The 72089-nt window shown below is 34.7% G+C and overlaps 2 protein-coding genes across 2 annotated transcripts; both read right to left on the bottom strand.

Annotated features, from left to right (window-relative positions):
* Positions 1 to 28000: 28000 nt before the first annotated feature.
* On the bottom strand, positions 28001 to 29636 carry LOC127130419 (uncharacterized). The gene is made up of 5 exons (XM_051059431.1): positions 29367 to 29636; positions 29154 to 29223; positions 28957 to 29056; positions 28450 to 28787; positions 28001 to 28356 (listed from the first exon to the last, which is right to left on the bottom strand). Exons 1-5 carry the CDS (start codon positions 29634 to 29636, stop codon positions 28001 to 28003), a joined length of 1134 nt encoding a protein of 377 aa, XP_050915388.1.
* A 13949-nt stretch (positions 29637 to 43585) lies between these two features.
* LOC127126299 (putative pentatricopeptide repeat-containing protein At5g52630) lies at positions 43586 to 45675 on the bottom strand. The gene has a single exon (XM_051055198.1). The coding sequence runs from the start codon at positions 45648 to 45650 to the stop codon at positions 43770 to 43772; it is 1881 nt and encodes a 626-aa protein (XP_050911155.1). The 5' UTR covers positions 45651 to 45675; the 3' UTR covers positions 43586 to 43769.
* Between the last annotated feature and the right edge of the window lie 26414 nt (positions 45676 to 72089).

Genomic DNA, 72089 nt, shown 5'->3' with positions numbered 1-72089 from the left:
AGGAAGTCTTATAAGGATTAATTGGTACTACTTATATCAATAAGATGCATATTTTTTCAGTATCCTAATAAATAAGAACTCCATAGTTAAGCATGTTTGACTTGGAGTAGTATTCTGATGGGTGAACTTCTGGGAAATTTCCCGAAAAGGGTGTGAGTGAGGAAAAAACATGCTGAAAAGATCTGTGTTGGTTTGTGGAGTCAGTCGGTAATCCCAAAAGTAGTCTAGGGCATTACAAATCTCCTTAAAATCAATGAAGTATCTAAGGTAAACACATCGACATAATAAACACTTTTGTCCATAAATATGGACGTGCAACCAAATACATGAGGTATGACCACAATGCATATCACCACCGGCCTCCACTGTCACATCTAATTGGTTTATATATAACTTCTCCATAAATGAAAATATAGCATGACACCCTATGGTGTCATCTATCTCCTTTTGGGCATCCTCTAGATAAGCTCCCGAATAGGTCACCATCACCTCTAGTGCATCAGGTCTGGTCATTCTGGAGTGGTCTAATAATCTTCCCTTGTACAGAGGATGTAGTAGGGATGGTACATCATGCAGTGTGATGGACATCTCACCATGTGAAATATGAAAAGATGACGTCTGAGAGTGTTATCTCTAAATGAAATATGACAACATAGCATGGTTAATAATAGTATAACTAGACATGCATAAATCTTGCAACCCAAATAGTTGCACAACATCATGAAACCATTTCTCCTCAGAACGTTGTAGCTTCACAATCTTCCTACCATGGTTGATGCATTTTAAAGCATTACAGTATTGCAAAAAAAAAAACATACATCATAGTTAGAAAATTAAAATATTATAGCACATGTGCTTTAAAGAATAAATACGAATATATTTTACCACACGTGCCTAGAATCATGATTTACATACAAAGATAGTCGTGTTGTGTCTTAGGGGCCTCCTACAAAAACCTCAGGAACGACATCACTTACGGAACATGCATCAACATGGACTAATGTGGGGCAACAACGAGTGACACTTGCCTCCAGGAAGATGAAGTCGGACACACTTGAACTTTCGAAGTGGAGGCTTCTGCATCAAATGAACTAGAACCAACTGGTGGTCGTGAGATTCAGGCTCTCTTCATGCAAGCAAATGCATGTTGGGACACTTTATCGAGCTCGATCATTCTTGGTTTATCATCTATTTTGACTATAATTAAACCAGACAAAGCAGAAAAAAAATCAAACCCAAATGAAAGACATTTAAAATCAAGCAATGCGGACATGAAACATATGTGCATTTCCACATTTTTGGAAAATCAAATTCAGACAAAATATGAAAGTTCACTTTCGTATTATCATGAAACACAGAGAACACAAAAATGGTAGAAAAATCATGTCTTTATAAAGTACCTAACTATTAGTGTAAATACATATTTAGTAATGTACCTTAAACAACATAATGTACATATTTAGTAATGCATGCATGAAAAAAAAATAGAGGGAAATGAAAAAAACCTTTCCAAATGTGAGTAGTGGAAGCACTTAAATTGAGTGGACTTGAAAAGTGATTGACAAAGCTCTTATATTAGGCACAATGCAGGAGAAAATTTGAGCAAGGTTTAAAAATGGTGGATTTAGGGGTTCTCACGCACAAATGAGTAAGTTTTGCAAGAAATGAGGAAAGGGGGATGTAACACCCTAAACCCGAAACTTATATAAAAAGATTTATTCGACTATTCAAGGTGTCTCTAATGACTACCATCAAAACTCATCAAAAACGCCTAACAACACACATCGGGAAAATTATTTCATAATAACTGCATATAGAAGTATTAAACTTTTAAAACACCAAATTCAATATTAACTCAAAACATAACAAACACCTTGTTCCCGATGTTACAAGATCAGAGCATTAAATTACGATAAAGCAATAAATAGAATGAAGAATAGCTCTAACAAGCCACCTCAAGAAACAACAACAACTTTACTCCTAAATATCTACAAGATGTCCATGGCGGACAATATTAAACAAAAGGGGTGATTAATAAAATTTGATATAAATGGTGTAAAGAATGCAAAGGTAGGGAAACGTACACATATCCTACATTCAGTGCACAACCAACATCACCAATATCTCACACCCATTCACAACAATATGCAAATATATGTAATGTGACTCACGGCAGAACATGACATTATACATGTGGTACCAACTCAATATTTGGTTCTCTTTGGAACAGGGCCCCCCCTTCTAAACCCATACCCTCCCCCCTTCTGAGTTCCAAGCCCCCCTTATGAGCTTGGGAAAAGTCACTAGTCCCTCCTTCTGAACTAGCAAATATGTCTCTTTCAATGACATGACACAATGATGTGTGTCCATACAAATCAATGCAACAACAATAATAATGCTTACGACCCCCTCTTTTGACCATAAACAACATGCATTGACACATAATAGTAATCCCTCTTCCGAATTACTATCCACCAATAATAACGACAATGTACACCAACAATATATAATTAATCATCCTATAATCATGTATTTCACAACAATGTTAATCATATTCTCATAATGTAACAACAGAAACCAGTATCGTACGCATCTCATACCACTACTACATATAAACGACAACAGGTAAGTAAGGAAATCACCAATCAACAATAATAATTCCACCATAATTAATTAAATTCACAATAATTACTTAATTAACGATACCAACACGGCCAAACAATAGTTATACATAACCCAAACAACAGAAAAAACTAAAAAATCCAAATTGATAGCTCAGACCATGCAACAGAGACTAGAGCACCCCTTCTGACAGGATGACGGGTGACCCATCACCTACTTAAAACTTCCAGACCGTTGTCATAGTGACGACTGGCCTAAAAACCAAGTCTAGAGACTATGATGATCTCCCTGTTAGAGCATTGACGTCTGTCAGCGTCTTAAGGTACATGACGGGTAACCCGTCATTTGGGTGATTCCTGTTACCCTGCACCATAAGTAAAAATGTGATTTGCCATTGAATTTCAGTGGAAGCTCCGATTTTTGGCTTCCCAATCGCCCCTAACACGCCCAGATTAGTATCTTACATATAAGAACATCATAATAACACAATAAACCACATAATTATACAATTGATTCATTAAATTCATGAATTTCATGGTTATGTTCAAAGCTTCAAAATTCCAACAATGGCATAAAATATACACATACAAACAAAATCATGCATACATGAATTCAACCACGAAAATCATATAAACACACCTCCAATCAATTTCCAGAACCACATATAACAACAACAATTCATAAGCAATTCACACAATCCCTAAAGAGAGTAAGGGTCTATCTTCTTTACTCTTTCATGCAATACATTCATATAGAAGCCCTCCCCTCCCCTACCTCAAAGTCTTAGCCAAATTCTAAATTGATGATTATTTGTTCTTCCCTGTTTAAGCCCTAGCCTCATTTTATTCCCAAACATCTATTTCACGTACTGACAACTCATATGTCTCTAATCCATTTTCATCTCAAAAACCTAAAATCTTTAGATAATTATACTAAGGCCCAATTCTTTTTAAAATGTTCACCACTCCTCTTATTTCCTCTTAGCTCATATTTTTTACCCAAAAACTTCTTTTCTTATTTATTTTAGTTAATTAATTAAAAACAATTATCAATTCTAATTATTTATAATTATTTAATTATTTTAATCCTCATTATCCCTCTACCACCCCACCAATATTCTCACTACACCCTACCACATACACATACAAATTAATATATTTAATTAAAAGCACATGACATACTAGTTAATTAAATAAAAACACGAATAATCTGATTAAATAAATTAATCAAATTTCGGAGTGTTACAACTCTCCCTCACTAAGACAGTTTTCGCCCTCGAAAATTAACTAAAGGAAACAGAGTCATATACGACCCTCTCATTTAACTCTATAACTCCCACAACATGCTTCCACTGGCAAGTCCTCCCCGTACCACTTTCACTAGTGCAATCTCATTACCTCTCAAGTGCTTCACTTCACGATCCTCAACTCTCAAGAGAGATGTCTCAACGGTCAAGTTTTCTCTAACTTGCAAATCATCCACTTGAATCACATGAGACGAATCATGAATGTACTTCCTCAACTAAGACACATGAAAGATATCATGAAGGTTCGAAATAAATGGAGGTATTGCAACTATGTATGACACTTCTCCTACTCGCTTCATAATCTGGTAGGGACTAATAAAATGCGAAGTGAGCTTTCGATACTTCAAAGCTTGACCAACACCAGTTACCGGAGTAACTCTCAGAAACACATAATCTCCCTTTCGAAACTCAAGTTCTTTCTGTTGCGGCGCAAAAAATACTCGAGCATAAGGAATGCTCAAAATACAAAAAAAAACAGAGTCGCCGTCGAACTTTATTTATTCCCAAAGAGGGAAAGGGAAAATATCTATAAAACCCACGAAAAACAAAAAAAAAGAAATGGTTGTCGGAATCAAATCGGGTTCGGGAGTAAGTTATGAAATGAAAAGGTATTAATACCCCTCACATCTATTATACTCAACGGGATCCATTTAGTTAGTTTCATGTAAGAGTGTTAGCATGATATTGTTTGCGATCTTATACTTAACGAGTGAGAAAAGAGAAAAAAAGAACATTTTTTATTAAAGGCATTTGCCTGACAAGATTTTTCAATCCTGCTCTTACATATCTCTAGGTGCTATGGAGAACTCAAGGTTACATAGTTCTACTTAGAAAGAACTACTAGGTTGATTGCTTTTAAGGAGTGATGCTTAGATCATATTTGAGTGGGTAAACCTTTACTTGATGCTCACTTTTGGAGGCTGAAGTCTTTGTTTGTCTCGCGTCGAAATGGATGTAGCATACTCATTTCTGAAAATGTTTTCGAAGTCACACAAGGGCGGAAAACAAGTTTGATTGATTTAATTGCTTTTATCATGAAGATTGATCTTTGTAGAAGGTGGGTGAGTAAACATTTGAGCAGAGGTGTGCACCAAGCGCGCGTTTACTCGGGGTATGTATGGATATGGTCCAATTGTCTCCTTATTCCAAGTTTGTTTAATATATTTTCATTTTGAAAGACTAATAATCATTTTGAATCTGGTGCGCTCCGAATGCTCGATCATCAAGGGGTCCGAAGAGATGTGCATCTCTTAGCCCTTTGTCTTTCAACTTTTATTATGAAAAAGGTTTTGCACCAACGAATTGACGTTGGATCATGTGTTGCAAGTTGATTATAAAAAGAGTTTGATATAATTGGGAAATATGTTCGACTTTGCATTTAATTTGGATTTGATTTGGGAAAAAGACTCGACGATGGGTCAAGTGTTTTTTTTTGTTCTTTTTTTAAAAGGGTTGATTTTAATCTTTGAATTAACAATCAACTAACACAATAAAAATAAATGAAAGCGGTAAACTTAGTACACATCATGAGAATGGGGGTACAATTTATCGAATGGGAATACAATACAATAATTAATAATACAAGCTCAAAAGATAATTGTAAATAAAAAATATCATTGTAAGAAGAAGGCCCAAGAGAAAGCCAAGGGACAAAAAATAAAATCGTAAACTTGAACTAAAGAATTCAGCGCTATATTAAGCAATTGTAAAGCGATTCATGTAGGAATCACCATATCTAAGACCGGTCAACAAAACTCTATGCGTTTAACCAATTTCTGAAGTTAAATTGAATTTTTAACTCTGAAATTGCAACGCATATATGAAAAATCGATGATTTGAGCGACATTTTGAAAGGTAAAAAGAAACGAAAATTAAATTAAAAAATTTAGCATTATGTTAAGCAATCGTAAAGAGATTCATATAGGAATCACCCTATCTGAGGTCGGTCAACAAAACTTTATGCGTTTAATCAGTTTCAAAAGTTAAACTGAATTTTAACTCCGAAAGTGCAATGCATTTGTGAAAAAATGATGGGACAAATAAATCGAATCTTTTCTTTTTAACAACTTAAAAAGAATCAATTTAATCAAATAAATAACCATATAATAAACAAAAAAATGATAATAATAGTAACAATGATAAATAATAAAAATAAATAATAATAACAATAATAACAATAAATAAAGGATAATGATAATAATAATAGTAATAATAAATTAGCAAAAATAAATAAATTAATAATGATAATTGACAATAATAATAATAATAATAATCAATAATAATAATAATAAATTATTATTATTAATAATTAATAATAATCAAATAGTAATAATAACAAAAATAATAACAAATAAGAAAAAGGTAATAATATTAATAAAAAACAATAATAATAATCAAATAATAATAACCATAATAATAATCAAACAATAATTATTATTATTATTATAAAACAAAAAAATTAAAAATTAAAAAAATTAAAAAAGAGAAAAGCAAAAAATAAAAACAAAGGGGCGGTTTGGCTCTGGTATTGAGAGAGGAAAGAAATTGGTTTCTAAATTTAAAAACACTTCCACTCATAATGAGACATGTGGCTAGAGAGAGAAAAAAGCAAGCCTCTTCTTCCTATTCTTTACGTGAATCACAAAAGAGTAATTCTCTCTCTCTCTCTCTCTCTCTCTCTCTCTCTCTCTCTCTCTCTCTCTCTCTCTCTCTCTCTCTTTTAAACAAGAAAAAAAAACAATTTTCAACACAAACAAAAACTAAAATTTCCATCTCTCTTTTCATCTAAGGCGCTCACATCGACGCCTTTATGGAGCACAAATATGTGGTGGTGTGGAAGGAACAAGTGTGGATGGCGGTTGTGGTTGTTTGTTTAATCGATAGTGAAGTCTAGTGTTGAAGTGGAGGAATTTGGTCGTGTTGTGGGCTTGGTGCGATGGTGTAGTGGCCTTAGTGTGGTGGTTGCTAAGGAGTTTGTGGTGGCCGTGGCTAATAGGGAAAGCGGAGATGAAGAAGATATGATTCTTCTTCTGTTTGTTTCATTCGCCAGCGAGAGATAGGAAGGGGAGATTACGAGATGTGATGAAAAATTGATAATGGTGGTCATTGTTAAGATCGACAGACAAATGAGATGAAGGCGAAGCGGAGTTTGTGATGGATAGTAGAGTGGCGCTCCAGTTTATGTGTTGAGGGGACGATTGTTGTTGTTGGTTGCCGAAGAAAGGCGTTGGTGGTGGTTGGTGTGTGAGTTGGGCGGAAGAATAAGGAGGAGGATTATAGAAAAAAAGCATAGTGAAAGGAAATCGGTGGAGAGTGTTGTTGTTTAAGGAAGAATAAGAAAGAAGAGGTTTGTAAGGTAGTGAATTCGTTGTGGTTGGTGTAAGAGGAAAAGAAAGGAGGGTCAATGAAGACGTTGAAATGGATGGTGGTTGGAGGTATTAATGTTTTTGTGTGGTGGAGTTTTACATGTCTTGTGTTGCAGGAAGAGAGGATGAGTATTATTGATGTTGTCGTTGTGTTTCGGGAAAGTTAAGAAGATGGAGGGTGGTTAAGTTGTAGGTTCAGTGAGGGAGAGAAAATAAAAGGTGAGTGAATGAAGGTGGTAATATTCATGTGTGAAGAGGAAAAAATGAAAATACATGTAATGAGAGGGTCAGATATTTGAGGAAACAATAATCAACAATGAAAAAAGAACCTCCTCTCCCTTGGCGCCACGTGGTTGTCATGAAGTGGGGAGGAGATATTTTCATTTCTCTCCAATTTCTTAAATTAAAATGTTAAAAAAACAAAAAGTTTAATAATTAAAATCAAAATAATAAAATAAAATTTAATTTAATTTAAAAACATTTAATCTTAATTAATTCTACTAATTAATGGCTAAAATAAATAAAAATAATCGGATACAAAAACCAAAACCAGACGCAAAAATGCCCGAAAAATTAAATTGAATGCGCCAAAAGGATCAGCGTGAAATAAACATCTCGGAAACATACAAGTTTCGATCAGATTTTGAAATAAAAAAAAAGACCAGTTAAAAGGCTCATGCTGACAAAAATGCGACCAAAAAAATAGTCAAAAATTAAAATGAGCATGTCAGATTAAACTACGTGAATCGTAGATTAAGAAGACTGACGTATGCTAGCTTAATTTTGAAATTTTTCGCCAACTAATTCAACGTACGTTTGAAAATTGATTCAACCGGTCTGCATGTAGATCTGAAAATTTATTTTGGTTGATATTTCATGCATTATGTGAAACAAAATGCATGATGTGATGAGCAGATAATGCATATGTCTTATGAATATATTGATTTACTAATTGAATAAGTATGAATAGATAATCAGATGCAAAGGAATCACTCTTGGACCATTTTCTTCTGATTCCCAATTACAATTAAAACCTTACAAAGATTCAGATGACGATAATACTCTTGATTGTCACCCTTTGGACCTCTGAAGAAACATTATGAAATGGAATTAACGATGCACTGAGATTGGGAAATCAAGTCTTTTGAATTCTTAATCAACAAATGACTGAATGAATGTAATCAAGATCAGATAAAATGCCAGAACTCCTGACTTTTTATCTAAACCCTGATTAATGCTTTTAACTAGTGAAATGCACGACAAATTGATCAATTATGCTATGCTGATGCGAGTGAAATACTCAGGTTAAAACTTAAGGTATGAAAGTTTCCCCTATTTAAAGATCTTTAATCTGGGGGATATGAAGAACTCTTGTCTTCAAATCACCATGGTGAAAGATAGTTTAAATACAAACAGATCCAAATTTAATGAATGCAACTTTACTAGGGATTTGTTTGTTATATAGTATCATGTATGACTGTTCTTCAAACGTTCTTCATTGAAGGTAGACTCAACTGGGGAAGAAATGATCACGTTCAACTACTATTGGCTGACAAAAGACTTCTCTAGAGATTGAGATGTTCAACTAATCTTGCTGCTCGAATCTAACACATAGAGATCTCCGCCTTTTATTGAAGATGAATACTCTGATCTAACACAAAGAGATCTTTGTAGTGTTGATATTTGAAATGCTTCGATCTAACACAAAGAGATTGTTACCTTATTAAGAATGTTCTGATCTAACACAAAGAGATCGAGGTATTTGCTAAAATGGATACTTGGATCTAACACAAAGAGTTCCTCCTATGTTAGAGGCAGAAAGCTTAGATATAACACAAAGAGATCTAAATAACCTTCTTGAAATATTAAAGCTCTGATCTAACACACAGAGATCTTCACAATTTTGAAAATGATGCTAAGATTTAACACAAAGAGATCTTAGCACTGTTGTAAATGATACTAAGATCTAACACAAAGAGACCTTGGAATAACTAAAAATAAAATCCGATCTAACACAAATAGATCGTCGATCTGTTGATAAGAAATGTCAATCTAACACAAAAAGATCAGCATAATAAAGAAACTTTGATTTAACACAAAGAGATCACTACCCATGTTGAAAAGAAACACCGATCTAACACAAAGAGATCTTCATTTTGAAAATGATGACTTGATCTAACACAAAGATATCAGTGCACTGCTTGAGAAGGTTCAAAGATCCAACACAAAGAGATTTTCATATTGCTGAAAATAAAGAAACATCGATCTAACACAAAGAGATCACTGCCCTTGCTGAAAAGAGACTTTGATCTAAGACAAGGAGAATTTCGTCCTGTTGATGATCAATATTTAGATCTAACACAAAGATATCTATACAATAAGAAACTCCAATCTAACACAAAGAGATCATCGTCCATTATGAAAATAAACTCCGGTCCAACATAAAGAGATCTTCATCCCGTTGAAAATGATGTTTAGACCTAACACAAAGAGATTATCGCATGCTGAAAAGAGACTTTGATCTAACACAAAGAGATCATCGCCCTTAAATAACGTTTATCAGATCTAACACAAAGAGATCCTCGCACTGCTAGAAAGTTTGATATTAAGATCTACCACAAAAAGATCTCCATATTGAAGAAAATAAAGAACTAAGATCTAACACAAAGAAATCTACATAATAAAGAAAAGTGATGCCAAAACCTACCATAAAGAGATCTTGGCACTGTTGAAATTAGAGCTCTGGTCTTACACAAAGAGATCGTTGCCCTGAAAGTGATACTCTGATCTAACACAAGGAGATCAATGCACGGTTGAGAAGAGTCTTCGATCTACCACAAAGAGATTGTCGATCTGTTGATAAGAAACGTTAATCTAACACACAAAGATCTTCGTTCTTGCTGAAAATGATGCTAAGATCTAACACAGAGAGATCTTAGTAATGAAAAAGAGACTTTGATATAACATAAAGAGATCATCACCCTAAAAATGCCTCCGATCTAAGACACATAGATCGTTGCATCGTTGCAATTTTGTTGCTCAGATCCATCACAAAGAGATCTTACACCGTCAAAAGAAACTTTGATATATCACAAAGAGATCTTCGTCCTTGAACAAAGATGTTTGGATCTAACACAGAGAGATCTTCACATGCTGAAAAAATTCTAAGATCTAACACAAAGAGATCTTGGCACTGCTGAGGTCTGAATTATGTTGATTGTCGTCTTCCTGGAGGTTGCTGCTTAGATCAAACATAAAGATTCTATGGGGAATGAGAAGATATTGAAGATTTGATGGAGAATGAAAGGTTAATACTAACCAAAAGGTTTAGCATTTACCTTCAACCAACGGACCGAATGGTCCAATCCAATTGCTTCTTTGGAGAGTAGATTAGTAAGGACCACTGACTCTGTCGGGGATTGCCTGAAGTAATCTGTTAAGGAATACAAAAGACTCTATGGGGAATAGACATACAAGATACTCGTTGGAGATATACTAAGGATCATTCCACAAAGCTTGTATTTTCGGGAACCCTTATCCAATAGATTACTGGGGAAATTGTTGACTTATGTTATCCTTCTGAATGGATGTCCATTTTAGACAAATACTTTGAAGAGACTTGCTGAGGGTATTGTTGTTGGGGATACCTCTCTAAGGAATTCGTCTGGTATGAAACTCTCCTGGTGAGTTGATGAAGTTTTGTTGGAGAAAATCTAGAGGAAACTTTATGGGGAGATATCTATTGGGGGTACAAGCAGAAATTCCGTTGACACCAGAGTTCAATTGGGAAATACAATCACCTTGTCGGGGGAGAAAAATCGCCTTGAGAATCTATAGCGGGGTATTCGTTACCATTAGAGATATTGACTAAATCTAAGGTAAACCATACAAGTCGAGTCGCTGTTAGATGCCCAAAAGTGCTTATTTGAGCTATCAAATGTGGGCATTTTTCACTCCTTTTTGTTGCTAAAGCGTTCGAAACCGCCTTTGTTTTAGATGAATCGCAATACAATGTTAAACGATCTTGGTACCTTTGATTTGTGCGTTATTGTGCAGGAATTAGGCATGAAATAATAGAAAATGAAGGCACAAGAAAATGGCAAGGGACCAAGAAAAAGAATGCATTCATCAGCTTGCTCGCTAGGCGAGTGCTGTGGCGAAGTGCTCGTTAGGCGAGCACCCAACGAGATTCCAGCGAACATCTCCAGTATTTTACAGTAGCAAACATCAACAAACTCGCTAGGCGAGCAGCCAACGAAGGTGGTAGCGAACACGTCCAGACTTGGTCAAAAGAGCAGCCAACACTCACTCGCTAGGCGAGCCATTAACGAGCTCCCAGCGAGCAATTCCAGTAGCAAAACCTCCTAAACTCGCTGGAGCGAAGGTTGAAGCGTGGGCTTCGCCTAGCGAACATGCAAATCTGGCAAAGGATATTTCTCTGGGCGCAGGTGCCTCTGGTGCCTATTTTAGGGGCTCGCTAGGCGAGCCATTCTGCTCGCCTAGCGAGCATGACAGCTCAGACCATAGTACTATAAGTAGCAAGGGCTACTTTTTGGACAAAAACTTAGATTTTCTTAGATATTTTCCTGCATTGCTTTTTGGATAATTTTGTGACCTAGAAACCCATTTTATCATTTCTCTTCATCTCTTAACAATCTTTCACAAAAAGAAGGTGGATTCCCATCCAATCTCGATTATTCGACTCGGATGTTGATCAACCTTCTTCTGAAACTTGTTGACCAAGCTACCATGAAAATGAGTAGCTAAGTTCTTCATTTTGTCAAGGTTAGATGTAGATAATCATTAGCTTTGTATGTAAATGGGATGATCTTCATTTGTAAACTCTTTAATGATGAATATATGGTGAAAACTTTGTTTTATCGATAACTCTTTGTGTTGGTTTATGATCGAGAGATGTTTACCAACTATTTACCTAGGTTTTCATCCAATCTTGTTTGTTAGCTAGAGATAGTAATGAATGATTTTGTTCACCATAAAGTTGAACCAAAAAGTTGCCATTTTGATAGATTGTGTTAGAGATAAACAATGGATCAAATGGGAAAACCCACAATGTGTGTTAGAGATAAACACAGTGGGAGGACTTTGTGAAATAGTTTATCATTTAAAGGAGTTTATAAGTCTTGTTGATCGAACATAGGCATGCAAAGTGATTGTCGAACCCTAACTTTGGCAAAATTTCTCAAATATTAAAACCAAATCTTTTACCGCATTTTCTTACACTTTTATGCAAGATACTGTGACTAAAACCAAAAACCATTGTTACCTTAAGCTAAGAATTAAAACAACTGTCGAAAGGCGGCGATATCTCACAATCCCTGTGGAGACGATAACAAAAACCCGACACTTAAAATTACAATCAACAGTCGCCACCGCACTTCTATTTATCCAAAGGAATGGTTAGAAAGCGAACAAAAACCTAAAAGTTTTATCGAATCAAAAACTAGTAAAAAAGTCAGAGATCTGGGTAAGGGGGTTGGTTATGTAATGGGAAGGTGTTAGGCACCCAAAACATCCTAGGTACTCCTAGGGATCCCTTTTCACATTGGTTGTAAGGTTGGTGTTTTGTGAAAAATTATTTGTGCAAACATGATTGAAGAGACGAGAAGAGAATGTACAAGTTATTTACATTTTTGTGTTTGGATGGATGAACCCATTGCCTACGTACCATCTTAAAAAAGATTAGGATCAAAACCTCGTAGTTCGGGGTAAAAATCTCAAAAATGAGTGAGTGGATTGATTGGTCCAAAAGCCTTAAGGTCTTTTGTTACCCAAGGGAGAAAACTCAACCTAAAACCACAAATCCACCATGTGAGGATAACTTCAACATGCTAGTGAGGGGTTAACCCTGTAATAAGCATGGAAGACTCATTGTCCATCACTAAGGATATAGGTGAGTATTACATCTACCTCAAGGATAACTCAAACCTAATAGCTAAAGGTTATGAAAAAAGTTGATTAAGAGAATGGCCATTGAAACCACAAAAGCATTTGAATGAGTGGTATTTACCAATGAAAAGTATTTACAAAATATGATCAAAGTTGATTAAAGATTCAATTCAAAATAAGTGTTATGAAAAGAAAAGTTCGAAAATCAAAAGCATAAGGCTTAGGTTTCTAATTTTTGAAAAGAAATGTTAAATGTTTGCACAAAAAGTTTTGGCTTGGGTTAGAGTGGAGAGAAGAAGAAGAAAGGCTAAGTCCTAATGAATACAAGAGATAAGGGATAAAGAAACAAAACCACAAAAGGAGTTCCTCTCTTGAGATCATATTGATGATCCAAGTAGCTCCCATCCTTTGGAATAAGCAATCACATAAGCATAAACTCAAGCAATCAATAATCAAATGAACTCTTGGAAAAGGCTCCTCAAGGCATCTTGGATCTCTCTCTCTTAGAAGCTCATGGTAATGGTTCCTCAATTTGGCTCAAGTGGAAATCCCTAGCACGAATAAACACACACATCAAAAAGTTCTATTAACAATCAGAGAATGGACAGGAGGGAGTTTAGAATGGTCCTTTCAATGTTCATCTTTAAGCTTTAAGCATTCTAAAGGCATGAGGCCTAGTTGCTCTTTGACATTTAAGCACTCTAAAGGCATGAGGCCTAGTTGCTCTTCAAACTCCATTAGCTTGGGTAAAGTCCTAAAGTCTAAGTCCATTTTGTCCAATTCTTTGCATTTTGGTTCACAACAAACAGACAAACACAAGCACAAAAGATATATACACAATTATATGCTCTGTAGATGTTTGATTGGCTGCATTTTATGGTAAAACACTAGCTGAATTCTAATGTCTTGACTGATGTCATGACATGCTGTGGAGATGTTTGTTTGACTGCATTGTGTGTTAGATCATCTAACTGTACTCTGATGTCTTGACTGATGTCATGACATACTTGAGTAGTATGCTGCAGGTTTAGCTAATACAGGACTTACTAAATGTCAAACTAGATGTTATGACATTCATTCATGTCAGCAGATACTGAGGAATAGAACAATTGGTGTTCTTCTATAACTCAATATTTATTTTCAGTCTGTTTATCAAGGGAATAACAGACCTGCCACAAGGCCTACTGTCTGAATGTCAAACTGGATGTTATGACATTCATCATTGACAGCATATACTGAATAATAGGTAGGTTGGGTTTCTGCTACACTTCAGTATGTATCTCAGTCTGTTCTTCAGGAGAACAACAGACCATGGCATAAGGCCTTACGTGTAAATGTCAAATTGGATATTGTGACATTTATTAATGTAAGCTGATACTGAAGTATGGACGGATTGGTCCTGTACAGTACAGCAAATTTGTACAGTCTGTTTTCAGGAAAAACAGACTTAGCATATGGTCTATGATGTGGACGTCAAACTGAATGTTGTGACATTCATTCCTGACAGCATATGCTAAATTGTAGGTTGTTTAGTTTTCTGTTTCAGCATTTTTCTCACGCTATTCTTCAGGAATTCAACAGCTGAGCTAAAATCTAGGAAACTAACAACTAAGCTACAATTAATGAACCTAACAAATAGCCTATTTGTTAGTACCCTAAGATGTGGAAATTAGGTTAACTTGCTTGACCTTAATTTCAGGAAATACAAGTACAAGGCCCAAGTGCTGCAATACAAAAGGATGGTTATCCTTCATTCAGAACCCGAGGATTTTAGGCGTGAAGATTTTATTGTTTCATATACTCCACTGTTGTATTTTTGTGTGTGTCTTGTATTAGGTGTATCTTGTGAGCCAAGCAATTATCACCTAGATGATTGCATTGGACTAGGGTGTTCATTGAGTTGTAAGTGTTGTGTCACTCTAAGCTTTTAAGCGTGAGTGCTGTGTATCTTGATTAAAGCTATTAAGCACAATCAAGAGTTGTTTGAAGTGTGACTTCATAATTATCTTTAATCTTAATTAAAGGTTGTAATCACTGAGGTGATTGAGGGGGAGTGAGTAGGAACTCTGATCTTAGTGTAAGATTGAAATTGCATTGGGTAGGTATTAAGTGATAGGGTTAAACAGTTGGTTTAAGGTCTGAATTAATACTACTAATAGTGGATTTCCTCCCTGGCTTGGTAGCCCCCAGATGTAGGTCATGTTAGACCAAACTGGGTAAACAATTCCTTGTGATTATTTACTGCACTTACTTTTTAAGTTCTGCATAATTCTTGTCTGCGCAGAATTGGATGTCATAACATCCCGTGTGACATCGAAAGTCTGTTAACTAGAATTTCATGCTCAAGTGAGCAAAAGGCAAATGGCATTAACATAAACATGTGCTCCAATGAGTAAAGGAAAAAGCAAATGAATAATATGTACAAGAATGATAAATTGCATAAATGTAAAGTGCAAAAGTAAATGTTAATAGTTAATAGTTAGTGTTAGTAGTTAGTGTGCCATAAGACAAATTTAGCGCTATGTTAAGCAATCGTAATTGGACCTATGTAGAAGTCACAACCATCTGAGGCCGGTCAATAATAATGTAGGCAACAACACAAGTTAGAAGTCTTGATTAGTGAACCAAGTTCCCACAACTTGCCATGCCAAAAGAAAAAAAAAATGATCTTGTATTGGTTTAAGTCTTTTGCATGATTTAGGAAGCAACCTATCCTTAATGCAAAGCCATTCACTTGATCATTTGATCAAGATGAATTAGATTTGAATCAAGGAAGATTAAACCTCCCTAATCAATGCTAACTTATCAACCTTCAACTCATTGATCAAAAAGAAGAAAGAAGAAGAAGAAGGAGAAGATGAATAATGGAAATGGAAATGGAAAGGTAAAAGAACAAAGTGCATTAAATAAAATGTACCAATCAACAAGTGTGGATCAATGACATTGAGGATCATGGTCAAACAATGAGAAGCTAGAAGTGGGATGAAGATTGGAGGTCAAACAATAAGCAAAATATTTTTGGCATTTTTTAATATTTAAAATAAACTTGAATTAAAATAATAAAGAAAGGTCAAACTTAAAAATTACTTCAAATCAACCTTGAAAGGTCCAAGTGATTTATCCTAAGTTCAACAAGGTCAAACAAAGTTTGACAAAAAAAATCAGCATTTTTAAAAGTCAGAAACTATTTTTAATCAATTAAAAATGAATAAAAATAACCTAATTGAACTAAAATCTCAAATAAATCTCAAATCAATTAAAAAATTGATGAGAACATTTTTCATAGATCCATCATCATTCAAATAGGCTAGGAAAATATTTTTGTATTTTTTGAATATCAAAAACTATTTAAAATGAATTAAAAATAACCAGAAAAGAGAAAATTCACAAAAAATATCAAATGATGAAATAAAAAATATTAAAATTCATTTTTAGAAACTAGAATTTAAATGGAGAAGAATGCAATTGGTCCCATATTTTTTGGAATTAAAATAAAGAAGTTATGAATTTTTGAAAATAAAAGAAATAAAAGAAATTAAAACAGAAATTAGGAAAATCAAAAAAACAAGGAGCGTCTGATCAAGCCTCATTAATTGACGTGGCTGATCAAACGCTCCAGAAGCGCGCTTCCACCATTTGTCCAAGTCAAAGCGAAACACAGGGTATTAAAATAAGTCATATGAAGCAAAGGCCAGGATTAGATCGTGGTCAATGGATCCAAGGGCCATGAGGCCATCCACGTGTGGACGGTGGTGGAAACCACCGTCTTCTCCGGTGAGAAGCCAAAATCCGGCCACCAGTTGCAGGTTTTCAAACCTCAACCAAACCACACGATCCTTATATCAAAATGAAGCTGGGGTGATGTACATCACCCCTGTAACCTTGAATTGCACTCAAACTTTCTATAGAATAATAAATCCGAGCTGGAAGATTCAGGTACAAAAATTGCAGTTCATTAAAACACAAAATTAAAGCCACCACTGGCTTGCCTCTCAAGTGAGGACTTCAGAGAACACAATAGCCAAGCAAATAGATCAAGGAATAGTGAGTTTCGAAGAAAAAACCAGTTGAGGAGAACCTTTGGATTGTGAAGATTTGAGCTAGCTTCCTTGCTTCCCTTGGCCAAATAGAAGTTCAATGGACTGTAGGATGAAGGTCTAGGAACTTTAGATCTAAAGATTCAACCAGATTTAGTTGAATTTTAGATCTGAAAAATTTGAAGAAAAGTGAAATAGTTCCTTTGGTAATGGCTATGGATTAAGTTGTGCAGCATATCAGGTGCCATTAGGTTGGTTTTGGAAGTGAGCAAGCATGTTTATTTATAGATGGAGCTGATGCAAGGAGGTGAAAAACTCATGTGCGTGGCAAGTGGATTCTCCTTGCATGGGCTTGCATGATCATGTAGAAGGCCCAAATCCAACGCCAAATGCACTCTGAAGTATAATTGAGCTGAAATGGACGTGTAGTTGGCAATGCATAAGCTTGTGTAATGAGTTTTCACATGGTTTCCAAAAATGCACATAAACTTTCCCTTCTTCGAAAATACCTCTTATCAAAATGAAACATGGCCTTGTGAGTAATGGTTGGAAAGGTTTTGACATAAGGAACAAATGTTATGTTGGACTAAAACTCATTTGGAGTGTGTAAATTAGTGAATTTTGAGTTTGAAGTGTAAGGTGCAAAACATGCAAAGGTGAGGTTTCCAAATTTGGCCAATGTTCAAGCCCCCCTGTTTTGATGATGCAAGCCTCAAATGGAAAAACCTCCAACATAAAAGTTGTATATATTTTCAAGATAATCAATATGGACTTAAAGTTTGCATCATTTGGATTTTTTATGAAGAAGTTATGGGCACTTGAAGTTGGACTTTTTTGCCTTTCAATGCATTTGGTCCAAAGTGACCTATGATGTTTTGCATTATCACATGTATTTATTTTGAGATTTTGAAATTTTGTTCAAAATAACATTTTAATTATACATCTTAAGATTTCCAATGCATTTGATCCCACCTCAAAATCATAAAAAAGGAATGAGTTATGTTCTTGGGAAGTTGACCCAAAATTAGGGTTTCAGTCAAAATGACCTATAATGTCTTGGATTGGATGGTGACCTTCCAAGCTTCAAATCAATTTTTGATGAACATGAAAGTTGTTCATATTGTTCTTAAGAACATTTGTGCTTTTGGGATTATCTCCATTTGACCAACACATAAAAAGTTAGGTCTCAGTGTATTTCAAAATAGTCAGATGAATTGACTGATCAACTTCTCAAGTCCACAACTCATATCTTGATGAATTGATGATTGAGGACACTCAAATAAGTTCAAATATGCATGAAATGATGAATTAAGGAACTTCCCTTGATTGTATTTGACCATGGGCTGAGGTAGCTTCATTAGCAAGGCATTGTAGGCACCAGATGAATTGGGGTTTTCTTGAGAAGCAATCCCTCAAACCCTTTGACTTGCTTTTGATCAAAATGATGAATTGAGATACTTGGGAGGAATATTTGATGGATGAGAGATTTAGGAACCATTACCATGTTTGCTTTCATCTTCTTTTGACCTTATCATTGCACAAAGGATCTCATAGGAGCTCTTGACCTTGTGATTGCTCAAGCTACAAACAAAACATGTTAGTGACATATTTTTGTGCTTTTGGTTAGTAAATAAAAATGAGAAAAGCAATGATGTACAATTTCAAGCATGCTTGGTGATCTCAAACCACTCACAAGAGGTCCCCCCAAAGGCAAAGGGAACCAAGATGCTCATGATCCTTGAGGCTTTGCAAATGCAATGTTCTGATGCCATGAGGGATCTTAGGGACAAAATTGGGGTCTTACAGAATCATCTCCAACATTGATGGTCTTCTGAAAGCAACTTGTACTGAAGAGAAAAACTATTCTACTATTGAGAACACCTTTTGAATCTTGGTTTTTGTCGAGGATTACATAGAAATTTCTTAAAAGGTTTATGCATGTATGCTCTATGCATGTTATGCAAGAAGAAAAGGAATACATGAGTATACTAGTTTATGCACTTTGTTTTATACATGATATGCAAGAAATAAAATAAATGCATGAATTTACTAGTTTATGCATTTGTGGGTATCAAGCTCTGATTCCCCGACACCCTTGGTCTTGAACAGTTTTGATACCATGAAGATGGTTTTTAAAACTCTGACTTCTGCTTTGCCGCATGGCAGACTTTAGTGAGCACTCTTGTCTTTGTAAGAGTAGAAATCTCTAGTTGCCTTAGATCAAGATGATCATTGAGACGCTTCACACTTTGTGAACTTATTGTGCCCTAGTCTGTTGGGCCTTCAAATGAACTGCCTTTGAAAAGGAATTTAACAGTTGTTTTCTAAAATATGACTTTAAGACGTCTTGCCTCAGTATTATAAATTCTACAATGGTATGCCCCTGATTGGCTGACCTTTGGAGTGACGGACATCACTGTATTCTGGAAGTGGCTTGCCCCATTATGAGTCTTGGAGAGACTTGTTGCGTCTCGAAGTGATTACCCCAGTTTCACTGAATCTTAAAACAACTTGCACCAAGCTGACTTATCTTTGGAAGAATTTCCTTAATGCTAAGCATCGATTTGCAAATGAAATTGTTCATTCAAAAAAACAATGGTAATTTTAACGCAATGCTCATGCAAGTTTTTAAAATCAATCATTATTGAAATGAAGGTGGTATACAGTGAACAAATCACTAGTTTATTTGAAATGTGAAAGGCAATGGGATATAATACTAATACAAATGATTAGAAAATATCTAGGAGTTAGGTTAACGCAACCTTGCTGAGTATGCTTTCAAAATGAACCTTGCTTCAATTAGGTCTTTTGCATGATGTAACATGGTATGGTTCATGGTTTTTTAAACAAAAGGATATAGGCTCAAAGTTTTGAATTTAATCCACCCCAACCTCCTTGATGATCTCCAGTCTTAAATTTAGTTAAATTGGTACATGCGTTCATCTTCCAAGAGAGTTTGAAGGTGTGAACGTGATGGCTTGAGAAACAGTGATAGTTTGATATGGAAGTCACCTATATTTGTTTGGTAATCACAAAATTTGATTCTATCAGGAATTTTGTGGCCCTTTGGTTATTGATATGATGGTCACTTATTTTAATTTTCTTTTCTTTTCTCTTTTGCTTCTTTTCCCTGATGTTTGCCTGGATTAGTTCTTTTGAATTCTAAGTCCACTGGGATACCATAATTTTTACCTAACTCGCCTTCTTGGTGTTCGACTTAGCGAGCTTTTTCTTCTTTTTTTTAAGGTCATGAATTCCATGTCATTTGGTTATTGGATAACAACCACCATACTTTTGGATATTTATGACTGTTTCGACATTTATTTGATGTGTGTGAAGAAAACGTATGGTTAAACCTCTTTGGTGTTCAGAATGATTCTCTTGAGATTTGAATGCACAGCTGAATCAACTAAAAACTACCCTGCCCCGAGTTCAGATTAAGGTTTTTTTTCGCACAAAAAGAAACACCAACTTCAAAGGGGTTGGCGGGGGATTATCTTTTTTATATCTCTTGTATTTGGGAGTTGAAACAATGCCTTACATCATCAGCAAACTTTTATTCGAAAGCATACATGTCATCAATTTTGGGTATTTTGTTTTTCATCATCCTCTATCCAATCTTTGTTAAAACAACAGTTTGATAAAAAAAAGGAATAGGAGAAAAAAAGATATATATTTTTTTTCTTTTTTGTTATAAAAAATGGAAAAACGAGTGAACACAAAAGGATAGATTCAAAACAGTGCATGCTCATTTCATTATTATTACCATTAATATTTAATATTTAAAAGAAAATAAACACTTAGCAAACAGATAAACTACAAAATGCAAATGATAAAGTGGCTTAATGATCTTCTTTGAGGATGAGCTATCATGTTTGATCCATTGGCTTTGCTTCCTGAAGTCTTCACAATTCCCCGGGTAGGGGATTGTCCATCATATTTGGAATGTCTGCAAATGAAAATATCTTTTGATCGATCAACTCTTGTACCTGATACTTGAAGGCTTTGCAGTCCTCCATGGTATGCCATGTCGATCCATCATGGTACTCACATATAGAACCTTGTTTGAAGTTAGGTGGGAACTTCACCAATGGATTAAGCTTCTTGGGAAACACCAAAGATCTCTGAATCAACTGAGGAAGCAATTCAATGCACGTCATTAGAATTGGATCAAACTAATATGGCCTTCGGAGACATGTCTGATTGTGATTGTAATTTTGGTTCAGACCCTGTTGGTACTGCTGAGGTGCTTGTTGTTGATATCGTTGAGGAGCCTGTGGCTGATACAATTGAGGAGCTCTTGGTAGATATGGTTTTGGAGCTTGTGGCTAATATTGTTGAGGAGCTTGACGCGGATATGACACTTGAGCTGGAAATGGATAAGGCATGGAAAGGTATTGGGATGCTGCTATATATGGGTACGGAAAGTAAGGAATTTGGACCGGTGACATCTGTTATGTTTTCCCTCTTTGAGAGGAGATGTCATTTGCCTTATATTCATTTTTTTATACCAGTTGAACGGTTTCCTCACTCCAACCTGGCTATTGGAGTCTCCTTGAATCTTTCCACTCTTTGACTAACAACCATCATGTTAGAGAAACCTGCAGAACGCTAATTATCAGTTTTTCATAATATTCATCCCGTGAAGTACTCACGAGTATATCAATCAATTCATTATCCACTAGAGGTGGGTACACTCTTGCAATCAATTATCTCCAAAATTGTGTATATTCCTTAAAGGATTCATTTCCTTTCTGGGACATATTATGGAGTTGGGTACAATTTGGAGCCATGTCCATGTTGTATTTTTACTGTTTTTCAAAGCCAACTCAGCCAAAGTACCTAGCGTTCCAACTGCATATACCATTCTGCAGACGCTTCAGCCAGGTTGTCTTAAAAATAGCGAATCATGAGTTTACCATCTCTGGCATATGCACCCATCTTATTGCAATACATTTTCAAATTGATATTTGGACAGTTGAGGTCCATGTACTTCTCAAACTCTGACACCTTAAATTTGGGGGGAATCACCACATCAGGCACTAGACACATTTCCAAAGTACTCAAACTGGTTGAATTATGCCCCTCTATGACTCTCATTTTTTCTGCCAAGGTGCCGCACATTCGTATAGATTCAGAATCCTGAGTAGCAATAGGATTGACCACTAGAGTAGACCTTTGATAATTCTGCATTTCGTACTCATTTTGGATCTCTTCATCAGTGCGAGGAGGGGGCATTTGATTGACAACAAACGACCTTTGTGCAACAAATCCAGCAGCAATCTTGGAAGTATGTACAGGCTGAGGCGCATGAGTTCCCTCAGGAGGAGGAGTGAAACTAGTAAGAAAATCGTAAATCACGGGATTGGGAACGGGAACTGAAGGTCCTGATTGGAGAGTAGGCTCTTGAACAGGAGCGTCATTTCTTAGATTAGCAGTAACACGGGCCTCCTATTCCCTTCTAGCCAAATGTTGTATAGCCTTAAAGATCTGATTGGTTTTTATTTTAACTGAGTTGATATCCTCCCTTTATCGTAACTTACTCTTCTTTAACTAGATCCATTACTCTTCTTGTGTTTGAGCAAGTAGCGTATGCACGTCGAGGAATCATCTTGAATTATCTAGAGGCGATGGAAGATGAAAATGAGATTTTTGTGTGGATATGCATGCATGATGATGAAATATGAATCCATAAATTTTTTGATATGCAAATTGCAATGTCATGACATGTATGGATGCAATGAAAAGTCATGTGCAGGTAACAGTATGAGGTAACACTAGTAACAACAGGACATACTAATTAGGTAGGTCTCCTATATCGGGGTAGTTCTAAGTTTTTGTGTACCCATGAAACCCACTCACCAGGTTAGCTCTAAGAGTTTGGATAAAAGGGTTCCTAGAGTCACGAACCTTAATCGGAATTTTGCCATGTAGCGGGCGAACCATTTTATGACAACTTCATGAAAAATATCTACTCTAGGCGAGTTCTTTGAATTGATTATACAAGGTGTGCTCCTTGGGGATCAATACTACACAACCACCATAGATGGAACAGGTTTTAAAAGGTCCTTAGAGTCATTGATCTTAATTAAAGTTCTGACATGCAACATGCAAACCGTTTTATGACGAACTCGACAAAAAGATCTACGCCAAATGGGGTCTTCGTGTTATCCATACAAGGTGTGCTCCTTGGGGAATAACATTACACAACCACCTCCTAACTTATGTCTATTCTCTTTATTTTTTCAAAAGCTCGGGAAGAGAGCTTCACTAAAGTAACCAATTCCCAATACCCTCACATATATACACAAATATAAAAATATAATAAAGCAATAATAAAGGAAATATACGACCAAAGAAAAAGAAACAAACAAAGCTAACACACAAACAAAAAGCTAACCAAACTAGGGTGGACTCGCTTAGAGATTTATCCCTAGCAGAGTCGTTAGTTGTCGCAGTATAAACAAAACATAATCGCCACCGAACTAGGATGGACTCGAAATATAAACAAAACAGAATCGCCACCGAACTTTATTTATTCCCAAAGAGGGAAAGGGAAAATATCAATAAAACACATGAAAAATAAAAAGAAAAAGAAATGATCGTCGCAACCAAATCGGGTTCAGGAGTCGGTTATGCAATGGGAAAGTATTAGCGCCTCTCACATTCGTTGTACTCAACAGGACCTATTTAGTTAGTTTTGTGTAAGAGTGTTAGCATGATATTGTTTGTGATCTTCTATTTATCGAGTGAGAAAAGAGAAAAGAAGAACATTTTTATTAAATGGGTGTGCCTGACAAGATCTCTCAATCCCGCTCCTACGTATCTCCAGGTGCTATGGAGAACTTAAGGCTATGTAGTTATCCTTAGAAAGAACTGTTGGGTTGATTGCTTTTAAGGAGTGATGCTTAGATCGCATTTGAGCGGTTAAACCTTTACTTGATGCTCGTTTTTGGAGGTTGAAGTCTTTGTTTGTTTCACATCGAAATGGATGTAGCATACTCGTTTCTAAAAATGTTTTCAAAGTCACACAAGGGCGGAAAACAAGATTGATTGGTTGAATTGCTTTTATCATGAAGATTTGATCTTTGTGGAAGGTGAGTAGACATTTAAACAGAGGTGCACCTAGCGTGCGTTTAATCGGGGTATGTGTGGATGTGGTCCCATTATCCCTTTACTCCAAGTTATTTTGATGTGTTTTTGATTTTGAAAGACTAATAATCGTTTTGAATCTGACGAGCTCTGAATGCTCTACCATCGAGGGGTCTGAAGAGATATGCATCTCTTGATCCTTTGTCTTTCAACTTTTATTATGAAAAATGTTTTGCATCAACGACTTGACGTTGGATAAAGTGTTGCAAGTTGATTATAAAAAGAGTTTGATTTACTCAGGAAAGATGCTCAATTTTGCATTCAATTTGGGTTTAATTTGGGAAAAACACTCGATGTATGATAGAGTGCTTGTTTTTGTTTTGTTCTTTTCTGAAAAGGGTCGATTTTAATCTTTAAATTAATAATCAACTAACACAATAAAAATAAATGAAAGTGGTAAACTTATTACACATCACGGGAATGAGGTACAAATTTGTCGAATGAGAATACAAAATAATATTAATAATACAAGCTCAAAAGACAATTGTAAATAAAAAATCTTATTGAAAGAAGGCCAAAGAGAAAGCCAAGGGACAAAAAATAAAATCGAAAATTTGAACTAAAGAATTTATTTGTATATTAAGCAATCGTAAAGTGATTCATGTAGGAATCACTCTCATCTGAGGTCGGTCAACAAAATTTTATACGTTTAAGCAGTTTCTGAAGTTAAATTGAATTTTTAACTTCAAAAATACAATGCATCTGTGAAAAACTGATGAGATAAATAAATCGAATATTTTCTTTTCAACAACTTAAAAATAACCAATTTAATCAAATAAATAACAATAATAATAAACAAAAATAATGATAATAATATAACTATGATAAATAATAAAAAATAAAAAATAATAACAATAATAATAAACAAATAATAATAATAATAATAATAACTTAGCAAAAATAATAATAATTAATAACAATAATTAGGTATTAGTGAGAATTATAATAATAATAATAATAATAATAAATAATTATTAATAATAAAAATTAATAATTATAATAATAATGAATAATAACAAAAAATGATAATCAAATAGTAATAATAATAAAAATAATAACAATCAAGAAAAAGATAATAATAGTAATAAAAACAATAATAATAATCAAATAATAATAACCATGATTATAATCAAACAATAATTATTATTATTATTATAATAAAACAAGAAAGTAAAAAAATAAAACGAGAGAAGAAAAACAAAAGGGAGGTTTAGCCCTGGTATTGAGAGAGGAAAGAAATTGATTTCAAAATTTAAAAACACTTCTACTCATAACGAGACATGTGGCTAGGGAGAAATATAAAAAAAAAAAGTCACTTCTTCCTATTTTTTATGTGAATCACAGAAGAAAAATAGAGGAAGATCTCTCTCTCTCTCTCTCTCTCTCTCTCTCTCTCGCGCGCGCGCGCGCATGATCTCCCTTTGCAATAAGAAAAAAGCAAAGTTCAACCCAAACATAAATTAAACTTTCCTTTCTCAAGTCCTCTACCTCTCTCGTTTTTGTCCAAGGTACTAAAGACGACAATTTTGTGGATGACAGATTCGTGGTGGTGTGGAAGGAACAAGGGTGGATGGCGATTGTAGTTGTTTATTTGATTGATGGTGAAGTCCAACGTTGATGTGGAGGAGTTTGGTGGTGTTGTGAGCTTGGTGCGGTGGTTGTTGAGAAGTTTATAGTGGTTGCGACTGAGGGGGAAAACGAAGATTAAGAAAATGTGTTTCTTCTTCTGTTTGTTTCGTTCACCAGTGAGAGATAAAAATGGGGAGGTTATGACATGTGATGAATAATTGATGATGGTAATCATTGTTGAGATCGACCGACAAATGAGATGAAGGAAGAACGGAGTTTGTGAGGGATAATAGAGCGGTGCTCCGGTTGTGTGTGTGTGTGGGGGGGGGGGTGTTGTTTTTGTTGGTTGCGGGAGAAAGGCGCTAGTGGTGGTTGGTGTGTGAGTTAGGCGAAAGAATAAGGAGGGGGATTAAAGAAAAAGAGAAAAGTGAAAGGGAATAGGTTGAGAGTGTTGTTGTTTAAGGAAGAAGAAGAAATATGATGTTTGTAAGGTGATGAATTCGTTGTGGTTGGTGTAAGAGGAAAAGGAAGGAGGGTCAATGGCGACGTTGAAACGGGTGGCAGATGGAGGTAGTAGTGTTTTTATGTGGTTGAGTTTTTCATGTTCAGTGTTGCAGAGAGAGAGGATGAGTATTGTTGATATTTTTGCTGTGTTTTGTAAAAAGTGAAGAAGATGAAGGGTGGTGAAGTTGTAGATTCAGTGAGGGAGATAAAATAGAAGGTAAGTGAATGAAGGTGGTGATGTTCACGTGTGAAAAGGAAAAAAAATGAAAATATTTGAATTAAGAGTATCAGATATTTGAGGAAACAAAAAGTTTAATAATTAAAATTAAACCAATAAAATAAAATTGAATTAAAAAAACAATTAATCTTGATTAATTCTACTAATTAATGGCTAAAATAAATAAAAGTAATCGGATAAAAAAAACAAAAATTGGACACAAAAATGCCCCAAAGTTAAACTGAATGCGCCAAAATGATCAGTATGAAATGAACTTATCGGAAACATACAAGTTTCGATCAAACTTTGAAATTAAAAAATGATCGATTAAATGGCTCATATAGGCAAAAGTGCGATCGAAAAAGTAGTCAAAAATTAAAACAAGCATGCCAAATTAAACTACGTGAATCGTAGATTAAGAAAACTGACGTGTGCAAGCTTAACTTTGAAATTTTTTGCCCGCTAATTTGACATGCGTTTGAAAATTGATTCAACCGATCTGCCTGTAGATCCGAAAAATTATTTTGGTTGATATTTCATGTGTTTTGCAGAAAAAAATGCATGTTGTGATGAGTAGATAATGCAGATGTCTTATGAATGTATCAATTTACTGATCGAATAATTATGAATAGACGATCACATGCAAAGCAATCACTCTTGGACCATTTGCTTCTGATTCCCAATTACAATTAAAACCCTACAAAGATTCAGATGACGATAATACTCTTGATTCTCACCCTCTGAACCTCTGAAACACGGTGAAATGGAATTACCGATGCACTGAATGAATGGCATCAAAATCACATAAAATGCCATAACTCCTGACTTTTTATCTAAACCCCGATGAATGCTTTTAACTGATGAAATGCACGATAAAATGAACTGATTATGATATACTGATGCGAGTGAAACACTCAGGGTAAAATTTAGGTATGACACTTTACTCCTCTTATCATGATAACTCTTTTGGAGACTCTACAAAGCTTTCATCTTCTCTTGGATCATATTGATTTGCTCGACAGTCTGCTGAACAATATTAGGTCCAAGCACAACACTTTCACCAGAGTCATACCAACACAAATGTGTTATACACCTTCTACCATACAAAGCCTCGAACAATGTCATTCCAATACTAGAATAGAATATGTTGTTGTAAGTGAACTAAACCAACTATAAGTAGTTATCCCAGTTATCCCTGCTCTAAAACACAAGCTCTTAGAAAAGCCTTCAAAGAATGGATAGTCCTCTATGTCTGATCATCCGTCTGCGGATGATACGCAGAACTCAACTTCAGCTTAGTACACATGGCTTTTTGCGAACTCTACCAAAACCTTGATGTGAATCTCAGATCTCTATCCGAAACAATAATAATATTAGGAATATCATCCAAGCTAACAACCTTTTCAATATACAACTCAGCTAACTCGTACAAATGATAACTGATCTTAATCGGAATGAAATGAGCCAATTTAGTCAGTCTGTCAATGATAACCCAAATGGAGTCTCGTTCTTTTGTCGTCTTCGGCAAACTCATCACAAAATCCATGGAAATGATATCCCATTTACACTCATGAATGTTGAACGATTGCATCAGACCCAACAACTTCTGATGTTCAATCTTTGACTTTTGGCAAGTTAAACACACGTAAATAAACTCAACTACTCTTTTCTTCATTCCTGGCCAACAAAACATTTTCTTCATATCTTGATACATCTTAGTGGTACCAGGATGAATACTCAAACCACTTTTATGGCCTTCCTCAAGAATACTCTTCTTAAGTTCTGGTATATCTGGTACACAAACCATGTCTATTAATCCCATCGCATCATTCTCGTTGATCCTTAATTCACCTCTTTTTCCTTGATTGTTTAACATTAACCGGTCAATCAATCCTAAGTCGATTTTCCGACCTTCTTTGATTTCTTCAAGGATGCCACTAGTCAGCTTCAACATACCCAAATTCATATTGTTAGGAGTCTCCTCACACACCAAACTCATGTCTCTGAATTGCTCAATCAATTCCAACTCTCGAACCATCAACATCGACATATGCAAAAACTTCCTACTCGACGCATCCTCCACAACATCGACTTTACCCGAATGGTAACTAAAGTCAAACTCTTAATCCTTAAAAAAAATCAAGTCATTTCCTTTATCTCATATTCAACTTTTTCTGATCGAACAAGTATTTCAAACTCTTGTGGTCACTGAACACTTCAAATTTGGAACCAAACAGATAATGCCTCCAAATTTTTAACACAAACGCCACGGCTAACAATTCCAGATCATGCGTAGGATAATTCATCTCATGAATTTTCAACCGTCTAGAAGCATAAGCCACAACCTGAACATTCTGCATCAAAACACCACCTAGACCTAAAGTATCACAATACACAACCAAGAATTCACTCGGATTCGGCAAAATCAAAATTAGAGAAGACGTCAACTTCTTCTTGAGTTCTCCTATAATAACCATCCAAACTCAGAAAACTTCTAATCTTAATAGCAGACTTTGGAGTTTCCCACTGTAACACAACATTAACCTTCAATGGATCAACCACAATACCACTAGTAGAAATCACATGTCCAAGAAAACCACTTCACGCAACCATAACTCACACTTGGATGACTTAGCATACAACTTCCTTTCTTGCAAGGTGTGCAACACAACTGTCAGATGCTCTACATGCTCTTCATCTGACTTAGAATATATCAAAATATCATCGACGAACACAACCACAAACTGATCTAGATAAGGATGGAAAATCCTATTCACATACTCCATAAACACACATAGAACATTAGACACTCCAAACGGCATCACATGGTACTCATAGTGGCCATATCTCGTCCTGAACACAATCTTCATAATATCTTCTGACTTTACTCGAATTTGATGATAACTCAAACGCAAATCAATCTTACTGAATATGCAAGCACCGACCAATTGATCCATCAAATTACCAATTCTCAAAGAGTATACTTGTTCTTGATTGTAACTTTATTCAGTTAGCGATAATCAACCCACAACCTCATGCCACCATGTTTCTTCTTAACTAGCAGCATCGGTGCTCCCCACGATGAAACACTTGGTCCATTAAACTTTTCTCAAGTAGATCCTCTAATTGTTTCTTCATCTCACTCAGCTCTGAAGCAAACATCCTATAAGGAGCCATAGACAGAAGACTGTTACCAGGTACTAAGTCTATGGCAAACTCCACCTCACGCTCCGACGTCAAATCACTAATGTCATTTGGGAAACTTCAGGAAACTCACATACAACATGTAGATACATAATCATTCTCTGGCTTCCCCCCTCTCAAGGACGCGTATATTATGAACACTTGAGCATTCTCTCTCAAGGACATCCCTACCTGGCTTGCAATCATGAAACTCGACTCCGTACTCTCATCGGATTCAAGAAACTTCATTGTCTGAACAACACTTGCACTTATGTAATCACTGGCACGTTGAACCAACCTTTTGCACCTGAAACATCTTCGAGAAGCAGAAGCTTCTCTCCCACTTGTTTCAATCTCGATCCTTCTAGGAAACTGATGCGTGCTTGTCGCAAGTATACGAACGCGTCAGAGTAATATAAAAGATTGTCGAATCCACATAGACCAAGTGTCAATCTATCGTTATCTATTGTTATGGTGTTTATCTAAGGTAATCAAAATAGGGGTTTTTAGAGTGTGCAATGAAAAGTAAAGTATTAAATTAAATTCAATTAATAAAGACAGGCTCGAATGTAATTCACATAATCAATTAATAATCCAAGTACTTGCTAATAGAATTACTTATGGGCAGTGTTTCCTACTTTGAAAATAACCAATTTAACAGGATTTGTCGCTTTCGCGTATTCAGAACCGAGTTGTACTCCCTAATCAAACCCTCTTATTGTCACTTATAAAAAGGCGCGCATTGCGTTAGAGTAGTAAAGCTATTTTTAAGAAATATAGTATCTTGACTAAGTTGAAAAGTATTTTAACCTGGATTTCTTAACCAAAAGAGGTTCTCACGAACTAGACTCTAAACTTATAAACGCGTCCAAAAATAGTTTTAAAATCACTTTTCTTCTTAAGTTAAAAACTCCTAATGAACTAAACAAAGCGCTTTCGCTATATTTGAAATAGTTAAAAACAACTAAGTTTAAAAAGACGTTGGACGGCTTTCGATCTTACCCAACGAAAATTAAGTGCGGGAAAACTTAAGTTGAAAGTCAAAATAGCCCTTAAGTGTTTCTACGAACATTTGTACGGATTATCGGTTCAAATACGATCCTTACATTATAACCTTATAGGTTTAGTTAGACATGGTAAAGTAAAGGTGCATTTTAATTTAAATAAAAGTAGTGCGAGTGCGGGAAATAAATAAAAGTAGTGCGAGTGCGAAAAATAAATAAAGTAGTGCGAGTGCGAGAAATAAATAAAGTAGTGCGAGTGCGAGAAATAAATAAAAGTAGTGCGAGTGCGAGAAATAAATAAAGTAAAGATAGTGCGGGAAATAAATAAAGTAAAGATAGTGCGGGAAATAAATAAAGTAAAGACAGTGCGGGAAAATAAAGTAGATAAAGGTAGAGCAATAAAAACCTGCTCCAATCGGAGGGTTGAATAAAATGCGAAACGGAAATGAAAATGGCGGCAGGATTAACTTCCTTCCAAAGTGCTCCAAACTCGATTACAGACTCGATCACATACTTGATTACACAATTGTGGTAACACCCCAATGCGAAGCGATTACCACTTTTAAAATACTGAATATATGCCTAAGTGAAACTAAGTTTGCTCTAAATTTGGATGATTAAACAAATGAATTCGAGTCTATATTTATAGGCAAGGAAAATAATGGAAATGACAAGGATGCCCTTTAGTTTGAAATTGGGAGGAAAAAGTTTTCTTCTTGTGGTGCCCGCCACAACCCCATGGCGCCCGTCATAAGGGCAAATTGTGGCGCCCAAGTGGAGGTAGTGGAAGACGTGGCAGTTGAGGGAAGTTGAGTTGTGACACGTCATGGCTGGACCCATGGCGCCAGCCACAGTGGGAGCCACAAGTGCAAAATGCTGAATTTTAGTCTTTTTAGCTCATTTTCACTCATTTTCTCGATCGGGGCTCTGATTAGACTGAAAACCTGAAAACGAAGAGAAACATAGTAATAACATAACAAAATAACAATAAAACCACTAAAATGCATGCGAAATCGGAGTCGAAAATACGGTGAATTTCAGTATCATTAGAAACGGTTAGAAAAACAAACGAGTACCGACAGTGTTTAACACACATGTTGCAAACTAGGGAACCTACAAAATTACACAACCTGGTTGGATTGACCAACCAGGCTCTGATAACACTAATATAACACCCTAAACCCCAAAACTTGTATAAAAAGATTTATTCGAGTATTTAAGGTGTCATCAACGACCACCATCAAAACTCATCAAAAACACGTGACAACATGCATCAGAAAAACAATTTCATAACAACTTCATAATAGAAGTATTAAACTTTTAAAACACCAAATTCAACATTAACTCAAAACATAACAAACACCTCGTTTTCGATATTACAAGATCATAACACTAAAACCACTCAATTTCAATAAAGAAATAAATAAAACGAAGAATAGCTCCAATAAGCCATCTTCCACACACAACAATAACTTTACCCCTGAGTATCTGCAAGATGTCCATGATGGACAATATTAAGCAAAATGGATGAGAAATAAACTTCGATATAAATGGTGTAAAGAATGCAAAGGTAGAGAAACATACACATATCATACATTCAATACACAACCAACATCACCAATATCTCACACACATTCAAACAAAATGCAAATATATGTAATGTGAATCACGACACAACGTGACACTATGCGTGTGGTACCAACTCAACATTTGGTTCTCTCTGGAACCAAGACCCCCTTCTGAACCCAAGAGCCTTCTCCCTCCTTCTGAGCTCCAAGCCCCTTTTTTGAGGTTGGGACAAGCCACTAATATCCCATTCTGAACTAGCGAACATATATTTTTCAACAATACGACACAATGATACATGTCTATACAAATCAATGCAACAATAATAATAATGCTTATGTCCCCCTTTCTAACAATAAACAACATGCAATGACACACAATAGTAATTCCCCCTTCTGAATTACTATCCACTAATAATAACAATGTACACCAATAATAAATAATTAATCGCCCTATAATCATGTATTTCATAACAATGTTAATCATATTCTCATCATTTAACAATACAAATCAGTATCGTACGCATGTCATACCATTACTACATATAAACGACAATAGGTAAGTAAGACAATTACCAATCAACAACAATAATGCCACCATAATTAATTAAATTCATAATAATTAATTAATTAACAACATCAACATGGCCAAACAGTAGTCATACATCACCCAAACAACAAAAGCAACTCGAAAAATCAAACCGACAGCTCAGACCAAGCAACGGGGACAAGAACGCCCTTTCTGACAGCATGACAGGTGACCCATCACCTGCTTAAAACTCCCAGACCTTCGTTATAGTGACGACTGGCCTAAAAACCAAGTCTGGAGACCATGACGGTCTCCCCGTCATAGCGCTGACGTCCGTCAACGTCTCAAGGTGCATGACGGGTAACCCGTCATCTAGGTGACGCCCATCACCTTGCACCATAGGGCAAAAATGCGATTTTCTGTGGAATTTCAGTTTAAACTCTAATTTTTTGCTTCCTAATCGCCCCTAACACGTCCAAATTAGTATCCTACATATAAGAACATCATAATAACACGGTAAACCACAAAACTACACAATTGATTCCTTAAGTTCATGAATTTTATAATTATGTTCAAAGCTTCAAAATTCCAACAATGTCATAAAACATATACATACAAACATGAATTCAACCACGAAAATCAGATAAACACACCTCCAATCATTAATTTTCAGAACCACATATAACAACAACTATTCATAAGCAATTCACATAATTCCTAAAGAGATTAAGGATCTCTCTTCTATACCCTTTCATGCAATACACCTATATAGAAGTCTTTTCTCCCCCATTACCTAAGATTCTTAGCTAAATTCTAAATTGGTGATAGTTTGTTCTTCCCATTTCAAGACGGGGCGTCCTTTTCTCCCAAAACTTCTATTTCACATGCTTACAACGGCCAGGTCTTTAATCTCTTTTTTCTCAAAAACTTAATTTCATATTTAAGTCATTATACTAAAACTGAATTCTTTTTAAAATGTTCACCACTTACCTTATTTCCTCTTAACTCCTATTTTTCATCCAAAAACCTATTTTCTTATTTATTTTTAAAAATAATTATGAATTCTAATTATTTCTAATTATATAATTATTTTAATCCTCCTAATCCTTCTACCACCCCACCAATATTCTCACTACATCATACCACATACACATACAACTCAATATATTTAATTAAAAATGCACAACATATTAATTATTTAAATAAAAATGCAAATAATGTGATTAAATAAAAATTCATAACACAAATTTAATTACATAAATTTCAATTCCCTACAACCTACACTTCGGTATTGCAAAATGTTAAAGAATACAAAGCTTTCACATTTTGCAAATATCAAAATATCCATGTTTCCGGATATTTAACAATAAGAAAATATGAAGAAAAATGTTAACGCATATCTGGATGCGGTGACAAAATATGTAGAATGCAAATTATATTTTACATATTTTAGACGTTCAAAAAATCTGTAATATATTTTAAACTTTTTTTAAAATTATTTTTATATACTTAAATCAATATTATTAATATTATATTTATTTAAATTGAATGAAGTGTGTATGAAGTTGATCCTCAAATGCCTGGAGTTGATCCTTAGATGTCCAAAGTCAATGTTCAAATGGCCGATTAAGGGTTAAAAGAAGTTGTAGGTCAGAGAGTAGCTCATCTGACATAACAAATTGAGTTAATTGTTAAAAGGAGTTGGAAATTTGAAGTTCTAATCCTAACCAGAGTTAAATATATACTAACAATTAACTATTATTAATGATCAGTTTTCTACATAATTTAGTTATATATTTTCCAGACTGCTTAAAGAGACATTTTTAAGATTAATTTATATATTATAATTAGTTAATTGATTGTTAAGGCTCAAAATGAAAGGTTTTAATATAGAGTTATTATCAATCATTAAAAGATTATTATAATTGATTATAGATTTGATTATGTATTATCTAATCGATTAGACAAAGATCTAATCGATTAGACAGTTACAAAAGTCTCATGAAATTTTTCTCATCTGAAATAACTTGATTCAAACACCCATTTATAATCTTGTCAATCATTTGAAATATCTAATGATTAAAATGACTAGATAATAGAGACAATGATGGGTTGGAATGTGCAAAAAAATGATGGACCATGTAGTGTAAATGATGTCGGTGCAAGAAATATGTGGAGGTTGTTGATCAAATGATTTAAACACATTAGAGGGAGGGGTGAATAGTAATATTTAAAATTTCTAAAAATTGATTTATAAAAGACTCTTTGATTAAAAATGATTTGAGATAAAAAAAAAACAAAGATAAATCAAATGAATGAAATAAAAGAGAGGAGATAGTGAAATAGGTTGCAGAAAAGATAAATAACATAAATAAAAGAGATAAGGGATACAAATATCACAATAAAGAATTATCCTAATTCGATCAAACCACTTGACCTGCTCTAGTCCCCAAGAATTTTCCTTTGAGATTTCTACTAAAATCCAACTTGAATTTTTCACGGGATCAACCCAAACAACCTTTCAAAACAACCAAAGTTTTTGCACGAGTTCAGCTCAATAATCTTCACTAGATTTTTTACATCGATTCAACTCAATAACCTTAACCAAATCATTTATACATGATTAACTCAATGACCTACACCCAAGCTTTTTACAAACTTAACTTACAACCATCAAATCTATTACCAAGAGATAACAAGAGAACTACACCCTGAAATGAACATTTTTAGCACAACACCAATACAACATAACTCTTAAATAGAACTTTTCATTATCTTAAAACTAAGACAACTCTAATAAAAAAGAACTTTATAAAAGAATGAAGAATAATAGAAAGTTTATATTTAGAAAACTAGTGTATTTTAAAATAAGGAGAAACCTTCTTTATATAAAAAAAGATTTGGTTAATAAAGGAAACAATCTATAGGTCTTTTTAATGAGTTAATTATTTAAAAACATGTGTTAATCAATTAACCAAGTTAAACTAGGAAAGTTTTATTTTCTACATGACCTAATCAATCATCAACCTTTTTATTGATTAAGAGGCGTTTAATCGATTAACCAAGTTAAACTAGGAAACTTCAATTTAATCGATTAGAAGAACAACTTAATCGATTAACCAATTTATTTTTACCTTCCTAATTGATTAAACAAGCTTCTAACCAATTAAGTAATTTCCCTAATTGGTTATAATAAGTTTAATAAAAATGGAAGAGGTTTGAAAACAACTTTTTTGTATATGCATTGGATTAGTACCTAAAGAGTTACTCTTGTTCCTTTTACAATAAATTTATAAAAACTAGGTAAAACCCTAAATATAGAACCATGCGAGATTTCATACTTTCACAACTTTAAGACTTCAAACTTTCACATGTGCAACTTCAAGGCACTTTGCTTGATTTAACATTGCCTAGCACATTCATTCATAATTTGACCAATGAGACTTATGATATTTATTTCTTGTTCAAATGTCATCATCTGGAACCTTTAAAAGAGTTGTAATGATTAAAACTATATGATAGTTGTAATCAATACCATCATTTGACAAATGTCATCATCACCACTGTTGTTACAAGTGATTGAAATAATTTTATAGAAAACATATAATGCAGGATGCCATGTCATTGTGTTGAGACATCATGTATCTATAAGCTCAAAAACAAGAGGCAAAGATGTAGAGCAAGATGTCCCACACATTGAGGAACATCATGCCTCAAAATCCAGCCAGCGCATAAGAGAATCTCGCATTTTATTTGTTTCCTTTATTGTCTGATTGTTTATACACTTTTTGGAATTAGGAAAGATTTTCAAAAAAATCAAGTATCAAGACCAAATCAGATTAATTTATGAAAGATTGCAAATCAAATTAAATTGGATTATTTAGTTGCAATCAATAATCTGATTTGGTCTTTATACTTGAGACAATAACCCAAGATTTAATTGTTCAGACGCATATTTTGTTCAAAATTCGATGGACCATGCAATTGGGTTCTTTTCTATTTAAGGAGAAGCTCTTCATGTAGAAGACTCAGACCTTGAGACAACAAGAAAGGCGTGTTTGGTATTATAAGTCTTTATGTTTTCTTTGACTGAGTAGTGAGAACTATATTCGCTAGAATAATTCCTTTGTAAAGGAATAAAGTTTGTTTTGAGTTGTATTCAGTTTCATCATTCATTCAACATTGTAAAAATCCAAACACTTGAGAAAGTGATTAAGATAAAGTGAAAAGGGTCTAATATTTAGGGGGGGGGGGGGGTCCTAAATAGAAATTCACGAGTAGTATTAAGAAAATAAATATTGAACTATGATGATTCAACTAGGACCAATTTGTACTTTTGCTATTAAGAGTATATTTCCTTTCTTGGGTTAACGCCCTACATATGTAGATGTATTTACACCGAACTGGGTTACCAATTACTTGTGTCCATTTACCTTGTTCTCTATTTATCTATTAATGTATTAATCTTGTCATACCAATTGTTCAGCATATTATGTGTGACATCTTTTCGGGAGAAGAACATAATTTCAACCACTATTTGACAATTGTAATCAACATCACCATTTGGTAATTGTCATCAACACCATCATTTGACAATTTTATGACGATATTACATGTACAACATATATAACTATGAGAGGGGGGGGGGTAATATGTTGTTAGAACCATTCTAAACAATCTTCAAAATATTACCTAAGATACATCATTGGTGTGGGACATATGATTCCATACACAAAAGGGGGCGAATGAATTGTGAAGGTTTGAAAAGTGTTGATTTAAATCAAAATCATTTGAGAAATTAGAGTTTAAAATCATTTTATAAAATAGTTGAAAATATGCAGCGACAATTCAAAGTAAAGAAAAAATAACTGAAAAGTAAAAAAGATACGGGAAGAGAAATAACACTGGAGAATTATGTAGGTTTGGCTAAGAAGACCTAATCATGTCCCCGAGAATTATTCTGGAGAGTATCCAATATGCTTGATAGCTTTTATAAAGTTATGCACATAAACTCCTTTATACAAGGAAATAAAGTTTCAGGCTATCTTTTAACAAAACAGCGAACAAGACTTGAAACGGTTAGTCTCCAAACCAAATAGGGATTTTTCACATGATGATCTTGAACTAAGGTGGAGTTTTGAGTTGGCTATCTACCGAACTAAACCGTGTTTTTACATAATCTGACCACGAACTGAGATGAAGTTTTGAGTTGGTTCTCCTTTGAGCCGAATTGAGATTTTTACCTAGGTGATATTGAACCTACTAGTTTTTACACTATGATGAACTCAGAAACCAAGTGAGATTTAAAATCGGGTTGATCTCGAACCCATAGAGCTTTTAACATGGCTAACTTCAAGAACTGTTGTAGATATTTTCACTGACGAATCTTCATGAACCAAAATAGAGCTTTTTTCTAATGACGAAGCTCAAGAACCAAACATAAACTTCCTAAGATAATCCCTTAATACTAACACGAACTTTTTAATGGTTTAACTCATAACCAAAATATCAACTTCATATGGAAGAATTATTTATATAAGAGAAAATTCCCTATTGGAAAATTTACAATTTTTCCCTCATCCAAAACAATATTCCTCACTAGACTCAAGAATACTCTCAATGCATTGTGGATAAAATATGTGAAAAAATAATGAGATATTTAGAGGGGTGATGAGTGAAATGAAAAGTGAGGTTTTTCAAATTTTCTAGATATATGAAAAAATGATAAAGAAGCTATTCATCTATAGGTCATGATGTTGTATAAGTTTAGAAATATTGTGTGGGCCTTTTAACTCACCTAATCGATTAGCCTAATCGATTATGCACCTTAAATAATCGATTGTTAAGACCCGAAATGAAAGGTTTTGAAATAGAGGTGATAAAATCCTTGGAATTTCTAACATTGTCTATCACTAGAATTTTTACACCTTATGTAACTCGTGCTTACAACGAGTGAGAAACTACAATTTTTATAACTACCAAGACCCTAAAGATCCCAAAACACGACCCAACATCAAACTGATCCCAAAGTCGACCCAATTTGGCCTGATACCTACGAACTGCCCTCGACCGGTCATTGTCTGAACGCCACCGTCATACCGCTGGACCTTTAGCACCAATTCTCCAGAACTCCATAGTCAGATCGTCATTTCTCCGTCGCACTTCCACAGTCGTCTTCTCGCCTAAAAAAGGAAAGTACTTAAACATCTCTCTCTCTCTCTCCCCTCTCTCTCATCACACACACACACACAAACTTAAGGTTTTAAGCCAATAATGATGTCAATTTAACCATTAACCACCTTGATGCTCTCTCCAAAGCTTGAATCATTTTTCAACAAATTTTATCAAGTCTAAGAAATGCTTGAACCTTTATCTTTAAAAGGATTTTATGAACATATCTCCTTGATTCTCTTAAGAGGGCGCCTTCTGAATTAAAATCTCCTTTGACTCGATCAAGTCCCTTATAAAGTGCAAACGAATGTCAATGTATTTTGTCCTCTTATGATGAAAATTGATGATTGACCAAGTGAATGACACTTTGAGTGTCACAATTTATCTTTACACATTCTTGAGTTATCCCTAAATTCCTAATTATGTCTCTCAGCCATATAACTTCCTTGACCATTTCAACAACATGACCGCTGATTGTTGATTTTTCTAACAACTTATAGCTCTCCCGAACAACATAAACAGAAAATCTAATATACGTTTTCTAATATTCACATTACCTACATTGCCTGAAATTTAGAAAACCCTCCAAAATATGTCCTCTTGTTTTGACTGTGTACTTTAAACCATTCTTTAAAACAATATTCACATATGTCATCATCCACATCAAAGCTTCCCAATAAACTTGACCAAAATCAACATCAACCAACACATTTGTTTCAATTCAATACATATGAATGGGTCAATTCAATTCTATACCTATTTGATTTGTGTCAATTCAATACAGATTTGTTTTCTCTTATTTTATCTAATCAATCTCTATTAACTCAATATCTTAAGTGTGAAAATAAAAATAAAAATGGCCATCGCCCTATTTTTACGAGACAATATTTGCCTTTGTTGGAGTTTTTTCACATTTGTTTTATTAAGTAGTAGTCTATGGACCATGGTGGACTACTTATGAAAGTTATCCATGTTAGAATTTGCTATTTTTATTTTTATTTTAAATAGTGTTTCTGAAAGTCGTTTCTTTCATCGATCAACAATATAAATTAAAAGGAATTTTTTAATGCATCCTTATTAGAGCGCCATGTGAAAATACAAAAGTATTTTTTTATGTTCCGGTGATGCATCTACGGGTGCACCTTGAGTAAATAGAACTTTGACTTAACATTAAAAAACTCTGGAGATGCATCTTCAAAATTATTTCAGAAATGCATCTCCGTACAATATCGACTTTATACGCGCCAAAACCCTCATTCTTCCTCATTTCTAAAAAAACACAACCTTTTCAAACTCTCCCAAAGGTTCTTCCATCAACAAAGTTCGAAATCAATCAAGCAAGTTCAAAGGTTCTTCCATCAACATCAAGTACATCAGAGACATCATATAATATTGAAGTAAAACTCTGATTTTGTAAGTTTTTGATGTTTTAAAAAGTTTTATGAGTTTTTGTATAAATGAGTAGAAGTTGATGATTTAGGTAAGAAATGAGTAGAAATTGCATGAATGATAGTTTATACATACTCTATAACATATTTGATGGTTAAAAATAAATATCAACCCATTATTTTTAGAGTTTGGTGGTTTGTATTACCGTCATTAACGGACCTGAAAAGTTGTAGAAAAGGTGCATCTCCGGAATTTTTCAACGTTTGGATTCCCATGAACCAGAGATGCATCTTGGTAATTTATCAGCCTTTTTTTTTGCTTTTCTTGCTTGTAGGTTTGTTTGTACTAATTGTCTGGTTTACTTACAGAAATTATGACTGATAGAGACGACAAACTGGGGCACGGGAGGACTGCACATCATGTCTCAGTCCTGAGAGAGAAAAGTCAGGTTTTAGAGGCTCCTATTCACTCTAGCCCATGCATCGACTTCAGTGGATCATTCTTCTCCATCTTCTTCTTCCCGTAGGATACATGTGTCACCTACTAACGCTTCACTGGCCACATCCTCCCGCGAGCGACATATTTCACTTATTCAGGCGCCAGATGTATCCGAGTCACCAGTGGTATCTGAGGCACCAATGTCACTCCAGGTACCAGAGGGATCTCATGCTGATGAGTCACTGCCACATCCGGTTGATGAGGCTGATGAGGATACTGAGCTTGTGCGACCTCGGGCATTTAGAGGAGGCCTTGTAAAGTTTTTATTGTTGCCTATGTACCTAGACCATACTGCTAGACATATCTGGGACGGAGAGGTAAAATTAGTTGGATTCATTCCTTTTAAATTACGTTTATTATTATATTACAAGTTTCTGACATTGATTTATTTTTTTACAGGACCGTGATCCGCTAAAGTTTATTAACCATGAGCGAAAGATTACTGACTTGCCTCAGCCTAATGAGGAGTGGTTTCAGGATGCTTTGTCCCTATCTGGGATGAAGGACTTGTGCATGACCGATTATAGTACGGTTAACCACTGGATGCTTAATGCATTCATGAAGAGATGGAACACTGAGACCTCGTCAATTCATCTCCTGCTTGGTGAGATGTTTATCACACTCGAGGATGTGTTATGTTTGTTGCACCTTCCGATCAAGGGGAAACTTTTAGATCATGTGAATGTTAGCAAAGACGAGACACTCGAGATGATGGTATACTATCTAGGAGTTGACCCAAAGGATGCCATGAGGGAGTTTAAAAAACCAGACGGGCTCATGCTAGGTTTGAATTCTTGAAAAATGTATATACATATGAGATCCTTAGAGTTGACGAGGCTATAAGCGATGACGAGCAGGTGGGAATCCATGAGTGTATGCTATGAGAGCATACTTGCTATATTTGGTTGTCACTGCGACTTTTATGGACAAAAGTGTCACTTATACAAATGTGTCTACCTACGTTACTTTGAGGACTTTGAGCGGATCCATGAGTACAATTGGGGGACCACTTATTTGGTCTACTTGTACCCAAAGTTATTAGAGGGATATAGGTGGAAGACGGAGCAGTTCACAAGAAATATTACACTACTGACAATATTATTTATTGATCTTTTAATGTTTATGTGTCATTTTCATTACATTTTTGCAACACCCTTGCTGATGATTCGTGTGTCCCAACACTTTTCAGGCTTGGATCCTTCAAGACTTCCCGTGCATCTCTGACTGGTCGTATGTACTGACTTACACTAAAGACATGTCACATGCTTTTGCATTTTCCCCGCTCAATGGGAATCAGGCGATAAAGTCGTTTATAGTGTATCTTGACATGTTGGTTGCCGAGGATATGCACTTCAACAACTATGTTGATCACCGTAAGACGTGATCCTTTGACGATATAATGTTATACTCTGGATGGTTGGCTTGCAGCTCAGTCTCACATTTCCCCATCTGCTTGAGCGTGTCATGTTGCAGTTCGGTTACACTCATACTTTTCCCAAACACCCTGATGTGTCTGCTCCTCATACTTTGACACGTAGAGAGATGGATGTCATGTTTGATGATTATTTTAGTCACCTGGTACCGGAGGAGGCACATAGTACCATAGTTGAGAGCGACTGAAGCTATGCCGACGAGTACATCAGGTGGTTCTTCAGGGTGTCACACTCGTATATGGCGCAGGCTACTCTAGGAGATCCATCGAGGCGAGCTCATCAAGAGATACTAGAGGAGGAGCATACACAGTTAGGTCATGCTCGTGATGTTTTGCCTATACTTCGTCGCATAGTGGAGATTGTACAGACAAGCATTGACAGAGGTATCTTCCATGATGGGTCTGAGGTGAGGCAGGTCATAGATGTCATTATGACGAAGGCACAATAGACATTGATGTACCAGAGACAGCGTCTGAGGGCGGGGAGTAGAGGAGTTCGTTGAGCTGTAGTCCGACATATGCAATAGTATATAGTATTTGTATTTTGGATTTATTATCGATTGTATTTTATTTTGACTTATTTCTACTTTATTGGGTATTTCGACTTCATTTATATATGTCATTCTTTGACCATCTAGATATATATGTCATTTTTTGCATATCGATTGTATGGTTAAATGATCATCACATAACAAAGTCCTTAACATTTATAAATCGTTATTTTCATCATACTAACCATAAAACTAACACAACCTGCAGTGTTCTATTAGGTTAACGTTTTGAGTGAGATGCATGGTGTGTATATTATAAAATATTTTGGAGATGCATCTCCGGATTAGTTAACGTTTTGACTTAAGATAAGGTGCATCTGGAGACGCATCTCCAAAATCTGAGGACATTTTGGATTTTCCATAGGGTATTTTTCCACCCATAGAGTGAGATAAAAAATTCACAGACAAACTTGATTTTATAACTTATATCATATCCAAACTCTGTCCTTATAAAATTCCACCGGTCTGATTTTGTTTTTTCGCATAAGGATTCAAGTGAAATGCAACTTGTAGTAAATATCAATGAATCAATAGCTTTTGGAACTCTTCAATTCACATAAGGCTTTTCTTTGTACTCCAGAATGTATTAGCAGCAATGCATTTAAGAAAATTTTCAAATTTTCCACGATATTGCACGTGGTGAGAAAGAAAAAACAAGATAGTTTTATAAATGATGCAGTGTGTTATATCTGAAACTGATGCTATTTTTGTTCCAGGTAAACAATGTTCTCTATCTCAGTTGTTCTAATGTCCCTAATGTATGAATGACTACCAATAATCTCCACAAGTACATTTTCCATCCTCAAATCGATGAAACCGATTATTGTCCCTCACAATGATGACTCTTCCAGTACATTTACTAATAAACTTGATAGCAGTGTGACAATCACCGCAAACTCTCAAATTCTTCATCACTCTAATTGGTTGTCCCTTAGGGAAAGTAACAAGTCCAAATGCAATAGCTAATCTCTCACTATGATACCTAATAGTTCTATTCTTCTCCTCACCACCCACTTCTTTCAACACAAAAGAAGTATCAGCAACATAACCAGCTTTATCCATTTCTTCTCCCAACTCTTCTAACTTCTCATAAATCTCCAATGTCTTCGCATGAGACCGATCCCCAGCAGCAAATGTGTGAACTCTATTCCCTTCTTCCACCCAACTCAACCCAGTTTCCTTCTTTATTCCACAGTCTCTCATCGTCTTCCTCGCTTTCGCCGCTTCCTCCCATCTCCCAGCAGCAGCATAAGCATTCGAAAGCATGACATGAAGTCCAGAACTCACAGAAGCCATCTCAGAAACTCTATCCGCAACATAAGATGCCAATTCAGGATTCCCATGTATTCTACATCCAGTTAACAAAGCTCCCCAAACAGATTCAGTTGGTTCCATAGGCATTTCCTCAATCATCTTAACTGCATCGTCTAACTTCCCCGCACGGCCAAGCAAATCAACCATGGTTGAATAATGTTGTGTCCCGGGTTCAATACCATAATCCTTCATCAACTCAAAGTAATACTTACCCTTCTCTACCAACCCTGCATGGCTGCATGCATAAAGCACACACAAAAAGGTAATAAAATTAGCCTTCACCCCACCAACACTCCTCATCTTTTCAAACAACTCAAACGTTTTATTTGTGTGTGCATGCTGAGCACAAGCAATCAACATAGCATTCCACATACCAAGGTTCCTTACAGTAACCTCCTCAAAAACATCATAAGCTTCTTCAACAACCCCACATTTAGAATACAAAGAAATCAAAGAACTCGCCACAAAGCAAGACGAATCAAAACTCGTCTTGAAACTCAATCCATGTATTAGCTTACCCATTTGAAGCAAAGTAGAACCACCACAAACCCGTAAAACACTCGACAACGTAAAATCATTAACACCATCGTCTTCTTCAACAAGAAACCGTTTAAAAAGCCTCAAAGCTTCATCATCCTCACCCAATTGAACATACCCATAAATCAACCCACTCCAAGAAACAACATTTCTATTCGGCATTTCATCAAACACGTTACGTGCAAAACCAATATCTCCACATTTAGCATACATATCAATAATAGAACTCCCCACAAAAAGATCAACATGATAAGCAGTTTTAAAAGCAAAACAATGGAGGGCTTGAGCAACCGGCAACGACGACAAAATCGCACACGATTTGGTTGCGCTAGGGAAAATATGGTCGTCCGGAGTTAAACCATGACGGAGCATGCGGCGGAAGAATTCGAGAGAAACTAAAGGGAGATCGTTTTGAGCAAATGAAGAGATTATTGAACTCCATGTGGTGGCGGATTTGTGAGGGGAATCGTTGAAGATTTGAAGAGAGGAATAAGGAAGATGGGTTTTGGAGTAGAAATTGATGAGATGATGAGAGAGAAGAGGAATTGTTTGTAAACCTAATTTGATAATATGAGCATGAAGTTGAAGACCTTTGGGGAGTGAGCGAGAGTAGGTTAGAGACAGAAGAGTGTTACATATGTTTCTATACAAAGGTTGTTGTTGATTCAAGTTGAAGGGAAGTTGAAGTTGAAGTTGAAGTTGAGAATCTACCATTAGTTTGTTAGTTCCGAAAACAACGTTTTTAGATTTGAAATTCAATGCAACCGTTTTCATTGGTGTATACTGGACCCGGCCCATAAAAAAAAACTAATTCTATAAAAGGTTAAATACTAGTCTTTGTGTTTGTTCATTATTGTTTGCAGAAGAAGCAATGAAGAGGTGTAAAAATCCCAACACTGAGTTACCTAATTGTGTATTATCGAGGATCTTTTCCAAGTTAACTTGGAAGTTTTTGGTGAAAACTAGCGTATTATCCCGACATTGGCGTCATGAATTGGGATTAATGATGAAGGATATTAAGGATCTCAATTTTGATGCATATAACATGTTTGGTTATAATCCGCTTCAGAAGTTACCACAGCACCTTCAACTAAGGGTTGTTCAATCTCAATTTGCCACAGGATTGGATCAGTTAATGTTACACTATCAAGGTTCTATGATTAATCCCGTTCGAATAAAATTTCCGTTGCGTGATAAACATTGTAATGTCATTGATAGATTGATTTCTCAAGGAGTTGTTAATGGTGTGTGATAAACATTGTAATGTCATTGATAGATTGATTTCTCAAGGAGTTGTTAATGGTGTCAAACGTATTGAACTGTTATTTTCACATGAAAGTAATGATTCAGGTTTTATTTTGGAAATAGAGCCTTATAGGTTTTCTTTTACTCTCTTATCTAGCCATATTGATTCTCTAATGTATCTGCTTCTAGAGAGCTGCTTGTTAGTAGCACCTAAGGGATTCTCGGGATTGAAGAATTTGAGAACTCTTTCTTGCATCTCATTGTTGTGGAGAAGAAACTGCTTCAGGGTCTACTTTCCAACTGTGTTCGTCTCGAAGACTTCACCCTTGATGACTAATGGTCGGTAGAAATTTAGATCAAAGAAGAAGATATGCAAGTTTTTTTTCACAATGATTTGAAATTTGTTGAGTTACATGGTTGCGTATGTAAAAGAAATGCAATTGGGTTTGTCAGACATTTGTTGAAGAATGTGAATTCGCTTAAAAGAATTACTTTCAGCTCTAATGACAATTACTATTTAGGTGCTGGAAGATGGACTAAGAGCACAAATAATGAATGGTTTGATCGTAATTTTATTCATAAAGTCTTAAAGATGAAGTAAAAGGAAAATGTCTACTTATAATTTTGTAGTCTTATTTTATTTATACTGAATTTTGTAAAGTTGTTACAATATTGTAGTGTTGTTTTACGATAAGATCGTAATTTAAAAAGTGTCTTGGGATTAGATTAATCAATTAATATATAAAGTAATTTCTCAATTGATTATATATTTTCAAGTTTTAAATTATAACTTTTTTTATTGATAGTTTTTGTTTTTGATAAACGATACGATATTTATTTAAGCTATTAACTTCTAATTTCTCTTTCAATTAATTAATTCAATAAAAATTTGACAGTAAAAGTGGTGGATTTCAGATTGTAGAGTAAGAAAGTTGTGACAGAAAAAGAATCATTGTATGAAATTTGTGAAAGAAAAAAAATATTCGGATTCATACTTTTTGACTATTGAAGTAGGAGAAATTTGTGAGATTTAGGACTTTGATATATTGGAAAGAGGTGATAATTTCAAATGTACAGGAAGATGATTGTTAAATGAAATAATTATTTGATTGAGATTTAATAAAAATACAATTTTTAAATAGAATAAGTATTAATGTGTAATATTAATTAAATATTATTTGTTATTTAAAATGATAAGATACGCAAAATCAAATTTTTGGGCATAAAAAAATCATGTCTAATTAGTTTTAATTTGGATTAGAGAGTAATTATAGTAATTTATTTTCTTATATTTATAGTAAATGCACACACTCAAAAAAAATTATAAAATTAAGACTTCAAAAAAATAAAAAATAATGGGATTAAACCGTTGACATAAAGACCCTTTAGATTAATCCTTACCGTTGGATTACAAGAAAACTATTGATAATAAAACTATTAATAAAAGTGATTTTGAAAAACTTTATCTCGTATTCTTATAATTGTATCTATATCCCTATAAATAATTTTTTTTACCAAAATACCCTCATATAAATAGGGTATATTTTGTAGAAATGGAAGTTTTTTTCATTTGCGTTTGAAGACTTCCGGAAGAGAACTTTTTAGCATTTTTTGGTATTGTAAACCGGAACACTGAGAGTAAGTCTTCTGGTTCACAAAATGTATATCAGAACACTTCTTCAAAGACTTCTGATTCGCTGTATTTTTTGGGCATTAAACCGGAAGTTTTTAAGAAAGTCTTCCGGTTTGTAAGTGTATGTACCGTAACTCTTTCTTAAAGACTTCGGGTTTGAATGAACTAAACCGGAACTCTTTTAAGAAGTGTTCTGGTAATCAACCTTGTTTTTTTTCACACCGGAACTCTTCTTTGAAGTGCTCCGGTGTGTTTTTGTTTTTTATTTATTTTTTATTTTTTTATTTTTTGTATTTTTAATTATTTTGTTATAATATTTTTTTGTAGTGGTTCGAAGACGAGGTGCATATGGTAGGATTCCAGACCGCAGTTTAGGTCGGGGCACATCTTCATTTGCAGTAGAGCCGACTGGATATCCAGGAGGGTCGTACAATACGTCTCTTTTGGTGAAGTACGGACATCATGTTGCTCGCCATTTATGGTTTGGTGAGGTAAATAAACGGTATATTTGAAAATGAATAATATTTGAATATTTTTTATTATGTTTTCTAATATGTGCTTTCTAATGTGTTTTTTAATTGTTTTTAGGAAAGAGGTCCGAAGAAAGAGTTAAAGGTTGCTGGACATGGACTAAAGCTGACATCTAGGGTTCCACTAGCTCTTCCACAACAGGTGGAGAGTTAGGTATCTAAATCTGGTTTATCTTCACCTCATAGACTAGTCTGAACAAGATAGACACAAATATGGTATCTGCATTTTTGGAAAGATGGCATCTAGAGACATCTTCATTTCACATGTCGTTTGGTGAAATGAGCATTACTTTGGATGACGTCTCATGTCTGCTTCACTTGCCCATCAGGGGTGTCTTCTGGAGTCCTCAAGATGTCACGGAAGAAGTTATTGTTGAACTTGTTGTTGACTACTTAGGAGTGTCACAGGGTGATGTACAATCACATGTTCGTAGCTGCAGGGGTTCGTATTATAAATTGGAGTGGTTATACGATTTATTCGTACAACATATAGTTGTTTCTAGTTAGGCATATGCGACCAGAGCATATTTGTTGATGTTGGTCGGTTCCACCATTTTTGCCGACAAGACATTTACACTTGTCGAGGCACGATACCTCCTACTATTTACGGACTTAGATAGATGTTCGGGATATAGTTGGGAGCAGTTGCACTTGTTAGCCTATACAGATACCTTGGAGATGCGTTCATGTTTAGTTGCAAACAGCTAGGTGGATATCCTACTCTCCTACAGGTATATAATTTAATTTTGTTTATTAAGTGTTGGATTCATTTTATAAAGTATGTTAACTTAATTTATTTTGTTTATTATGTTTTTATTTTGTAACAGTGTTGGATTCACGAGTAATTTCCAACTGTTGGAAAAATAGGAGAGAATTGGAAACCAGCTGATAATTGTGGTCTTCCTCGAGCGATGAGATGGTCCTATAGGCAAGGAGTCCTGAAGGTTGGTGATTTACGACCTATTTTGGACGACCTGACACCTGCCGACGTCATATGGTGTCCATTTGAGGATCATAGAGCATGGCGTCAATTTGATGAGTTATGTCTTTACAGGGGGTGTTTGAAGTGGGGTGACACTGTTGTTTCATACTTGCCTGACAGATGTTTATGTCAGTTCGGGTACAAGCAGTATGTTCCATCCCCACCTCTTGATTGTATGATGGCGACCGATATTGATGTTGATTGGATTGGTTACCATCAGAGCGTTATCGTTGTGATCCGTCCAACTACCCTGGCCACCACTCCATCTGATGTAGAAGATGGTTATCTGGAATGGTATTATTGTGTTTCGCATCCATGTTTGGTCCCTCCCCATCGGGACGATCCAAGAGACGTATCAGTTCTTATTTATGACGCAGGACCATCTGATCCTAATTGGGCTCGTGTATCTACATTGATTCATCGTTATCTGAGACAGGTTAATGCCGAAGAGGAAGATCCACAGTTTGCTGATTTATTTGAAGCTTTGCATATTTCTCGTTCACATTGATTTATGTATTAAGTTTTAAAACTGAATATAATAGACATAATATAATATTCATGTTTTGATTACATATTCATGTTTTGAGTACATATTCATGCTAATATAGGCGTAAGTAATTGCCAATGTTGTAAACGTCCTGCAAATTCTAAAATCCAAGACGTTGATGTATGAGAATGAAACTTCTTCCAATCTAATGTGACCGGTGGAAATGGAAACTCCTCTTTCATGTTAACCTGATGACAATAGTTAAAACATATACGAAACCACGCAAATAACTCTTCAGCAATACGTCTCAAAGCAGCTCGAGATACGAAACCACGCAAATAACCATAAAATGGACTTATGTGCGCGTGCTCAACTTCGTAAAAACTCTAATGTTTCCCAGTTGTAACCTCAAGTTGTTATTCATAGCTTCCCAACATTTGACCATGTCACCTATAATGTTTCCTAACATCTGCTTTAACTTCCAATGAGCAGATTCAACCCTAAAAATATTGAAAATAACACATAAAAAATACATAGAAAAAATATCACATAGAAAAATAACATAGAAAAAATTATAACACGTACGGATTAGTCGTTGTGTTATCCAAATGTAGCACTCGATTAATCCATGCTCCAACGAATCTATGTCTATGTGGAGTCAATCATGTGTCTTTCACATAATTAATAAATCCATTATAATCAACACATGCTTGCTCAAGTTGATGCAACCGTTGACCATACTCAACCTCATCACTAGCCCAAACAACTTCCATTCATAATGTGTCTATAGTCTTTTACAGGTCATTCACTACATGTTGTTTGCATTTTGCACTAACGTTTTTGTTAATGTGAAATCTACATAGCAAATTAATTGACCTGGGAAACACAATTTCAATTGCTTTCATCAAAGCAAGATCTCTATCTGTCAAAATCACTTGTGGACACAAATCTTTCTTCACAAACAATTCTTCTAGTTTCTCCAATACCCAGCAAAAATTCTCTGTCTGCTCAGACTCCATATATGCAAATGCAACAGCAAAAGTCAACTCGGTTGATGTCATGCCAACAATTTCAAACAAAGGTTGTCTATATTTGTTTGTCATGTAGGTGCTATCCGTAACTAACACAGTAGGAAAAATATTCAACAACTTAACTAAATCAGGATAGGCCCAAAATATCTCTCTCACAACTTCCAAGTCATCCTTTTTTCTACTCCAATACACATAGCCTGCATCCTCAATAAGCTTAAACAAATGTTATATCTCACTTATAGGACCTCTTATCTTTTTTTGTATCACACTCTTATGCTTGTATACTTGCATAATCCGAGTGACATTCTCAGGATCTCGGTCTTGCAAGGAAAGCAATATGTATATAGGTGGTACATGTCTCTTTGTCAAATCAACGACATGTTGCTTCTCATCTGTGGTCAACCTACCAATAAAGGAATGACCTTCTAATCTATCAGGTAAATCATGATTATATAACCCACATTTTACATCAATCATCCAATCAGACCCATCTTTCGCCGGAGTCGACCTAATTTTAAATGGGCATCCACATTTCTTGGATGCACTTTGGGTTCCACTATCAGTATTCTTGTGTTTCCCACCTTTATAACAACCAAATATTAATTTGTTACTTCTTTCTCTATTGCATATTTCAGTATCTGAACGTCTGATAATAACAGTTACTTTATTACCGATTCCAACCTCTTTAATCCATCTGATCACCTCTTCTCGTGTACCAAATCTTTGAGTCGTTATAAACGCGTCGGAAGTATCTACACATATTTGGGGAAGATTTTCCATTCCTGCACAATAAAAAAATTCAAAAAAAATTCAAAAAAATTGCAAACCGGAAGTCTTCAAAAAAGAGTTCTGGAATACATAAAAACAATATCGGAAGACTTCTTCAAAGAGTTCCGGTATGTGTCACTTTGTTTTATCGGAACTCTTTCAATAAGTGTTCTGGAACGTTTCTTTTTTATTAAAGAACCGGAACTCTTTGTTGAAGTCTTCCGATTTACTAATTGGTGTGTTCCGGATGTCTTTTGTGAAGTCTTCCGGTTTGAAAAAAATACATATCGGAAGTCTTTTTCTAGGAGTTCCGGTGCGAGAGTGGAATGTATAATTTTCGGAAGTATCAACTAAATGGTAAAAATAAAATGGTAAATTGATTAAAACCAATTAAAAATAAAATTGATATTTTAAAAAAATTATTGGGATGTGAGGCTAAACGTAGGAGTATGAACTAAAATTTTTGTGATTTTGCTAAAAGTGAGGTTGTTTACCTTGCTCTTTCACCGTCCGTGTAGCGTAGAACATTGAATCTATACCACAAGCTGAAAGCGACTAAAAGGAAGATATTAATTTTTACATTAATATTTCTACATTTGTTGCCATGTTCACTAGCTAAGTGATATTTAAATAGTAGTATGAACTCATCTCACTTGAGAAAATTTTACCTATACCTCTACTATTATCTCTCTAATCCTATATATTTTAAAATATTTCAATTCTACAATTTTCACTTATCAAATCATTTTATTATTTAATATTTATCATTTTACACTCATTATCGAATATCTTTGTCTAAAGTTTGTTAGTATATGATTTTTCTTCACCAAAAAAATTTACAATCAAATTTTTTGATATATGTAATTTTTTTTATCCGATAATTTGCAATCAAGTTTTCCAATATATAGTTTTTATTGATCGGATAACTTGTAATCAAATTTTTTGGTATGTAATTTTTTTATCGAATAACTTACAAACAAGTTGTCCGGTATGTACTTTTTATTCACTAGATAACTTGCAATTAAGTTTTTTGATATGTAATTTTTTTATCGAATAATTTGAGTTTAGGTGAAGAATTACATATCGGAAAATTTAATTGCAAGTTATTCGGTGAGAAAAAATTACATATTGAAAAACTCGATTGCAGGTTTTTTGATGAAGAAAAATCACATATCAGAAAACTTTGGACAAAATTATCCGATACACTTTAATAGGGTGTGGAATGATAAATATTAAATAATAAAATTATTTGATAAATGAAAAGAGTAGAATTAGAATATTTTAAAAAATTGTAAGGGTGTAGGAAAAATGGTAATGATATGAGATAAAATTTTCCTCACTTGATATAGATAAGATGGAGATGTTGTAGGCAACTAAAATAATGTTCACTCTACTGTACTTCCCAATAGCCAGAGAACATGAAACTTCCCTTCAACGACGAATACATGTTATAGTTAGAATGACGTTTTTGAAGAAGGAAACAATCAAGGGAATTTCTTATCTCATCTTAGGGGATAGAAAAATATCCTATGGAAAATTTAAAATGTCTTTCAGATTTTGTAGATGTATCACCGAACGCACATTGTCTTAAGCCAAAACGTTAATTAATTCAAATATGTATCTCTGAAATATTTTAACACACCCCATGCATCCCTTTCCAAAAGATTTATTTACATATTTATCATTTCAAAGATGCATCCCTTTCTAAAAGATTCATTTTTCATATTTATTATTTCAGAGATACATCTCCGTTTATGATTTACGTAGATACATCTCCGTAACATATCATAACAATGCATGTTATGTTACTTTTATGATTATTCAGATGAAAATAACGATTTATAAATGTTAACGATCATGTTATGTGAGTAACATTAAACCATACAATTGATATGCAAAAAATGACATATAAAATCTAGATGGTCAAAAAATGACATATATAAATGCAGCCTAAATACATGATATAATAGAATAAGGTGAAAATAAAATACAATATATTGAATCTCAAGTACAACTACTATATATTACTGCATATGTCGGAGTAGAGCTCATCGGCCTCCTCTACCCCCTATTAAATAATGTCTCTGACGGAAGAACTTTTGAACTTGCTTAATTGATTTTAAACTTGGCTGATGGAAGAACCTTTGAGAGAGTTTGAGACAAGAGTTTTTTTTAGAAATGGGGAAGGAGAAAGATTCTGACACGATATAGAGTCAATACTGTCCAGAGATGAATATCCGAAAAAATTACGAAAATACAACCCCAGAGTTATTTAACGTTAAATCACAATTTTATTTACTCAGGATACGTTTGAAAATACATCTCCGAAAATATAAAATATTTTTTTATTTTCACATAATGTTATAGTAATACATATGGTGCATTAAAAAAATTCATAAGATAATGCATCTTGAATCTTTACGACGAGTCGTCAAACTAGAGAACCATTTGAAACCCGTTTTGCTTAGAAGGAAAGTTTATATGTAGATTTTTTTTCTTAGAAAAGTGGACTTAGAGCTCCATTGTTATACATGGGAATTGTAACATCACAATAAGTTTTGATACAAAATATAAACTTCTTTTGTAATAACTTTTAGTATTAATACACTACTTTATATATAGGGAATCTAAGAAATTTATGTTATCTATTTATTTATTTAGTGTGGTTCTCGTGTATTAATAATTAATACTTAATTTTATTCTATTATTTATTTCATGTAGTTTATTTCAGAGGATCTGTGTTATTTTATTAGTCTAGTAGTATTTTATAAATATTTATTTAGGGTTAATTTCTCTAAAGATGAATATTTTGATTATTTTTGTGTATAGTATTTTTATCCAATTTTATATTAGTTTAATTTAATTAATCTAGAAAATTGAGTTTTTCGGTAATAGTTGATGGTGGAAATAGAATGTAGGCTAGTTCATTTGAGTTGGAATTATGATTTGTTCGTTTATTCAGTGAGTAACTTTATTAGATAAAATATGTATGACAAAATTTATTATTACATATGTATTGATTTATTTTTATCGGTAAAGTGTTATGTAAGATATCATGTAAGTTGTTGATATATCTTGACTCTATTATCCACAAGTGTGTTATATTTAAAAATATTTCGTTTGACGCACACACGCACGCACATGTGCGTGCGCACATACACGCACGCACACGTACACGCACACAAATTTATCAATCATCCAAAATCGAACTAAATCACGAGTAAATTTATCTTTGAATTTGATAAATTTTTACTTCAAAATTGATTCAAACCACACCACAAACACCCCTACATCAAACATAATGGAGTATAAAAAGTTGTCTAGTTCAGTTTTGTATTGTCTAGTATTGTTCTGTCTAACACTTTTTAATTTGCAAATCAAACACACCCTTACTATTAATGTACTATTTTCATAACACTTGTGTTACGTCATTACTAATATTTCATGTGTATCATTTTTAGGCATTGATCTCCCACCACTTTCCACGCATCTTCGGGTAGTCAAAGGTTATATAGTGCTTTAAGGATTAGCCACACGCTTATGCATTCATCCCACTCAGAGGGAATCATAAAGTCGAGCCTTTCTGAGTGTTTCTTAACTGTAGTTGTAACAACCCGTATAATATATATCTAGAATAATATCATACAAGTGTTATTATTTAGTACTGACACAATCATACGTGCTTATTGACATTATTGACATACTTGACCAATTATACAAAAAAAACATATGGTACAAGATATGGAAAATGCTAAAAAGAAAAAAAAATCTAAGATCTAAGTACAATGTTCGTCATTGTACACGATACACAGCGGAAGATCTCAATAGATTGCATCCCTTGAAACATCAATGCACAGTTCCTCTTGTATAATGTAACCTGCAACAAAACCTGAAAAGCAACAACAATATTGGGGTGAGATAATAATCTTAGTGAGTTCCCTATATTATGGGTTCACTCTGCTCTATAGGGTTTTCTAATTGAATCCTAACTCAAGTCCTCATCTCTCGCTACTTGTGTATCATTCACACAAGATAACAAAGACTCAAGTGTCTAAGGGATATTCGTAATGCATGAAAACATGTCACTGAGTTCTCACAACTCAAACAATCACTATTCGTATTCATGAAACATCAATCCCCAAACGGACCTACGTCTAAGCTAGGCTCGGTTCACACATGCTCATATGATTCGACTTTCGTGGTGAATATCAGGCCCTCTATGAGACTCTAATTCATTTTAAGCGAACGACACCCGTATAAGACTCTAACCCACTTAGGATATCTTTCACCGTATGGGACTATAACCCACTTAAGTGTCCACCTTTCCCCCATGTCCAACATGGTTGGGACTCAAACTCAATTAAGGCACGAATCATTGGTGTCACATCCCCACTTACCGCTTTACCTAAACCTTTGAAGTGGTATATGCAGGATTCATATCTGAATACATGATTAGGTGTCAACAACAAATAAGACTTTTGTAGAAAGGCTCCTCAACAAATAAAACTTTTGTAACAAATGTTCCTCACCAAATATCAAACCAATTATCATGGTATTCATTAAACATTAGGTGTTCATATCCATCCATTCACATATTATTCCACATTTTCCATGCAAAGCATATTAATTTGTTTATCAGGCGAATACTTGTCCGCGATACACACCTAGGTACCATTGCATCCAAGCATCATCGTATACTCATTTCCATAACCTAGATTATCTTTCTAAGTTATTAACCAAGTTATAACCCTGGGTTTCCTCACTCATATTCATAAGGTTTTAAAACATGTTATTTCACATTCAACGCAGCAATAATGTTTAACATACATCATAATATAAGTCATAGCATTTATAAGGCACATAATGTACTATAACATGGTACAAGAATAATAGTATTTTACGTTATCTTTCTAACACATTCGTCTGTGTCCAAAACGGAGTTACAACACTCAAATAGTCTAACAATCTAACTTAATCAATAATATAGGTTAAAACTTATTCCTTGCACAAATATTCAACAACAAGAGCTTAGCCTAATAATAAGGCTTGTATCATACCAATGAGGTCTCAAGTTCAACCGTCATTGGTGGCATATTTTAATTTTCCAATGAATTAATTCATGTTAATTGATTGACCAAATGGAACAATCTATTGAATGGGAGGATTGATTGTTTAGAACTCCATATTTTACTGAATAAATTCCAATTCTCAAAAACAGCCATAACACCCAAACTACCATTAAAACATGTGACATCGCTCATCAAATAACATGTATAGACATCATGGATTCACAAGTTCATGAAGCACATAATTACAACATTCAATCACAAGAAACACAACAATCATAGAACACATAGTAAAACATTGTTCATGATTTAGGACATTCTTATCATACTATCATGAATCTTACAAATTTCTCTATGATTCAACAATCCTAATTCCTAACATCCTAAAGTTCTAACTAGAACTCACCTCATGATTGATGAAGATGGTAAGAAGAAGATGAGATAATGATCCTCCATGGTTTTTGTTCTTTTTCCTCCCAAGCTCTTCTCTCCCTTTTTTCTTTCTTACTTTCTCTTATATTCTTTCCCTTCTCCCCTTTTTGATATCTCTACTCTCCTTTTATCCACTCGTTCTTTTCTTTTCCATATATATATATATATATATATATATATATATATATATATATATATATATATATATATATATATATAGATATATATATATATATATATATATATATATATATATATATATATATATATATCTATATATATATATATATATATATATATATATATATCAAGAGAAATGCAACCTTCTTGCATTTGAAAAAAAGAATACAATCATGTATAGGAACGGGTATTGTGTCAAAGATCACGTATCAAAATGGATTATTTTTTTATAATAGTCAATGCAAGTTTTTCCCCCTTAAGGTACGAGAAGATGAAGATGTTGAATACATGTTTGTTAGTCATGAACATTCAGGCTGCAACTATATTGAGTTGTACATTACTCTTCAACCATGTATACCATCTCAACAATCTCAAATAACCAGTCAGGATGAATCTGGTGAATTTGATCCACAATGGTCAGATGACGTTAACCCAGAAGCAGAAGCAGAAGTAGACGTCGTTGATGAAGAAGAAGAGGAGACCGAGATACAGGTTGATCACATGTTGAACAACGACATTGAAGATGATGATCAACCACCACCAATACCTCTTACTCATGTCTACAGTCCGCCTCAACATATGATAAATATGGATTTGCACGACGATGAAACATCCAACAGTGTTTTCTATAATCCGTATCCGAGATCAGAAGGTGAATTAAAGGTGGGAGACATGTTTCGTACCAAAGAAGAATGTGTTCTGGCTATCAAAAAATTCCACATGAACAACTCTGCTGATTTTACAGTGAAAAGCACTGATTCTAGAAGGTATGTTATCGAATATCGTAACATGCTTTGTAAGTTTCGTTTGGCTGCATCTTACAAAAATAAAAACGACTCTTGGGAGATCGCTTCAATAGACCCACCTCACAGTTGCATTGCAACTAACGTTGAACAAGATCACCGCAAACTAAGCGCAACGTTGATATGTCAAGACATTCTGCCGTTGGTTAATAAAGACCCATCCGTGAAGGTGAGTATAATTATATCCCATATCAGAACAATATATAATTATATTCCATCTTACAAGAAAGCCTGGATTGCAAGGACAAAGGTTATTGAACAAGTTTTCGGCAACTGGGAGGATTCATACAAGGAATTGCCACGATTTTTATGGGCACTAAAAACATATGTCCCAGGAACTGTGGCAATTATGGAGACATTGCCAGTGATGATGCCAGACGGAACCTGTGCTACAGGTAATAGAATCTTTCACTGTCTCTTTTGGGCATTTGACATGTGCATCAAAGGTTTCGCATTCTGCAAACCTATTATTCAAATTGATGGCACTTGGTTATACGAAAAATACAAGGGTACTTTGCTCATGGAGGTTGCACAAGACGGCAACAACAATGTCTTTCACATTGCCTTTGCTCTTGTTGAAGGTGAAACGGATGGCGGATGGGGTTTCTTTCTTCGACATCTCAGAATGCATGTGGCTCCACAAGCCAATCTCTGTTTGATTTATGATAGACATGTTGTCATTGAGAGTGGCTACAACAACCATGACAACGGATGGCATGATCCTCCTTCTACCCATGTCTATTGCATCAGACACATTGCACAAAACTTCATGCGTGCTATAAAAGATAAGAATCTTCGCAAGAAGGTGGTGAATGCTGGGTATGCTCTAACTCAGCCATCATTTCAATATTATCGTGATGAAATTAGACTGTCTAATGAAGATGCAGGGAGATGGCTAAATAACATACCAGTAGAGCAGTAGACAAGGGCATTTGACGGAGGTTGTCGATGGGGCCACATGACAACAAACCTTGTGGAATGCATGAATGGGGTATTCAAAGGAATTCGAAATTTGTCGATAACCGCCTTGGTAAGATCGACCTATTATAGGTTGGCTTCTACGTTCGCAACCAGAGGTGAAAGATGGAGTGCGGTGTTAATGTTCGGGAAAGTATTCAGTGAGTGTTGCATGAAGTTCATGAAAGAGGAGAGCATTAAAGCTAGCACACACGCTGCAACAATCTTTGACCATCATAGGCAAAATTTCAGCGTCCAGGAAACAACGGATCACAACGAGGGGAGACCAAATTTAGCCTATGCTGTTAGACTAAATAGAAGTTGGTGCGATTGTGGAAAATTCAAGCCTTCCGCATTCCTTGCTCCCATGTCATTGTAGCATGTGCTTATACTCGTCAAGGCGCTTACAGTCATTTATCTGATGTGTACAAGACCGTCACCGTCATGAATGTATATAATCAAAGCTTCTCGGTACTACCAATGGAGGAATACTGGCCTCCATATGAAAGTGATATAGTTTGGCACAACAACGAGATGCATAGAAAGAAAAAGGAAGACCAAACAGCACATGTATCAGGACATAGATGGATTCCATAGATAAAGTGATAAGATTATGTAGTATTTGTCGTCAACCAGGACACAACAAGAACAACTGTCCCAATCGAGGAGCATCATCTGGGTCTTAAGCTTTTTGTAACATTGTATTTCTGTAACCTTCAATCATTATATATCATTAAGTTTTTGTTACAACGAGTTTCACGACAAACATCAGTATAAAATAAGCTATCTGAAAACAGAAATATTTTTAACTGATTACAACAATCAAATTGATGTCATCTCGACCGAACATCATTTCCCTAGCATCTTTATCAGTCTTCATTCGCATCCAACCAAAGATACTGTCGAGTCTCTCAATACTTCTAATTTTTTTCCCTTCTGGTATTTTCCCATCTAACCAACGAACCAGCTCCCTCTTTAGTTGATCGAAAGTAATGATGTTCCAGAACAGCATCAACATCTGAGGTTTGTCTCTCGCATAAATCACATTTTCGTATCAGCGACGAACACCAAACATGATTGCCAAATGATTAATTGAGATGTGGAACAATGACTCACACAACACATCTATTTATAACACAAAAATTGCAGTTTACATTGAACACCAAACATGATTGCCAAATGATTAATTAAGATGTGGAACAATGACTCACACAACACATCTATTTCTAACACAAAAATTACATTTTACACTGAGGCGCCAATCCAATTGGCGCCTCCTCTCAAGGTATACACAGGGGCGCCAACCCAATTGGCGCCTGCATTTAATTTTTAAGAGGAGTCTCCAATTCAATGGGCGACTCCTCCTAAAAGTGGGGTAGTTTGAGATTTTTTTTGAAACCAGGGGTATTTTGGGAATTTCCTTGAAAAAGTGGGTTATTTTTGTAAAAATTTCCATTTTCCTTATCAAATCATTTTATTATTTAATATTTATCATTTTACACTCATTACCGAATATATTTGTCCAAAGTTTGTTGGTATATGATTTTTCTTCACCAAAAAATTTACAATCAAATTTTTTGATATGTAACTTTTTTTTACCGGATAACTTGCAATCAAGTTTTCCGATATATAATTTTTATTGATTGGATAACTTGTAATCAAATTTTTTGGTATGTAATTTTTTTCATCGAATAACTTACAAACAAGTTGTCCGGTATGTATTTTTTATTCACCAGATAACTTGCAATTAAGTTTTTTGATATGTAATTTTTTTTTATCGAATAACTTGAGTTTAGATGAAGAATTATATATCGAAAAACTTAATTGCAAATTATTCGGTGAAAAAAAATTACATACTGAAAAACTCGATTGTGAGTTTTCTGATGAAGAAAAATCACATATCAGAAAACTTTGGACAAAACCATCCGATACACTTTAGTAGGGTGTGGAATGATAAATATTAAATAATAAAATTATTTGATAAGTGAAAATAGTAGAATTAGAATATTTTAAAAAATTGTAAGGGTGTATGAATAATGGTAATGATATGAGATAAAATATTATTATTTAATATTTATCATTTTACACTCATTACCCAAAACTGCACATAGAATTCAAAGATGCATCTCCGTACGGATTCCAACTCACATTCATTTTTTATCCATCCCCCTTGGCTATGCAAAAAATATTATGAAAATTCATCTTCGTGAAACTTACGGAGATGCATCTTTGGACACTATTTTAACCAAATACGCGCCAGTCTCATCTCTTTCCTCACTTCTCAAAACTCTCAAACTCTCAAAACTCTCAAAATCTCTCAACTCTTAAACTTTCTAAACTCGCAAGTTCTCAAACTCATACAACACACTTACAAGGTTCTACCATCAATATCCAATCAATCAAAGAGCTCATTATCAAACCCATATTTAGAAAGTTTTTTATTTCTCTATAATTTTTTAATTTTAATATCCATTTGTAGAAATTGAGAATTATGTTATGTTATAAGTAGTTTGGTTATGGTATTTAAATGAGTAATGTGTTTCATAGTGTAAGTATTGAATACACAACTTAAGAGGAGAGTGAATTAGGTGTAATGATATTTTTAGAGATTTTAAGCACTTTTCTAGTTTCTTGTAACTTTTCAGAATTATGAATAAATGAATGAATAAGAAACAAAAAATAAGGAGATGAAAATTAAATGAACACAATGATGTATACTAGTTTCCCTTATCAACCAAGGGTACATCTAGTCCCCTCGCACCCGTGAGAGATTTTCACTATTGTTAGATCTTTGTACAAGCCTAATACCATTACTTCTCCTACAATCTTTTAACAATAACAAAGAAACACACTTCTTCCGTGATTTCACAAATACATCAAAAATTATGGTGGACTTTGAATCAAACCAATTCAAAGTACTTTTCTCCAATAATCACCAACATTATGATTATTATCACAGACACTTAGAAAGCACACCACTTTCTATTTACAAATAATTGTCACAACACACTTGGTGATCAAGTTACAACAAAATGTTACTTTTGAATAAAAGATAATTTTTGGACAATTTCCAAAAATAAAAAATTCTTCTTCCCCTTTAATATACAATTCAAAAGTATATATAAACATTAAATGCTCAAAGTATATTATGAAACTTTTTGAATAATTTTAAAGTTATACACAAAGTTTAACATTTTTGAAAAAGAATGAACACTTAGAAAATAATTAGAATTGATGTGAAAAATTAATAATAAAAGAGTTCATTTGAAAACTAATGTATTTTTCCTTAAATACATTCTAAGGAACCTCGATGAATTGATGCAAAAGATTGAGACATTTCCATCGAGGTTTGCAATAGTTTAGAATGACAATGGTTCATGAAATACATAATTATGAATATTGTTCAGGACCTGTTAAGTCGTTTAAACGGACACCTGACTTAACAAGTGTATGACGAATTTTGAATTTAAAACAATTTTTCAAATTTCAAACAGCAACAGGTTTTGTTAAGTCAGTTAATCATATCTGAATTAAAGGTGCAACAGACTTGACTTAAAAAGTGCTGACAGTTTTTTTAAAAATAATCTTTTGTATGCCTTTACTTCAAAGATTTTTATTCATGATAATTTGAGAAATTTAGAGATAAATATGAGTATTATTTTTTTAGCATCTAAATTTTATACATAACGAATTGCAATTGAGTACCTTAGCATCAAGATCAATTTTCTTTACTTCCAAAATGTCCATAAGATTATGCATTCTTGATTCTAGATTCCAAACTTTTCTTTCTTTGGTATTTCTTCTTTAATAAGTTTTTGTCTTCATCAAATCAAGCCAAGAAGGATGATGAACATCTTCTTAACAATCTCCCTTTTTTTATGATGACAAAACAAATTGATGGGAAATTTTTGCTTGACACTTTGATCTATATCACTAACTTGTATATCCCCCCTTATCTTGAATATTCCCCTTTCTTTTGCAATTTATTCTATGATGTCTTTGATATCCTGAAAAAGAACAAAAATAATTATCTCTTCTCCCCCTTTTTGACATTATCAAAAAGAAAAAGATTAAAATGCAAAGGAATATAATAATATAAGGGAACTGATATAAATATATAAAGATGCTTATCTTTTTCACAATACTAGCATATGAAGTCAAAGATGATATCAAAGTTGATGCTTCTTCAAAACATCTTTTATCCAATAAAAATTTTAGAACTACTATATCACATGGTCTTATATCGTGAAAGTTCAATCTTGATTTGACAATACGAACATATGATCTTCAAATACCTATAGAATAATTAATAGTACTTAGATATCCTATTTTCTTTGGTTCCTCTTAGCTTAGACCTCGTTCTCACCCATACATACTCCCCATAAGGAATACCATAGTTTCTTATATAGTAAGAATTACAAGTATGAACTTTTGCATTACAATAGAAGTAAATAGGTCTAAAAACATGATTCCTTTTATTGATATAAAAGTTATTTTTGTAAGGCCTTTTATGATGATTTACAATATGTTCTTTCTTTGATTCTTTATTGTTGAATTTACTAGTAGTCGTTACAAAGATGATTTGACTTGTATTAGGACTATAATAGTTATACCATTGCGTACGAAAGGAAATTCACTTAGTTTAATCAATTAGGATAGACTATAAGGAATCCTATTAATGTGTATGTGTTTCCTAATGGAATTAATCTTGTAACTGAGAAAACCTAGGTTTGAGTTAGAATCCAATAGTGAGAAATCCTCTGAGATGTGATGATACTTTAACTCTCGGTAACATGCTAATATGATGATTTTAGGGGGAAAGTGAATTTAATAGGTGAAAGCCATGATTCCCAAGGCTTGCGTTAAGTGTAATTTGAAAACTATGAGGGTAAGACCCTGATAGAAGGAAGGTAGGTAAATTCAGAATACGTCACCTTACTGGACATGATCCCGATAGAAGGGAGATAGGTAAACCCGTAAAACCTAGGAACATTCAATGATGGTACCATGGGAGAAACCACAGAATCGTCAAACAACATGATTAATTATATCGCCCTCATAGAGATGAATGTTTTCATCAAACATTGAGAATTAAAGGACGGGTCAATAGTCATAGAAGAAGAACTAGAAGAAACAGAAGACATGAAAATCAACAAAGTCTTGGAGATATGTCAGAACTTAGCCATAGATGTGAAGGAGATCAAGAAAATCATCTCAAGGGATGATGATACTTATAATAATGAGTAGTTTCACTTATATGTCTAAGTGTGCTTACCTTCTTATTATTTCTTTTATGAAATTTCTTGTTTTACGCACTACTCTTAAATTATGCAATTTCCTATTATTTGTACTTCAATTCCAGTTTGAATTAATAAAAGTGTAATATTTTCCCATTCCTAAATGCTTGTGTGCCAATGTGTTTGCATATTTAAATTTTTGCAAAGGATTTTTTACCCACCTTTTTTATTTTGACAAATGGGGAGAAGTATACTATCATGAGAAGTAAAGTATACTCTCTACTTATTTAAGGGACAATTTAATCACTTCAAATATATACTCATTTATCTCTTTTATCACTTACTTGAGAAATGCGTTGTCATCATCAAAAAGGGCGAGAATGTGGAACCATATTTTGCAGGTTAAGTAGTTAAGGAAACTCTCAATAACTTATTCTTAATGATGAATATGCTTTCGATGATGACAACTAAAGAGCTATACATAATGTAACCTTGTGAGGACTCAAGCATAACAAGCGATCAAAGATGCAAGCAGATGAAGTAAGGTTTTGATGATCACTACAAACATACTCTGATGATGACACTCAACATGAAGAAATCTCAAGCCTCGTATCCAAGAAGAACTCAAGCAAGTGTTTATATGATTGGATTACCTGACAAATCTTGAAGCTTCAAAGTTTGAAAGTGAGGAAGTGTGAAGGCTTGTCTTATCACGTATGAGTGAACAATATGTTGTAAAAGCACAAGAGTTTTTTACTTAAAGTTATACGGCTAAATCACATACGCAAACATGCATGCACGCACACGTGCGCATACACACACACACACTCACATCGATATATTTATGTTCAGGAATTAGAATTTGATGTAGTTAATAAGCTGAAGATCTCTAATCGGTGGTGTTAATCTCTTATATGGTGGCGTGGGATGGACGTGTATGGTTAGCACTCCAATTCCAAAGTCAGTTCAAGATTCAAGAAGAGTGTAGTAAAAAGTGGAGATCAGAGAATGTACCTTGATTTTTGTGTGAACTGATTTTATACCTTGGGTCAAGTGAAATGGATTTGAGGTGAATTGAACCTCAGACGTTTGGGATTTTGGCCAACCCAGAATAAAATTACACAAGGAGAAATCTAATTGTTTATCTTGTACCTTCTCTTTTTCACTAATTTGAGGCGTTCATCTGTCTTTGCTTACAAATAAGATGAGTTAAATGCTAAAATACTTTTCACAATCCTTGGCATTCAGATTCACTCATTTTCACTTAACTATTAAACGCCTTCAGTCTTCTCATCCTTGAGATCATTTATTAGAGCTCTAGTAGTTACTCAATTCAATTTATTCCTCTATTTGTTCACTCTTCTTCATCAATCTCACATATATAAGTACCTTCAGCAACTCGAGCTTTTTCTTCAACATTTTGTTTTCTGGTTAGGATAATTGATATCATTATTAAACTAGCGAGTGATTCTAAGAGAGACTCTTCTTCTTCTGCGAGAATTGGAGCATCCCTTGATTCTCATCTCCCTCCCTTTTCTCATGATCACATGTAACCAAAAGTTACACCCTTATCTGACGATTATGTCTCAGAAAGGGAATATTGGAACTCCATTGAGGAATGAGATTATTCATATGACTCATTTGAAGTCCACTTATCACATGACAACGAATAGGGGAATCAAAATGAATTCCTTATTCCCCATCTCATTTTTATTGATGAGGATACCTAAGCTATCAAACGGATGAATGAGCATGCCAACGATTTCATTCAACTTATCTTGAGAACTAATAATCGTGGACCCAATGACGGTGAGATGAAGGCCCACTTGGATCTTTGATATATGTCAGATGTTGTGTCTTGGATCACACCTGATGAATATTCTAAAATTGACTTCTTGAGCCGAAGAGGCGTGGCGTTAGTATAGTCAGCAGACACATTGAAGTACGACTAGGTGGAGGCCGAGGTGGTAGGCATCATATATGTCCTAAATACTTAAGCGTCGATAGAGTCTAATGGCATAATGTTCGATGATCCTCATGATTTTTCGGTTCTTTTGGTGAGCCTGGAGAAGAGGATATGCATTTTTTTGGCGGTCGTGTGCTCCCACCTCATGAGTACCTGTTCACAAGGATATGGTTACAACTGTCTTTTTCTGATTTCAAAGTGATCATCCTGAAGCATTTAAAATTTGCCCCTTCCTAATTTCACCCAAGGTCCTTGGATTACATGAGGGTATTCCGACTATGTGCCTAGCACAAGTCTTGAAAGTCTTAACTCCGTTTATTTTCCAACTTATTTTACCTGATTCACACTTTAAGGGACAACTAATGTGGTCAAGGGCTCATTAGCTTCCATACTGACGACCCTTGATTCGACCATATCATAAAGGATTGGGGCGCTTCTGGCTGGTGAAATCCCTTACGCTAGAAGCTCATCTTACCCTTTACTTCCCCATTCTTAATCTTCCCTCTTCTACAAGGGAATATTTTTGAAGTGTTGGTCTTCATCTCATTTCCACATGGATGTCTTTTTCTACCGTACTAAACTAGGCCTTGTTTACCCTGAAGAGGCAACGATGAAGAAATACCAACATTCTTGGTTTCAAGGGCTTAGTTATGAATAAGGATAAGATCTCGATGAGGTTCCTTCTTCTAAGGTGAGAAACAAAAGGATTAACACTTATGCCATCTTGATTGTGAATGGTCAGAAGGAAAGGAAAAAGATTCTTTGCATGGATGAAGTCCTGTAGTTTCTTTATATGTGTAATTAATTTTGCAGATAACATGGATAAGTTATGGATGTTCTACAACCTTGCCAACACTCATGGTATCAAGGTTGGCCCTATTGGTCAGGTTGTGATGCCCCCTTCTCAAACCATTGCTCTTGCTCCAACCATAAATTCATTCTCAACACACATACACACACACACACACATACATGACACACACACATACACTTTGAAGCTTACTTTTCTCAAAGAAATATTCCTAAAAATGGATCAAATTCATGCCAGTTGAATCAGGAACTATTTGAATAATTTTGGACAAAATTTGTATTGTCCAATCAATTGACATTCATACCAAATTGATTGGGTTAGTGTAAAAATGTTCCTTAAATGTTTGGGACAATGTATTAATGAACGACAATGACTTTATATCTCTTCCTTCCTTTTTAAACAACCTAAATGTTTATTTTTAGGCTTTCAATCGATTGAAACAAAGTGTCAATCAATTGACATTAATTTTGGCCAAAGAAATTGTCTTTTTTTTTTCCAACATCTAGCCTATAAATAGAGGTTTTTCCCTTCACAGTTTCGCATCCATAAATGTGAGCCTCATCTCTCTCTCTCTCTCACACACACACACACCATCTCTATCTCTCTCTAATATTTTCAACTTACTCTCACATATTTTTAGTCGTATCGCTTTGAGAAAGTCTTTGTGTTTAATGAGGGCATTATTTTAAATTCACTAAGAAATATTTTGTATCTTGGTTGAATAATTTATCTATGAAGGATTTTTTGGGTTCAAAGCTAAACATGTTAAAAACTTTGGTTTGGGGATTTAGGTTCCAAGTCAGTGTTTCGGTTCATAAGCTCAACTTGTTTAAAAGCTTACATAGGTTCGAGATCAACCCAGTTCAAAATCTCAATTAGGCTTGTGAGTTAAACTAGAGTTAAATTTTATTTTTAGTTTGAGATTAACACGATTCAAAATCTATGATTGGTTCGTGGTCAGCCTGGTTAAAACTTCGGTTTGGGTCATGAGTTCAACCCAATTCAAAGCCCGTCCTTTGGTTTGATATATGTCTGTAGAAAAACTTGGTTTAACTTGGGGACTAACCACTTCAAGTTATTATTCAGAAAGAAGACTAATCGCTTCAATCTGTTGTTTGGAAGGAAGACTTACCACTTCTCTCTGTGTTCATTGTTTGGTTGGAACTTAAATTGAAACTTAATTTTTCCTTGTGTAAGGGAGTTCAAGAGTTCAACCTACTAAAATCTCTTAAGAATTATTGGACACTCTCTAGATTAATCTTGTGGACAATATTAAGTTTTATTCAAGGGAAAATATGATCCATAAGGTGCTTAAACCTGGCTTTGAGAAATTGAGAAGATTTTTCGTGTCATGGCTTGTACTGAGGCTCATAAAGTTTTGTTCAGTACACACGTGTTATTTTAGGAGGCTGAATACTCGTTGGAAAATGCATGTTAGAGAATGGAAGTTGTTGATGTTGAGATTACCTAAGCCGTGTTCAGAGCTGAATTTTTAGAGAAATATTTCTCGACTGATGTGCGTAGCAAGAAGGAGACTGAGTTCTTGTAGCTGAATTAGGGGAACATGTTGGTTGTGGAGTATGATGCTAAATTCGAAGAGATAATTATGTTTTACCCACATTATAATGGTGCAAAAGTTAAAGTGTCTAAGTGTATCAAGTTCGAAAGCAGATTACATCCTAAAATTAAGCAATTTATTGGTTACTAAGAGATTCGTCAGTTCTCTATGCTAGTAATAAAGTGCAGGATTTATGATGAGGATAACAAAGCTAGATCCATGCACTACAAAAGTTATGTTGAGAAGAAGGGTGGGAAACCATATTTGACGCTAGCTAAGAAAGGGAAGTAGAAGAATTTTGCAGATGTGAATGAGATAATTGGGGGAGGGGTTCCGTTGAAGTTTTTTAAGTGGAGCTGGGGCACCATGCTAATGAATGTAATAATGCGGTCCTGAAGTGCTACAATTGTGGGAATAAAGGTCACCGCAAGGTTGAGTGTAGGAGTAATGGACCGACTTGTTTTAACTTTGGCGAGCAGGGTTGCATCAGTACGTAATGTCAGAATCCAAGGAAGGTGTCAGCTATTGCTGCTCAGAGTGCTGGTAGAGTTTTTGCTTTGAGTGGTGTAGATGTTTCGAATTCAGATAATTTGATTCGAGGTACGTGCTTTATTCATGGTGTTGAACTAATTGTTATAATTGATACTAGTGCAACTCATTCATTTATTTTCCTTGAGTGTGTTAATAAGTTGCAACATGAAGTGTTTTCTATGGTTGGAAGTATGGTCATTGACACCCCAACTAATGGTTCGGTGACTACTTTGCTTGTATGTTTAAATTGTCTATTGACCATATATGGTAAGGACTTTGGAGTTGACTTAATCTATTTACCATTAAGTAAACTCAGTGTGGTTTTGGGGCTGAATTGGCTAGAGTTCAATCGTGTGTCTATCAATTATTTTGATAAGGTTGTTTTATTTCCCGAACCCAAAGAGAGTATGGATTCGAGATTCCTATCTACTGGACAAGCTAAGATATCTTTGAGGGAGGACGATCACGTGCTTATATTGTTCGCTTCCTTTAGAGTGGACGATGATGTTGAGGTTAGTGATATGCCAATGTGTGTGTGAGCTTCCTGATGTGTTTCCTAAAGATATTTGTGACTTGCGTCCGGAATGTGAAATTGAGTTTGCCATAGATTTAGTACATGGTACTAGACCTGTGTGGATTACCCATATAGAATTTCTGCATTGGAGTTGGACGAGTTGAAGAAACAGTTAAAGGATCTGCTTAAAAAGAAATTTGTTCGACCTAGTGTTTCGCAGCGGGGAACGCCGGTGTTGTTGGTCAAGAAGAAAGACGACAATATGAGATTATTTGTTGATTATCGACAACTAAATATGGTCATGATTAAGAACAAGTATCCTCTTCTGAGTATTGACAACCTTATGGATCAATTGGTAGGTGCTTGTGTTTTCAACAAGATTTATTTGAGGACGGGCTACCATCAGATTAGAGTGAAGGTAGAAGATATTTTGAAAACTACTTTTAGAATCAGATATGGTTACTATGAGTACTTAGTGATGTTGTTCGGAGTGTCTAATATGCCATGTGTGTTTATAGAGTACATGAACAAAATATTTCATCCCTATTTAGATAAGTTTATTGTGGTATTCATTGACGACATCTTATTGTATTTGTAGTCAAATGAAGAACATGCGGGACATATAAGAGTTGTGTTGCAGACTTTGTAAGAGAAAAATCTATATGTGAAGTTGTCCAAGTGTGAGTTATGGTTACGTGAAGTGAGTTTCCTTGGTCACGTGATTTCTAGTGGTGGTATTGTGGTTGATCCATCTAAGGTAGATACAGCGTTACAATGGGAGACCCTTAAGTTTGTTACTGAGATCAAAAGTTTTCTGGATTTGGCTGGTTCCTACAGGAGATTTATAGAAGGTTTTTCGAGGTTAGCCTTGATTTTGACTCGGTCAATTTAAAAGGGGCAAGTTTTTGTGTAGGATGATCATTGTGAGGAAAGCTTTCAAGATCTAAAAAAGGGTTGACAATAACTCTAATGTTGGTTCTACCTGATGTTAGTGAATCCTTTGTGGTGTTTTGTGATGCTTCGAAGACGGGATTGGATGGCGTGGTCATGCAAAAGAGTAATATGGTAGCTTATGCTTTTAGATAACTTTAGGTTCATGAGAGGAATTATCCTACCCATGACTTAAAGTTGGCAGTTACGGCGTTTGTGCTTAAAATTTGGAGGCACTATATGTATGGTGTGAGGTTTGAAGTGTTCATCAATCATATGAGTTTGAAATATATGTTTGATTAGAGGGAGTTGAACATGAGGCAGAGAAGGTGGCTTGAGTTCTTGAAGGACTATGAATTTGAGCTGAGTTACCATCATGGTAAAGAGAATGTGATGGCAGATGCCTTTAGTAGAAAGTCCTTGCATATGTCGGCATTGATGGTTAGAGAGTTAGACTTCATTGAGTAATTCCTATATCTTAGCTTAGTGTGTAAGGTGACACCACAAAATGTTATGTTGGATGTGTTGAAGTTGACTAATCGTGTTTTGGACGAGATTAGAGTGTGCCATAAATCATATTTGGGATTGATTGACCGGTTAGTGTTGATCAACCAAGGTAAATAAGTGGATTTCAGGAATTATAAGAATGGTGTTATGAGGTTCAAAGATAGAGTCTTTGTATCGAATTTGCCAGAGCTTAAGAATAAGATTCTTGAGGAAGGTCACAAAAATGGCTTAAGTATTCATCCTGGTGCTATGAAGATGTATCAGGACCTTAAGAATATGTTTTGGTGGTTGGGTATGAAGAAGGATGTTGTTGAGTTTGTTTATTCTTGCTTGACTTGTCAGAAGTTAAAGATCGAGCATCAAAAAGTCAAGATTGATACAACCGTTGAGTATTCTGAAGTGGAAATAGGACAACATTTCTATGGATTTTGTGACGAGTTTGCCTAAGACTTCTAAAGGACGTGATATAATTTGGGTTGTTGTATTGTGGATAAGCTAACTAAATCGGCTCATTTCCTTCTAATAAAGATCAATCATTCATTGCAGAAGTTAGCGAAGGTTTACATCAACGACATTGTGAAGCTACATGGTATTCCTTCAAGTATTATGTCAGATAGAGATCTGAGGTTTACATCAAGATTTTGGAAGAGTTTGCAAGAAGCTTTGGGAACTAAATTGAGGTTGAGTTCTACTTATCATATGCGTACCGATGGTCAGACTTAGAGGTAAAACTAGCAGAAATATACTCGAACACATTGCACGTTCGAACATACAACAGAGTCGCCATCGAAATTTATTTATTCCCGAAGGAAAGGGAAAACATCGATAAAACTCAGGGGAAAGAGATAACTGGGTAAGGAAGTCGGTTATGCAAGGGGAAGGTATTAGCACCCATAACATTCAGTGTACTCAATGGGAACTGTTTTGATCATTCTTGCTCGAATAGGTGTTATATCTAAAGGTTACTCGCAAAAGAATGAGGGGAAAAAGAATGGAATAGACAAAGTGCTCGGTGAGGATTGAGGTCCTCATGCCTACGTATCCTTATAATGCAATAAGGAATTCAGAG

This window comes from Lathyrus oleraceus, chromosome 3, assembly GCF_024323335.1.
Source record: "Lathyrus oleraceus cultivar Zhongwan6 chromosome 3, CAAS_Psat_ZW6_1.0, whole genome shotgun sequence".
Taxonomy (NCBI): domain Eukaryota; kingdom Viridiplantae; phylum Streptophyta; class Magnoliopsida; order Fabales; family Fabaceae; genus Lathyrus; species Lathyrus oleraceus.
The sequence above is the reverse complement of the archived record's forward strand: the minus strand, read 5'-3'. Positions and strand labels throughout refer to the sequence as shown.

Coding starts and splice junctions, on each gene's coding strand:
- LOC127130419 (XM_051059431.1), bottom strand. CDS start 29,636: ATGGATCAATTGGTCGGTGCTTGCATATTCAGTAAGATTGATTTGCGT. Junction 29,224..29,366: donor CTAAGTCAGATGAAGAGCAT/GTAGAGCATCTG, acceptor GATCCATTGAAG/GTTAATGTTGTGTTACAGTG. Junction 28,788..28,956: donor CCTACGCATGATCTGGAATT/GTTAGCCGTGGC, acceptor GTTTGACTTTAG/TTACCATTCGGGTAAAGTCG.
- LOC127126299 (XM_051055198.1), bottom strand. CDS start 45,650: ATGGGCCGGGTCCAGTATACACCAATGAAAACGGTTGCATTGAATTTC.